Source organism: Mustela erminea, chromosome 17, assembly GCF_009829155.1.
Source record: "Mustela erminea isolate mMusErm1 chromosome 17, mMusErm1.Pri, whole genome shotgun sequence".
NCBI classification, from domain to species: Eukaryota; Metazoa; Chordata; class Mammalia; order Carnivora; family Mustelidae; genus Mustela; species Mustela erminea.
In genome coordinates, this window is record NC_045630.1 from 1,847,714 (window position 1) to 1,908,607 (window position 60,894).

Genomic DNA, 60,894 nt, shown 5'->3' on the forward strand with positions numbered 1-60,894 from the left:
CAACTCTAAAGGATGTATCTTAAGCTACATGAATGTAAATAATATAGCCTAGATTCATAGTGTAGAACACGGAGAATTTTTTGGCAACAGCTCATATTGTAAAGCAGGATCTGAGATGCATTTGAGAAAAGAAAATATAATCATTAACAAAAAATCATGACCATAACATGTATAATTTTGTATGAAATTATATATAATTATATATAATTTATTAATTATTAACTAATATTAATTATTAATTAATTATTAATTATATAATTTCATACAAATTATATATTTGTATGTTCATACAAATTATATATAATTATATATATATATATATATATATACCCAGTAACACCTGGCCATGGGGCAAGACGGGATTTCAACTGGCTTTTACCAGGTCCCTATCCTGTTGGAAGAAGTTAGCCACATTGGATGAGTGTCTGCTTGGGTCATCGCATGCATGGAGAGAGGTCCTGCGGCCACTCCTACCAGCCACACACTGTTTGCTCCTACACAATCTGTGCCTTTAAGGAAGGTAGCATGTCACTGGGAGAAAACATACACGTGATGACTTTTAGGTAGTGTTAGAAAAAAAACAACTAAGCACAAAACTGCATGTTGTAGACCAATCTTGCAGTAGGAGGCCACAGGTCTGGACCAGCTGTGAGAGGACTAGTTATGAAAGAAGTTGGGGGCAGGGGTGACTGAAATGGATCTTAAAGATCCAGAGAATCTCAGTAGATCACTAAGAAGGTTAGGGTGGGAGGAATCTCGCTCCGCTTGTTCAACCTGATATCAAAGATGTCAGCAGCTAGTAGTCTGCAGCCAGTAGTCTGGTGATTTTTTTAAATTAACAATAGAGTGGTCACTAAAAAAAAAAAAAAAAAAAAGCATCAAATACAAGATATCTTGGGGGGGGGGGGTCCAGTACAAAGAGCAACACTGAAAACCAAAGAATAAAAAATAAATTTAAAATATCAGTGCAGACTATCTCACTCTTCTCTCTTTTGATTTGGTCCTCATGAGATGCTCCATGCGGAAGCCAGCCAGCTGGGAACAAGAGACAGAATGGGGGGCCGAAGGTGGGGGGTGTGGAGGCAGTTAAATAGGACGACCTTCATTTCCAGAAGGTGAGAAGCAGGACGTTCTCTGTTTGGGGCTGAGCCCCCCCCGCCACTACTCTGTGGGAGTTGGAAAGCAAGAACAACAGCACTTTTATGAACTTATGTCTAAGAAAGCACCCCTAGAGGCACCGGAGGGCGAGGGACATAAAACTTGCAAGGAATCAGAGGCAGTAGGAACACATGGGTCAGGTTTCCACTGTATTTAAGGTCAGCAGGTACAGCGTGGAATTAGAACTGGAAATGGAGTCAGGATAGAGAGCAAAACCGGACATCTTTACATTCCCTAGCAATCCTCTCCCCCATGGTCCATGAAAAAGAGAATAAAACACTGAGCTATGTAAGGCACAGCCGGAGCGGGGGCTGCAGGGGTGGGTGAGGGGCACAGCGGGAGCAGAACGAGCTTGCCGGTCTTGCCGAAATCTTTCCAGATGCCGCGAAACAGACGCACTTCATCTTCAACACCACGTGATACGTTCTGGGGACGGATCCGAAGGGTCCAGTAACCCCTGAGCAGCTGAAGAATTTTCTTCCACGAAGGGTGCTTTAATATGGATCATTGGCACTGAAAGAAAAACAGGGGAACAGAAATTAAAATAAGGAGCTTAAAAACTGGAAAACTGAACGGTGGTCAAATGTCAGAAGAGGAGTGGAGGAAATGCGTTTCAGGTAGGTTTGGACAAGACATTCACTAAAGCAAAGGAATGAGAAGCAAACCGTAGAGCAACGCTTCTCACACTTGCGGGTGCTTCCACCCAGAGGCGGCGTGAAAATGCAGACTGATTAGGTGGGTCTGGGTGGGGCCCGAGATGCTGCCGAGCCCTGGTGATGTCCCCGCTGCTGGTCCATGCACCACACCTGGAGGCGTTTCTGGGGCACAGCCTTTGTTTTCAGATCGGATGAGTATGAGGGGCATTTTAGATGGATTCTGAGCAGCGGGCAGTCAAGGAAAAGCGGTAGAAGATGACAATGCTCAAATAAAAAGGGAAATTAGAGAAAAATCAAAACTCACGCAAGGTACGGTGGTGATTCTAAATGCCTGATTCTGGTGGGTCATGAGTTAAGGAAACGGAGACGAATCTAGTTTCATGAAATAAACCACACCTTTTTGTGTGTGTGACACCGTTGTCTCCTTGCAGGGGAGGGGGAAGGGGTGGGGGAAGAAAAGCCAAACTGAGCGGGTCTTATTAGCACCTTTCCAAGGGAGAACTGGATTCTGAGACTCTGCTCTCATGATGACCTTCCAGGGCAGACCACGGTTCAGCAGCTGCAAACGCGCTTGCCGACACAGAGATAAAAATGTTTCTGAAAACAAAATTTCACATAGGCCCTCCACTGACGTTGGCATTGTATCTCCCTGTGTGTCTTGGGTGTAACTTTTACCCCGGCAGAATTTAGACACTGGAAACCAAATGAGGTGGTAAACAGAACCAATTTGCAGAACAGTAAAAATAACCTGGCAAGAACTGAAACCACAGGTGCCCTAGGAGTCGGTCATTCACCGGTGAAGAGCTTTGAAGGAGAAGCACCCAGGGCTGTGTGGGTTGGCACCAGAGCTCTAGAAACAACGCTCCAGTGTTTAGCGTTATGGTTCTCATTTTATGTTTGGCTTGTTCTAGAAACACGCTCTGCTTCTTCCGTCCCACCCATCGTCGGTGCCATCACAAATGGTTTCGGGGAGAAAAACCATCACATCGCTGGGGGAGGAGGGTGTCTGGGATTCGGGACTCTTATCAGTGAGTCCAGAGTTCTAGAAGCATAAGGATGCAGAGTGTGACCTTCGGATCCAGGTGGGTACAAATCTCAGCTTTGTCATTCATTCACGACCTCAGACTAGACATTTTGTTTCTCTTTGCCTCTGTTCCTTTACCCGAAAAATGAGAGTATTAATAGTACTTCTCCCCCCCCCCAGGCTTGTAGGCAACATGGAAGGATTTCAGACACCTATAACACCCAGAGAAGTGTGCAGTGTGGAACTGATGCTTCATAAATGTTTACAATTATCTTAACCATGTCACTAGCTCAGGGCCAATGGGAACGTGACTTAACTAGCTCAGTTATAAAGAAAGTTGGATCATGATGTCCATCAAGATCACTTCAATACCTAAAATTTTATAATTCTATGAATTGAAGTCACCTTGGTCAATAAATGAGAGTTGTCTCGAGGCACCTGGGCAAATAATGCTCCTTGGCTAGATCCTTCTAGAACATCTGGCGATGCATTCAGGACCTACCTCGATGGGGCCAACCTTCCTTTCCAACTTCTATTCACAGCTCCTCTGCACCCTGAACGCCCCCTGAATACACTGTGCCAGCCCCATGCCGTAGCATGTTTGAATCATTTCCCTGTAGTCCTTCTGCCCTGCTTCTCATCATACACCTAAATGCCATCCATTCTTCAAAACCAACCCAGGATCCACCTTCTTGGTAAGATTTTCTGTATTGAAAAATACTTTAACACAGTACTTTAACACAAAGAAAAAGTACTTTAAGACAGAGTTCATTGTCCATCACCATCCTCTGCCTTATATTTTTCTGAAAATAATTTTTTAATTTATTTTTCTGTCTTCACTACTCAACTAGATAAAAATCTCCTTGAGGTCTGGGCCAAGGACTCACTCCTGCTGGTGTCTCGGTCAAGCTTAGCATTGTTCCAACACAAAAGTACACCATAAACAACTATTGACTGATTCATTGTCAGAATCAGTGAGCCATTACACTTTATACGGCAATTAGCTGAGTGTGGTAATTAACTTAATGCTAATACTCTTCCTGCCAGCCTCTCTTCCTGTCCCCCAAAATCTTCTAAAAAGTTGAACTGGTCTGCTTCCATCTAGTGACAATTAAAAAACAGGTGGTTCCTGTGATGAGAAAACAGCTCTGGGTGGATTGTGCCAGGAAAGACTTTCACTCAATGGGTGTGAGCATGAAAGAAATCTCTACATCTTGTGGATTTCCTGCCCACAGAGATAGGGAGCCCAACCCAGAGAAGGGCCTAGTTCCCCACTTACAGCACTGAACAGAAGATAGGACAATAAAATAAACTAGAACGTAAGAACCTCCACGAACCTGACGTCCTTATCCAGTCATCCACTTCCTGTCTCATCTAGCCAAGCCTTTATAAAGACATGGCCTACCTGCTCTGTCTCCACTTCCTCACCCCCACTGAACCCTCCAGCCTGGCTATCAGACTTCGGTCATGACCTCAAACACAGAACAGTCTCTGCACTGATACCCTTGTTACATCCAGTGGGAACTCACTGGTTCTCCCAGCAGCCCTGGAAACCATTTCTACTTCCTTCTTTCCTTGGCATTCGTGACCCAGACTCTCCTCATCTTCCTTCTGCCTCTCTGGCAACTTCTCCCCATCCCCTTTCCTTCATCAGTCCTTTCAATACAGATGCCCCCGGGTTCCCGCCCCTCCCCCAACCTCTTCTGCTCTCCCACTCCACGTGCTGCCCAGATGACTGTACCTGCTCCCAAAAAAGCAGTTAACCTCCTGGAATGTGAGAACCCCCAAATCCACTCTCCTGCCCCAAGGTGGCCGCTGTGCAACAAACTGAACCAATGAACTGTGGGTGAGCCCCAGATGCCTAAAGCTCAACACAGACAGAACCGAACCTGTCACCTTCACCTGCACCCTCACTCTCATTCTTCCGGGTTCCCTTCTCAGCAAATAGTACAGAGTAGACAGTGACCACCCACTTGTTCCTGACCAAACCCGTGATGACCTCTTTGATTCTTGTCCCTCTCACTTCGCCAATTAATTACCACATTCACTTGATTTTACCTCTTACCTCAGAACTCAGACTCACTGTTCTTTCTCTAGATGGGAACCATCAGCTTTAACCTAATAACTTCAAGTGCCTCCAGAACTGCTCTTCGCCTCCGGGCTCACCCAGCTCCCCTATTTGCAGAATGATCCTTGTAAGGTGAAAATTTCAGCATGGCATTCACCTGCTTTACCCCCAAAGACCTCCTTAATAGGACTTATAAGTTATGATCTGGCTTATGTTGCCTTATATCTCCCCCATTTCTCATTTTTTAATATTTTATTTAAATTCAATTTAGGGGCGCCTGGGTGGCTCAGTGGGTTAAAGCCTCTGCCTTTGGCTCAGGTCATGATCCCAGAATCCTAGGATCGAGCCCCGCATGGGGCTCTCTGCTCAGTGGAGAGCCTGCTTCTCCCTCTCTCTCTGCCTGCCTCTCTGCCTACTTGTGATCTCTGTATGTCAAATAAATTTAAAAAATTTTTTTAATTCAATTTAGTTGACATATAGAGTAGAATTTAGTGACGCGTCAGTTGCCTACAACATCCCGTGCTCATTATATCACATGTGCTTCCTTAATGCCTGTCACCCAGTTACCCCATCTCCTCCTACCCCCGTCCCCTCCAGCAACCCTCAGTTTGTTCCCTGTAGTTAAGAGTCTGAGGGCCAAGACCAGGCTAAAAGGAACGGCCTCACTGGGGAAGCCACAGGCAGAATTCATGTTCCCTACCTCTTCCACGTTTCTGAAGGTCAACGCTTAACAGAGAAGTAGTCATTGACTTTCCTGTAGCAGGCACGGAGGCCTGGGGTCCAGAATTATACCTTTTTAGGGCCTGGGATTTATTGGTTTCTCATTAAATGCTTGATGAATGTTTCACAAACACTGTATTTGGTATTGCCCTTATATTTCTCTAGGACAAGAAGAGACACATCGTCATGCTTCCAATCCTTACAGAAAATTCAGGGATCATCAGAAAGAGCTCCCTTCACGTAGCTGTCCTTTCTTAACAGGGCATCATTTGTTCATTCATTCATTCATTCATTCATTCTAATCCCTTGACCCTAAAGCAAAACCACTCACGCACATAGAAGCCAGAAGCACAGTTTTTAAAAGAGGCTAGTAGATTATCACTTTATACGGAAACTGCATTTGAGTGAGACCTCATGTAGCTACCAAGGAGTTGACATGTCTGACTGTAACAGGAAGTATCTCAAGGAAGGTGGAGAAAAGATCAACAGATGTAGAAACTTCTCGCTGATGAAACTTACCTTTCCCGGGACTCTTTACCTAAAAATAGAAGAAACAGAAAAATGGCATCAGCGAGAGCAGATAGTTCCTTTTTTTTTTTTTTTTTTTTTTTTTTTAAGTAAGAGCAAAAGCAGAGTCCCATTCCCAAAATTGGCTTTTGGGGTGTATTGCGTATTTGTTGGTGAACCCCATCTGTGTGTAAGGAGATTTGAGATGCCGGCTCTGTGCTAATTCAAACTGGTGTGTACTCGTGCGCAACAGACACATTGACACAGACGCTTCTGCATTCCATCCCATCCTCTCTGCTGGTCGTAAAGACAGAAGTCTAGCTCCAACTGCCGGACAGGCAGACCCGCTCCACCCAGGCACATGCTTACCCCCTCCCGCCTGCCATCTCAGCTTACCTTCAGATTCCCCCCTAAGAGACTTGGGGGCTGGAAGTATGTGTCATTACATCTCACACCACCTCGTCTGGGAGAATCCACAAAGAAATTTCACTCGGGTCCCAGTGGTAGGATTACTCACTCATCTGAGTAACTGATGTGTTTTTAACCTTACAAACACAGCGACATCATGACCAGTTGCGCTCCCTTCTTTGATTGGCTGCCGGGAACCAGACCCTGAGCTAAGACCCTTTCCTAGCAAGTGTACAGGATTTCATGACCTACCTTCTTGTGTCCCAACTCCACCTCTTGCTCGAACTTCTTTTCATGCCCTAAATTTTAGCCTTCCTTTTCTTACCTATTTTTAAACTGATTTTTAGCTTACTATGTGGAATGCATTTCATAAACCATCTTACATTGTTTCCAAAGACAAAAGAGTGTAACTAAGTAGATTAATGAACAAACTGCAGAGTTAGACTCCAGAGGAAATAAAAGCAAAAAAAGAAAAAAATATCTTTTTGAGAAACAAACAAATCACTGGGAAGCACTGTGCTTCTGTGGTGATTACGTGAAGCTCTGGAATCATCCAGTCTGGATGCGAACCTGCTTTATCAGCTGTGCTGTGTGTCCGGATAGCGGCTTAGTCTCTCCGGCCACAGTTCCTCCATCTGTGGAAGGAGCGTGATAACCACATCTTCCATACCGAGTTGGTAAAATAAAATGTATTCCAAGTATTTAGGCCAGGGCCTACCACACACACAGTGCTCAGATGTTGTTTTAAGCATTTAAAATGTTAGGCTTTACTCTTTTACACATTTCCTCCAAAATTCAGCCTTCTGATAACATGGGCTGAAGACATTTGACCAAGGAGAATGAAATCTGAGCTAACTTCAGGCTCTGTTTATCTTCGTATAAATACATTTTCCTTTTAGGACCAACGACACACATAACAAAATGCGAGCAAGAATCTGTTACTACTGAGAGAGGTCTGCTTGAAGAAAAAGGAACTAAGGGGCACGTGTTCAGTTTCATGTCCTATTCTAACCCTGTGGGTTGGTTTGGGTGGGGAATTCTTCCAACCAAGAGAAAACAGAGAGCCTCATTAATCTGAAGACTGTCACTGTTGAGGTCCTCTGAGGGTGCGGATCTGATCTCTGATTCTGGCCCCTGCCAACATGGGATGTGAGACATCTGGCCTTAAAATCCGTGCCTCAGTTTCCTTATTTACCAAAGGGGGCAATGATAATGACTTATGAGAGAATGATTATCTAGGGGACGAACGTGTTTCTAGGCAACCCATTCAGAGGGACATGCATTTCTGGAGCCTGGATTTATTTCTCTTCCAGAACAATGAAGCAAAACATGGATATCAAGGCAATTAGGGCAGGTGCCAAACTGTAGTTTTAGTAGATTTCTCTGAGGACAGGACAGGAGTCAAGAACATAGTCGTTTCACTGGGTAAGTAGGTTTTAAATATTCGCCTGTCTTCTTTTTCCAGCTTGCTGCACCCCAAACACCTGGGACATCCTTGGAGTTGATAACTACTATACACATGAGACTTACTGCATTTAACTTTTTTTCTTGTAAATGTGTCAGCTGCACTGTCAGAAAAGCTCTGGGAGGTTAGCCTGGGAACCTAACCATCACCCTAACACCGTTTCCATAGGAAAAACATTCTTCTTGTTGCAAAGAACTAAGTGACAATTGCAATCTTTGGAAGATGAAGTCACTTGAAAATTGGAGCTAGCAGAAGACGTTCCGCAGATGAAGTCTATTAAAATGCTACATTAAAGGCACCCGGCTCCCCTACAGAGTGAGTGATTTTTGGGGCTTCTGTTCTCTTTGCTGGCATACGTGTATCTAGCCTCACTGCCCGTTATCCGTTTCCTGTTTGCCCCACACTTAATCCCACAGCAGGGGCATGTAGTTTTCACGTTATCAGTTTGAGATCTTGTACAGAAATGATACCAACGTAAAAAAGTGTAAAAACAACCCCACTGCTGTTCTCACCCCTGCTGAGACAACCGCCTTTGCCAGCCAACCCCCGCCCTGCACCCCACACCCTGCTACTGAATGCAAGTAACTTCACTCTGGTCTTTTGATTCTACTAACAGTTATTAAAGGACTTTGGAATTTGGGACTATGCTCCTTAATAAGGTGACTCACAGCCCCCAAATCCTTAAAGGTTGTTTAGAGAACAGCCCCCGTCTCCCAGAGGGCTGTGTGTAATGGGCCACTGCATTCTCTACCCTTCAAGAGGACTACTGGGGTCAGGCTTTGGAGTCTCAGTGGAAAAGATCATCAGTGGTGGGAGAAAAAAAAAACCCTCTTTCTTCCCATGCCTTAGAGTAGTACTTGAGTGCGTCATATTGTACTGTACGATGATGGGATCCAGTCTTAGCAGAATTCCCAAGAGCAGGAGCAGAGATATTCGAACTGCTTGGTGCCCTCCCTTGGCCCTAAGGAAGTGCTTGCATGTCAACAGTGTCCCCTTCCATCATCTTTCTGGGTCGGTTATAAAACTAATCTAGTGTCATTCTTAAACTGGGGACGAAAGATCAGATCACAGGAGAAGACCATTAGGGTTGGGTAGTAAATATTCCTGCCACTGGTGGTGAGGATGGGTGAGGGGCAGCCCTTAGAGACCGCACTCACCGAGCAGAATACAGAGTAAATAATCAATGGAAGTAAAATTAAAATGGCGATGAACTGACTCCATAGAAAGGCAACACCAAACAGCTGGTTAGCAGTTATTTCGAGGTCACCGATGGCCTCTGAACTTAAAGCAGCGAGAGCTCAAAAGCTGGTCTTGTCCCTGAACTTCCTAGTCTTAAATGTTTCCGCCGGGTAAGTTTGGCCAGATGTGGCGGTGCACACTCCGGGCCTGCCGCAGACTGTGGGCCTGTAACCAGCAAGTCGGTCCCGGTTTAGGGTTTGGACACACTTGCGGGGAGGTGAGGGGAGTGGGGCTGTTGTTTTCCCCAGTGCTGTCCCCCGCACTGTTCCAAGCAGCAGCTTCTCAAACAGCCCTCCTCATTCGCTTTTCCTCCCCAGGCCAGAGTCGGGTGGGGGAGGGGGGGAGAATGCTGTGCATTGGGTTAAAGCTGTATCCTCCGTGAATAGACATTGGGGAGAAAACGTGAGGGTTTCTTTCCAGGGACAATGCAATTCCCACACGTCAGAAGACAGACAGGTGTGTGACTCAGGTTTTGGGGAACAGTGCCTTAAAAACCTTATTGGTCATTAGATTCCTTCTCTAGTGGAATTGTAGCACTGAGATCAAAGGCATTTAGGGTCTTAGAGGACAGAGATGATGCATCCTTTTTTCAGAATTTAAGAAGAGCAAAGAGCCATTAAAACATCTCATTTGTCTGTTATCACCCTGGCATGGTACCTTGAAGACAATAGGCATTTTTAAAAGGTTCGTCAGAGGATAAGCACAAATCAGCCAACTTGTATTCATGGAAGTGTGCATGGGCTGTTTCACACACCCCCAGGGATGCTGGTGACAGGACACAGAACTTGGTATCCCACTTCAGCTGAACTGATCATACTTAATTTCCTATGGGTTTCTGTATTTTTTTCCACTTTGAATTGTGTTACTTTCCTATGAAGGTGAACTCACATACCTTTCTTTAATCTTCTTGCCAGCCAAATGATAAATGCCAGCCCAGCAAAAGCAGTAACCATGACTGCCACCGGAATGAAGATAGGATTATAGTCGCCTTCCTTGATCATTGAGAAGCTTCTGTCCACTTCTGAAAGAGAGATACAGAGCATGAGACCCCGGCAGTACTCGCTCAGAGCACCTCATGACGTTAGGCTTTGTTCCTCCCTACATCTCCTAGTAAGAGCCCACGTGACGTCATTCGACAGGTGAGGACACTGGCATGGGAGGGACCAAGACGAGTCTCCGGCAGAGGGAGAGACAAGACAAGCTTTTCTACCCCAATGCCTATAAATTCTTAATCTCCAGATTTGCAGTTCACGGAACTCCCAGAAGAAGTACCTAAAAATCTTGGCAAAAAGTGGTCATCGTTGTATTTATTTCCATGACCTTGTTCAATAGTTGGGACTCAATGATGCTGAGAAGACCTAACATGTCTAATATGACTTCAAGAAAAATAAAAGCCAGTGATCTGAACCAGGTAACCTATCTGTCAATGGAAACTATTAATGCTTTTATTTTGAGACAGCTGTGGAAACAAATGTATTTGTTTGCATGGCAAGGACCTACACTAAACTGTCTTTCAAGTGATGTGGACTTACCATGTATTTCTAGTTTCTTTACACATAAGTAGATGGATACACCTCTATCCTCTTGAAAGAGTGAGCTGAGTTTATTTGGGAACTTTTATTGAAAAACTACCCATATGAAAAAACTATGTTCTGTTACCACCGATCTAATAAATGTACTTTTATCTATTAGTAGAATGTCTGTGTCCCTTATTCTTCGTGTTACTTTGATGAATCTTTCCAAGGTGCATCCACCTTCACACCCAAATGTATAATAGAAAATAGGCTCAAGTTCCCAGATGACCCAAACAGAGGACAACTTTTTAATTCACCTTATTTAGCATGGGCACTGTGTGGAGTGGGGGGGGGTGGTCCATGGAAACGAGGAAGACATGGTCCTTCTCATTCACAGATTAGGAAGGCATCAGCTTAGTGATAACAGAGAAATATCTGCTATTTTGGGAATTAGGGGGTCACTAGTGACCTTTGTAGAGACATTTAAATGGACTAATGCAAATGAGATAGTAGTGAAATGGAAGAATGAGTAAGAAATAAGTCAGAGACAGTGCCTAGCTGTTAAGATAGGAACATCTAACACTAAGCATCTAGTGCCTAGCTGTTAAGATAGGAGTTGAAAATTGGCTGAAGAGAGAAAAGGCTGTCATTGAAGGAAGACATAAGAACAGCCCAGGATTTTACAGTAAATTAATGTGTACAAATTTATCTTTAGGCCATACACACTTAACAATGAAATTTAAAGGTTTAATCTATCTTCCCCACTCTCTTCCCATTCACCAGTTCCATTTTTAAATATTCATTATAGCGCGACAAATTTATTCACTTTGACATTTTGGACTAGGGCTTGACCAGATTTCAGATGATCCACAAAGAGCTTTCCTCTCCCCAATTAACTCCGTTCCTTCTGAGCAGCTGAGGGTGCACGTGAAGGTAGAGCTGAAGTTCCCCAAGGGGTGACTACCATCGATAGCCCCCAAATCAGGGGCCTTCAAAGGCTCACACTGAATCACTTCGATGAAAAAGGAAAGTATTTCTGAGTATTTCTGAGCAGAGACCCTCCCTTGACCAAAAGTTTTTAACCAAAGTCTCTTGACTCAACTGTGGAACCACCTGGCTGAATCTAGACATTTATTATCTCTAAAAAGTTAGTTCTGATAATGCCGCTCCCAGACTTTATTTCCCTGATGGTGATGGAGAGTGGTGAGTCAGAGGGGAAGCCAGGGGCACTGACAGCCCTTGCTGGGGGGAAGGTGGCAGAGGGTAGAGTTGTTGCTGCCCCAGTCCTGGTAATTCTCCAGCACTGCTGGAAGGGTACCATGCTACATGGCCTTGGACATGACATGGAGATGGACAAGAGCAGTCAGGGAATGTGCTCAGTGAGGGCACAGCATTCCCACCCTGTCACTTGATCTAAAGCAAGCAGTGTTGACAAACACCCCAATTCTCTGAGGCGAGTCACTCAACTTTAATAAAATTCAGCAGGTCGCTCAACTTAGTTCTATGATTTCAATGTGATTTTGATAACTTTTTGAGAATTAAGCCAGTTAAAATTGTGAATCCACTGCATAAATGTAGAAAGTGTAACCAAAACTTCACAAGTTCAGATGCCACCAGTTTTCTCCCATATAGGGATAGTCTTCTTGAAGGTTAAAAAAGAAAAACCCACCATATTTCAAATGAAAAAAAAAAAAGAGAGAGAGAGAGAGATCAAGAGACTGTGTGTTTTTCACAGCAGCTGTTATTCCCCTGAGAGTTCACAGAGGAGGAAAGGTAAAAATGATTTTAAGAATAAACCAAATAAAACAATCAAAAACCCTACTGAGGCACCTGGGTGGCTTGGGTGGTTAAGTGTCTGACTCTTAGTCTCAGCTCAGGTCTTGATCTCAGTCAGGGTTGTGAGTTCAAGCCCTATGTTGAGTACACAGGGCGTGGAGCCCACTTTAAAACAAAAAAACAGCAAAACCCCCCAAAACCAGAACACCAAAACTGTCAACCCCCTGGGAAGGAATTTGGTTGGTGTTCAATAAGATGACACAAAAAAAGGGTTTACTGAGAGGACAGAACAACCAACATTTAACTGAGGTTCAACAAGACTGACAATTTATGCCATGACAATGAGAAAACTAAAATAAAACAGTATAATCACACCACGTATTATTATTTTTATTAATTATTTTTATCAACATATACTGTATTATTTGCCCCAGGGGTACAGGTCAGTGAATCATCAGGTCTACACACTTCACAGCCACACCATGTATTATTGAAAATTGTGTATATACTGTGAGATGCTTTCAGAGGTATTTGGTTGTTTTTTTGTTTGTGGTTTTTCTTTTCAATTTAAGCAACAATAATCCCTTTAAAAAACATCACAGTGTGATCTAAGTTAGATTAAACTGTGTTCCAAAGAGGACAGAGACTTCTTAGCAAATCTCTACTGCATTTTCTTAGTCCATAAACCCAAGGAGGCCATGACAAAACCTCTGGTTTGAAGAGTTACTCACCTTCACAGTTTGGTTCTTGAGATGACCAGTTTCCAGAAGGTCCACAAGTGGTTTCCTCAATCCCAATGAGCTCTGTTCCCTCAGAGCAGTTGAAGGTGCACCTGGAGGAATAGCTGAAGTTCCCCAGGGGGTGACGACAGTCCATGGTCCCCAAATCAGGGGCTTCCAAAGGCTCACACTGAATCACTGCAGTAAGAAAAGACACAGTACTGGCTGGTGTGAAGAGGACTTGATGTCTGGGTTTAACTCCTAGCTCTGCCTTGGCACACGGTGAATTAACCCTTCCAGGTTCGGTCTCTTCATCTGTGAAAGAGGAATCACGGGCGCCTGGATGGCTCAGTGGGTTAAGCCTCTGCCTTTGGCTCAGGTCGCGACCCCAGGGTCCTGGGATCAAGTCCACATCAGACTCCTTGCTCAGTGGGGAGCCGCCTTCTCCCTCTCCCTCTGCCTCTCCCCCGCCCCCTGCTCATGCTCTCTCACTCTCTCAAATAAACAAATAAAATCTTTAAAAAAAAAAAAAAAAAAGAAGGAAGAAAGAGTAGTCATAATGACTCTATTAACTTCCTAGAGCTGGGGTGGAAATTAAAAGATCTAATGTAAGTCAAGGCCTTAGAAGAGAACCTGGCTCATAGGAAGTCCTAATTAAACACTAAGCTAAGTCTTTTTATTATTGTTGGCATTATCTGAATGTTTAAAACTACATAGGTTTACATGGGAATGATTAGCTCAGTTTGGAAATAGCTGTCACATCAGAGTTCCTAGGTATATTAGAATGCTGGGAGCAGGAGATGTGGAAAAGAGTGGGGAGGCTTTAGGAAGCATCAGCCTTGAGTCTGTCTTCACCCTTTCTAGGTCCTACCTTCAGCCCCTTCAGAGACTATGTCCCTGACTTGTGGTTCACAGTAGATCAAACTGACTTGTGGTTCACGGTAGACCAAACTGAGCCTTAGAAATAGTGATTTCACATTTGTAGGGCCTGCCATGCCATTTGAGGAAGTACTTCAAGTCTTGTGTCCTATTGATGATCACATTTGAGCCATCATTGTGACTTAGTTTTGAGATTTCAATGAAGAATGGACTAGAAGCATTAGAAAATTTTTATATTTTCCATATACAGTACAAGTCCAAATTAACTTACTTTCTCCAATTTAACTCATACCTGTAAGCACATGCCTAATATACTCCAGGCCTAGTCTCATCTGCCATAGGAAGCAGTAAGTAGTACTTACTGATCTCAAGCGTCAGTCTCCCAGGGACTACAGACAAGCGCATGGATGACGCCAACGAATGTGGGGCAAACAAGAAAGAAACATGTGCGGCAATTGAAACAGGGAGCAGGGAGACTTAGTTTGCCTTAGGGTCCAAAGAAAGCGCTCTGGGGAAAAATGGTTCCTGAAGTATGTCTTAAAGATGAACAGGTGTGGGGCGCCTGGGTGGCTCAGTGGGTTAAGCCGCTGCCTTCGGCTCAGGTCATGATCTCAGGGTCCTGGGATCGAGTCCCGCATCGGGCTCTCTGCTCAGCGGGGAGCCTGCTTCCTTCTCTCTCTCTCTCTGCCTGCCTCTCAGTGTACTTGTGATTTCTCTCTGTCAAATAAATAAATAAATAAATCTTTAAAAAAAAAAAAAAAAAAAGATGAACAGGTGTGTTAGCCATGTCAAAATGAGAGAGAAAGCCATGAGCAAGTCAGTGGGATACGAAGCACACATGAGAAGTGTGGAGAACGACAAGCTTTGTGATGTTACTAGAAGGAAAGAGGATGCAGGGGATGATGTCAATGAGATTAGAAAGAAAGGTGGGAGGGGCGCCCGGGTGGCTCAGTGAGGCAAAGCCGCTGCCGTCAGCTCAGGTCATGATCCCAGGGTGCTGGGATCGAGCCCTGCATCGGGCTCTCTGCTCAGCGGGGAGCCTGCTTCCTCCTCTCTCTCTGCCTGCTTCTCTGCCTACTTGTGATCTCTGTCTGTCAAATAAATAAATAAATCATTTAAAAATAAAAAAAGAAAGAAAGGTAGGAGCTAAGGCAAAATGCTGTTATCTTTTTTCAGGCATTAAATGAGTACCTATTATGTATTAAGCATTTCTCTAAGCTGGAGAAGTTCAGGTTTCATCCTGTAGGACAAACAATAGTTAGAAATTAAAAGGTGGATATAAGCGTGATGTTCGTTTGATTGTTTTTGATTAATCAGCCTACCTATAGTATGAACAGTATTTTTAAGTGGAGCTAATTTAACCTGGTAAAACTCAACTAAGAAATTAAAGCAATAATCTAGGAGGAATGGGGGCACTAGTAGCAGCATTGGTAAATAGGAGGATATTAGGGAAACAGTAAGTTATAAAAATGAGCATTGTGTTACTTTGCATAAATGTAAAGGGAGGTGAACGAGCTTCATACCAGAGTACTCATGTAAATGGTGGTGCCCCGTAATGAGATAGAAACACAAAAAGGAAAGCTGGCCGGGACAACTGATTTTATAATCTTTGGGGCATCGCAAAAGATATGCTTAGCATATTTGGAATTCAGGGCTGGACAAAGATTTGTCAGTCCAAAGCTCACATGAATTTGTGAGTCCACAGAAGTTGGTAAGTTTAACCAAAGTGGGGTCATGTAGAATCCCTGGACGAAAAACAGAATGACATAAAATGAGAAATAATGGTAGTATAAGGGCTTGGGCAAGTAAGTGCCCATGAAGAAACCCAAGGAGAAATGCTTAGAGGTAGAAAGAAGGCCAGAAAAGAATAATAAAATGAAAGCTGAGACAAAAAAAAAAAAAGTAAAACGTTTGAAAGAGAGTGAAATGGACATGCCAATGATATAAGAATTTAAAAAATAAAATATAAAAATATTAAGGATAAATAAATAAATAAATAATAAAAATAAACTTCAGCAGTAGAGTGAAAGTACTGGGTAAGAATTGAGTGAAATGAGTAAGACCTATTCTGGTTGGTTGGCATTGAAATTTATTTTGGCTTTAATTCTTTACCCTTTACAGACATTGCTTTTCTCTTCTTATAATTTTCTATACTGTGCACCAGATGCTTCAACCATAGTTTTGAAACTCAATCAATATCAATCAAAGGATTTGATATTTCTTTCAGTAGTGAGTTGACTGGGTCAAAGACTCCTTGACTTTGAGTCTATGTACTCTTTGCTTTCTGTTTCTACCACCATGACTGTGAATGATTTCAGTAGACTCCTACTGATTCTGTCCATCTTCTCTTTCTGTTCTCCAGTCCATCTTACACATTGCTTCTAGGAATAGTGCCCAAATGCAGGTGTTAAGATACTAAGTGACCTCCTGCTGTCAAGGAAAGGCCAGATTCTTTCATTAGGTACTTAATTCCAACTTACCTTGCTTTCCATCAAATAAAATTATGAGCATATATAACTTCCACTAGCTAATTGCAAATCCTTTATGGGCAGAATCTGTAATAGATTTGCTTTTCTATCCCCCAAAATCATAGCCCAAATAAATGTGTTGGATTTATTACCATATTTCTCTCACCTATATTTTGTATCATTATGTGAACTTTTCTTTTCAGCCTCGCCCTGTCATAATTTTGAGGACTACATAGAAATTAAGAGTACCTAATAGGTAATTTAACCTCCTAACTATAAATGACAATGTTTCTTTCAAGGTTTCTACTTCTAATGAAACCGACAAGTTGGCAGGATTGAGTCCCCTAAGAACAGGAATCTACCAACTGCCTTCTTTGGGCGGTTTGCTAGAAGTGGACTGAAGTTTCATGCTGACTTATGAAACCATTCAGGAAACATAACCACATTGTGCAAGCATATTCTTCTGATCGAAAGTTCTCATTTCTCGGAATGGCTAGTATCATTTTGTCCCAGTCAACCTCCACAAGCTACAGGGACCCCTGTGACTATACACAGCAAGAATCAAGTCAGGAAGGGGCTTACCAAATTGACACTGAGACCCGTAGAAGCCTACATCACAGCTGCAGGTGGAATTATTGATGGTTTCCACGCACTCTCCATGGTTGCTGCACGACCAGGGCTGACAAGAAGCTTTAAGGGGGTGCGGGGGCCAGAAATAAATTATATTAACATGATTACTTCTTAGTCCTCATAGTCATTTCTTCAGGTATAGGTAAGTTTTTGGCTGCAACTATTTGGAAGGCAGCTATGCTAACCACTATACCACCAACGCAGCTGCAACTATTTGAATGAACAGGAAAGGTTTATTTGCACATTCATAGCTGTTTTGCAATAAAACCATATGCTAGAATCTTTTAATTTATGCGATATACTGGCCGTATAGCCACAGACATATGCATAGAATGAATTTGCCAACGTCAATACTCTATAGCATTTTGGGGAAACTTAGTTTGTACTCTGAAACCCTTAGAATCGCTTTGTTTTAAATGTTTTAAGTAGGTTAGTGATGACCTAGCCTCAACCATTTCTGCAGTATGCCTGGCAATCCCTTCTTTTATAGAAAGTACTAGAGAAAGAAAGAAGTCTGCACTTGCTAAATCAGTAGAGAGCCCAATATGCAAGAGAGCAAATGAACTGTGTTTTCACTGTTGACATATGACTTGGGAAAACACTGGCTGTTTTGGAGCTGAAAACAGAAATCTCCATCCTCCACAAATAACGAAACACAGCAGTATTTCGTGCTATGGAAGGATATAACATTAAGCCAAGAAGGAGGCATGAGCATAAAGCCCCGACCTTACAGCGAGGAAACGGAGGTCACGTGAGCCCGAACTCCCAGCCAGATCCATCTCTGCTTCCACTTCCCTGCCTTACTCCTTCACACACTTACATACTGACAGAAGTGGATTTCGAGGTGTCATTTCTGGGTGTTAGGAGCAGCCTCACACACCAAAAATGCACAAAGAGGACCTGATTTTTATTTTATTGTTCTTTTTCTAGAGCACTGGACTTATTTTTAGAATGTGCTGGAAGCTGCTCCCCTCCCTGCCATCCCTCTGGGATGAGTCCCATCGCTCTCCCCACTTTGGCCCCGCCTTACCTGTGTAACAGAGGGCTCTCTTTTGTTTGTAGCAGGAGTCATCATTCCACTTTCCTGCGTCTTTGACCCTCTTGATGTAGATCTCCACACAGTCCTCTTTGGACTTCCTGTTGTTGGGCTCTCCATTTCCCCAGTTCTCTGCTTCTTTGGTAAGAGACTTGTTGGTTCCCACCCAAGTCCATATCCCTTCTACCTTCCGGATTCCTATCCAGTAGTAAGTGTTGATGAAGGGAAGTGTCCTCTCCAGGTACTCAATTTCCCCCTTGTTTTGTATGGCAACTAAATCTGTGTAATTTTCTTGGCAGTACCTTCTAGCCTTTGCCCAGTTCATGGGTTTTTCAGAATAGTGGTAAGTCCAGCCATTGGTTCCATCACGTGCAAGGAAATCTGCAAGACATGAGTGTGAATTATACAGGCTCACGGTTACAGCCGAAAAGAAGCGAGAAGTAATCCAGACTGAGCTTGCCACTTAAAGATGACAACACCAAGACCACAGAATCAGTCATTTGCAGATTTGAGGTAGAACCTAGACCTTTGGTTCCTAATCACTTTTCACAGTAATATGTAATACTTTCTGCTCACTTCTCTATTTTAGACAAATTTGGTAGCTTCTAAGATTTTATTTCATAACCTCATTTTCCCCCAAAATTCTTCCAAGTGAAATTTAATCACCATATTTTAGAAATCCATATTTCTTTTTCTATTTCTGTATAATTATATATCCTTAAAATGTATTGCCCACTCCTTTTTATCACGGGATAATTTCCTAAAAGCTAACATTTATGTTTCTATGGGAGAAGTAATATAAGGACAGGAATAACAACATACTTTAAGTATTCTCTTTCATATCAAAAAGGTAATCTTTTACCACAGGAAGAGCTACTTCTGGGAAATCCTCCATACATAGCTCAAGCTATTAAAAAAAAAACTATTTTTTTTAAAAAAGAGTAATTTACAAAACTAAATGCTGCAGGATTATGAAATTTATTTAGATCATGTTCTGTACACAAGGATACTCAGCTGATGGCGTTTAATAATCATAGGGTGCTTCAAATATGAGGGCTTTGACAAGACTGAAACAAACACATAATTATGCAATGACCTCATGGTATTATATGCCATTCGAAGCATGGTATGATCTATGTGAAACACTGTGTTACCGTTAAGGTAAATGTTTTTGTGGCCATCAATATCTATTGAGTTTTCATTGTGTAGGGCAAAAGCCATGGAGAAATACGAAAGAAAACATAGATCCAATCTTCACAGTCTCCTAAAGATTCTGAACAAGGAATAACAGACGTAAAGAAAACATAATTAATCTTGATCCAATTAAACATACCAGAATTGAACAGCGAACTGAGAAACAGATATGATTAATGAGTAAAGAATGTAACAAAATACACATTTGGAACAGAGTTTTGAAGGAACATTCTACCAGGATATAAGTTCTAAGAGGGAAGAAACTGTTTGGTTCGGTGCTGTATCCCCAGGGCCTAGAACAGTGTCTGACACATCAGAGGGACTTGTAAAAACATTTGTTGAATGAAAAGAGCACTAGCTTTGCAGGTGACATGAGGTACACATGGCGTAAGGAATGTGTCAGGGCCAGAGGAAAGCACATTTGCTTGGCCAGAGCTCAAAATCTAAGCTGGGGGTAAGAAGCACTAGCTTACTTAGGAAGGGGAAAGAAGGTTCAAAACAAGTGCTGGAGAATCTTCAAGAATCAGACATAAAAACTCACCACACCAATGGGAGAAGAAATATATATATGCATATATATATATTTAAAATAAATATATATATTTAAAATTACATTTATATATAAATTTAATATATGTTAATATATTATATAATAAATATATTCTATATAATCAATATATTAATCAATATATTATTAATATATAATAAATACATTATACATTAATATGTGTAAATTTATAAATATATTCAAAATTAAATTTAAAGGTTAATTTAAGTTATATATATATATATATTCTGACCTTCAGGAGCTCACACTTTCATTGTAGAAATGATGCTGATGTGCACTAAACTACTGAAGGAAAACAAGAGCACCAAGCACCCAGCTGGCTGAGTTGGAAGACATGTGATACTCTTGACCTTGGGCTTTGAGTTCAAACCCCATGTTGGGTGTAGAGATTACTTGGAAATAAAAATCTTAAAAAAAAAAGAAAAAAGAAAGAAAGTTCCCTGCTAAATATTTGGTATGGACTGTAAGTGTCCCATCAGATATTTCTTAATTGACTTTATTTCTTCATAATTAAGACTTTTGTGGAATTATCAAGATCTAGACCATCCAACAAAGGTGTGTCAGGGTTAGGAGGTTTCTGGGGGAGGTACTAAAAGTAACAGGAAGAAAAAGATGTTTATGAAAAGGATAGAACTAACAACTATCTACCTCATAATCTTCCCTGCAATTGCATGCACTCGGGGGATATTTAAGGAGACTAAGCACAAGTTAAAGAAGGGCTTAGCAATAAACAAATACTGTCACATACCACAGCAGAGCATGGCCCAGACCCACACCTTGACGGAAGGCCGCGAACCCCTCTGAAAGCCGTGACATCTCCATGGAAATATCTGCAAAGAAAATACAGAATTATAGTTAGATTTATATTCTTAAATCGCAAGTTTACAGCACCTTAAGGACGGGGTTGCAACCTTCTTAGAATTCAAAATAAAATACCTCTGCTCATGAACCCTGTCTGAAGTGAGAGGTGTCTTAGATGTGCATGAAAAAAGTAGCATTAAATTTGCTTCAAAACTGTTACAGAGTTGTAGCTTTTCTTTTGTTGCTTTTTTTCCACCCTTACCTTTTAGCCTCACGTTGCTGATTATTACTACCCTGATTCTTTTCTACATTTCAATAATTTTTGTACTTTCCGCTGAGTTGTTAGATGAAACTATTTTATATTTAACATGTATATTTTTAAAGTGTTCTCTTTTTTTTTAAAGGTTTTATTTATTTATTTATCTGACAGACAGAGATCACAAGTAGGCAGAGAGGCAGGCAGAGAGAGAGGGGGAAGCAGGTTTGCTGCCAAGCAGAGAGCCTGATGCGGGGCTCCATCCCAGGACCCTGAGATCATGCTGCTAGCTGAAGGCAGAGGCTTTAACCCACTGAGCAACCCAGGCGCCCCTTAAAGTGTTCTTCATTGTTTAATGAACTATTGATGTCTGAGATTAAAATGCTAAAATCTTAAACTAGATTACAATGGTTCAATGCTTCAAATACTTAAAAAGTATTAGCTAGCCGGGCACCAGTAAGAAAAGCAGTTCATTTCTTTTTCACTTTAAAAAGAAATACATTTTGCAGAATCCAGACCACAAGTTCTCTGCCCACCTTAAAACCATATCTTCTGAATTTATTGCCTCTCAGGTAGCCCCAGTGTTTGGCTGCAAAACTGCCTATTTCAACAAGATAGAATTTCCTCAAGGATCTCACCAGAAACAAGTCAATGAGGAGAAATCAGCACATCTGAGATGAAGGATTCTAGAAACACCCTTTAGACTCAGCATTTTTAATTCTTGGCTTTGTTAAAACCAAAAATGAAGCATCTCGTTTCTTGTCCTTTGCCACCTGTCTCCGCAATCCCAAGGGGGTTCTATCTGAGCACCTGGAAATCTTTGAGGCTGAGAAGCTCACCATGGCTTTATTTGTCCTTCTTGAGTTCTTCTGGAACGCAGCCTCTCCACTCAGCACCAGGGTGTCTGGGTCCTCGCCCACAGCTAGGTGTGCTGCGTTTGGGGAGGCTGCGTGGAGGCCACCAGAAAGGGTTGCTTTTTTTTTTTTTTTCATTTCTCAGACTGAGTCTCACATCCTCCTTCCCTCCCCCTACCTCCCCCCCCTTCTTGCTCCCCTTTCTCCACCCCTTTCCTAACTGGCTTCTGTCATCACCCTGAGAGAGAAGGAGCTGCTGACCAGCGCCTGTTGTTAGATTCTCGCCTCCTTCCCTGTTTCCATCCTTCCTGCCTTCCTGCTTTCCTTCCCTCCTGCCTTCCTGCCTTTCTGTCTCCTCCTCCTCCTTCTCCCTCTCTCTTCCTCCCTTCCTCCACTCCACTCCGTTCTCTCTCTCTCTTTCCCTCCTTTCTTCTTGGATAAACCCTGCACTACCTCTTGGCTATCCATGGTAACAGGTCCCAGATAACTGCAAAAAACACACGATCAAAACAGCATTTGGCACCAATTCCCAGTGCCGGCCCAGCTTCAGTAGAGGATTCCTGCGCCCTCTTTCCTTGCGTGCCCCCTCCTGGAGGTCCCTGGCAATGGCACCTCCTAGAGCTCGGCCCTAAAGAAGGCAAAGCCCTGGGGAGATGTCTGCCCTGGGAAGTTTGGGGCCCTAGAGCTTTTTTTATTTCTGGAGTGTAAAATGTAAAGGAAATAGACTGCATATGAAATTAGGACCTATATGATGGAAAGGAAGAGCGATGACAAAATTAGATTTTTTATATATATATTTAACATATAATGTATTATTGGTTTCAGGGGTACAGGTCTGTGATTCATCAGTGTTACACAATTCACAGCACTCATCATAGCACATACCCTCCCCAATGTCCACGCAGCCACCCTGAGATTAAGAGTCTCTTATGGTTTGTCTCCCTCCCTGGTTTCATCTTGTTTCATTTTTCACTCCCTGCCCCTATGATCCTCTGTCTTGTTTGTCAAATTCCTCAAATCAGTGAGATCATATGATAATTTTACCTCTCTGACTTATTTTATCATAGTAACCTCTACTTCCATTCATGTCTTTGCAAATGGCAAGATTTTGTTTTTCAGATGGCTGCATAGTATTCCATTGTGTATATATGCCACATCTTCTTTATCCATTCATCTGTGGACGAACATTTAGTTCTTTCCATAGTTTGGCTATTGTAGACGTTGCTGTTATAAACATTTGGGTGCACGTGCCCCTTCGGATCACTACGTTTGTATCTTTAGGGTAAATAACCAGTAGTGCAATTGTTGGGTCATAGGGTAGCTCTATTTTCAACTTTTTGAGGAACCTCCATGCTGTTTTCCAGAGTGGCTGCACCAGCTTGCATTCCCACCGACAGTGTAGGAGGGTTCCCCTCTCTCCGCATCCTCGCCAGCATCTGTCATTTCCTGACTTGTTGATTTTAGCCATTCTGACTGGTGTGAGGTGATATCTCATTGTGGTTTTGATTTGTTTTTCCCTGATGCCGAGTGATGTGGAACACGTTTTCATGCGTCTGTTGGCCATCTGGATGTCTTCTTTGCAGAAATGTCTGTTCATGTCCTCTGCCCACTGGTCTTGGCTGGACGTTCTTGCTGATCTTCTGGGGGAGGGGCCGTGGCCGTGATTCTCAATTGTCTTTGCCGCAGGCGGAACCGCACCGCTCTCGCCCGGGGCCGGGCTAAGCGATCTGCTCGGGTTCGCGCTCGGAGCTTTTGTTCCCTGCGCGCTTTCCGTACCGCGGTGGACGACGGGAAAGAAGATGGCGACCGCCCAGTCTCCCCCGGAGGAGCCCAGAGCTCGGCAGCTCCTCAGCGTGACTTCGGACAAAGGCTGTCAGTCCCTCCCATCTCCCGGTCTGGTCTCGGGCCACGCTCCGAGCGCCCCGGCCGGTGACCGAGCGTTTCTGTCTCTGGCGCGGCCCGTGGGGAGCCTCCAGACCCCGCGGGTCCTGCCGCGCAGCCTCGCCGCTGCCCCTGGAAGAGGACGGAGGGTCTCCCCGGATCTGCCCCTTGTGGGGTCTCTGCTGAAGACCCGCGGCCCGACTGTGCCTCAGGCCATGGTTTACGGCAACCCCGCGCCGAGAGCCCCTCCTCGGCCTGTCTCCGCCCCGGCTGCCGGGAGCTCTGCCGCCCTCGGACATCCCGTCCTCCTGCGACCGCGAGGGACCCGAGACCACACGGTCCCCACGAGGCCTCCACCCCGCGGAGCCCCTGGAGCGACGCCCCCGCGCGCAGACCTCCAGCCGCTGGGATTTCGGCCGCGCTGCTCTCCCCTGCTGGTAAGTGGGCGACGGAGGCCCCTTCCCCGCGGTCTGTCCGCCCGGATATCACCTCGGGTCACGTCTCCGCGCGTCCGACCTTCCAGAAAGTGTCGCTTGTCCGTTCCGGGAGTCGCTGCTGTTCTTCTCGTCACTTCGCGTTGGGTCCGTAGGTGCTCAGGATGGTCCGTTGGGTCCGTAGGTGCTCAGGATGGTCCGGTGGGTCCGTAGGTGCTCAGGATGGTCCGGTGGGTCCGTAGGTGCTCAGGATGGTCCGTTGTGTCCGTAGGTGCTCAGGATGGTCCGGTGGGTCCGTAGGTGCTCAGGAAGGTCCGTTGGGTCCGTAGGTGCTCAGGATGGTCCGGTGGGTCCGTAGGAGCCCAGGATGGTCCGGTGGGTCCGTAGGAGCCCAGGATGGTCCGTTGTGTCCGTAGGTGCTCAGGATGGTCCGTTGTGTCCGTAGGTGCTCAGGATGGTCCGTTGGGTCCGTAGGTGCTCAGGATGGTCCGTTGGGTCCGTAGGTGCTCAGGATGGTCCGGTGACTGTCCCGCGGAGCTCCTGGGACCAGATAAAATTTAAGTCTCCCACTCCTCCGCCATCTTGCCGCTCCCCTCGCATATTTAAATTTTAAATCTTTTTTTTTTTTTTTTTAAGATTTTTATTTATTTATTTGACAGAGAGAAATCACAAGGAGGCAGAGAGGCAGGCAGAGAGGCAGGCAGAGAGAGAGAGAGAGAGGAGGAGGCAGGCTCCCTGCCGAGCAGAGAGCCCGATGCGGGACTCGATCCTAGGACCCCGAGATCATGACCTGAGCCGAAGGCAGCGGCTCAACCCACTGAGCCACCCAGGCGCCCAGCATATTTAAATTTTAGAAAAATCAGTAACAACAGCAGTAGCTGGGGAACTTGACCAACACAGTCCACGGGTCACCTTACCGAACATTCCCGAAGGCTAAGCACTGCTGCTCCCCAGCAGGCACTATCATCATCCCCATTTAAAGCAGTCTCATGGAGCTTCAGAAAGTTGTGCTTGGTCACAAAGCTAGAGAGACGCACAGCTGGGATTTTGAACCCAGGCCAGTCAGCTCTGAAGCCCATGATCCCGATGATTAGGAGGCACATCTTCTGCCAGGGCTCTGGAAGACAAGTTGAAGTGGGAACAAACCTGGAGCCAGGGAGCTCCATGAAGTGCCTGTTCCTACTATCATACCCTGGAGGAATGTCTACACTTGTATTTCTGAGTCTCCTCCTTCAAGTCTCTCTTGACCCTTATCCAATCAGGCTTTCAGTCACACTGATTTCCTGAGACTGTTCCCACCAAGGTCTTCCGCTTCAGAAAAGCCAGCAGCCAATTCTCTGTGCTCATGTTATTTGTCCGGTCAGCCCCTGGCTCTCGTCCTACTTCATGGACTGTTCCTTCTCTGTGTCATTTGTTGGGCTGCAGTTGTCTCTCCACTCTGTAAATCTGCAGGGTGTGCCAGGGCTCCCCACGGATTTCTTCTTTTCTGACTTGGTGATCCTAGCCATCACCCTGAAGAACATCTAAGTGTTTGATGACTGCCACGTTTCTATTTCCAGCAAGGACTTCCCAGCCACAAATGCCTACCTGATCATCTCCATTCAGTAGTTTAAAAAGCTTCTCAAATTTTACTAGAGGGACCAAAACCCAGCCACGGATTGGGCAAGGCTAAGAAAACAAATGAGAGGTCAAGGCAACCAGAGACTGAAAGTAACCGGAGGAAGTGGTATCCCCCGGACTGAAGATTCAAGGGAGGAGACGGTGTTATCAGGATCCAGTGAGAATTGCAACCCATTAAGAGCTGGAGCGGAGGAGATACCGCGGCTTCTGGAGAGAACAGCTGCACAGGGAGAGGGTGGGTGACTGCTCTCGCCTCTTGCTCTTTGATCTCCTTATAGGCCTCTTAATAGTCAAACCAATCAGACACCAGCCCCATGAGGCACTCTGCAGGGCTCAGCCTCTGGGGCACAGGGCAAGGAGGCCTGAGAATGGACGGGCAGTGAAGGAGGGTAGCAGAGGGGAAGAAAATAACCAGCATGAGAGAGCACAAGTGAGACCCTGCAGTGGCCTCTCATCCCACACAGAGTAAAATCTGTAGTCCTTACTCTGGCTCACAGAATCTTACATGGTCCAGCACCCGCTTCCTAATCATTTTTGTCCTCTGAGATTTCCATTTTTTTTTTGTAACCTCAGCCAGTCATTTAAATAGGGTATTAGAATCCACCTAGAAATTAAAAATATTACAACAGGTGCGTTTTCAGGATATTCATCTTCTGTATTTTCAGAAGCAGAAGGTCCAGCATTAATAAATGCCATTGAATAAATGGGTAAATAAACCCCTTTTGGGTCATAAACTGCAAATATCCTTTTCTTTCTTGAAGAAAGACTTAAACTTTTTTGGTCTCCTTATTTTGTTGGATATCTTTTTTTTTTTTTTTTTTTACCAAAACAAAACAAAACTTTATTTACAATTGAAAACTTAAACAGAAAATCTTGGATTTTGAATCTGTGACACTTCCAAGGTCTCTTGATCAAAAAGGGCCGCAGCAGGCAGGGAAGCAAACACAGGGGCCAATCCGGATTATCTTACTCAAGAGCATCACCCAGAGCAAGGAAGGCCCACAATGGCAGAGAGGTGAAGGTCTGATCAGTCTTGCTCTGGACTACATCTCCCCACACTGTGAGATCACCACAGGCAGCTTGGGCTTATTGTTGGGGCCTGTGGGAACATTCTCGATCTTTCGCATCACTAGAAGTCCATCAATGATTTTTCCAAACACTACGTGTTTCCCATCCAGCCAATCACATTTAGAGCAGGTGATGAAGAACTGACAGCCATTTGTACTGGGACCACTGTTTGCCATGGAAAGCAGGCCTGGAGCTGAGTGTCTAAGTTTAAAATTTTCATCTGCAAATGGCCCCCGGTAAATACTGGCAACTCCAGTACCATCTCCATTAACAAAATCCCCACCCTGAATCATGAAATCCTTTATGACCCTGTGGAAGGTGCTCCCTTTGTAGCCTATCGGAACCCCATCTTTTCTGAATTCTCCAGTGCAGAACTGCCTAAAATTCTCGGCCGTCTTAGGCACAACGTCCGCAAACAGCTCGATCTTCATGCGGCCAACTTCCTGGCCGCCAATGCTGACATCAAAGAACACCACGGGATTAACAGGGCTTGAATTTGCCACCGCCATGGCTGCGACCCGGAAGCAGAAGACCTGTTGGATATCTTTTTGTTCTACTTGTTTGTTGGACATTCTTATTCTTTGAAAACCAAGATCCAGGGCTTTCTTCAGAAAGCTGGTCTAGGTCATCTGACATTCAAGCTCCAGACTTGCTCCATGTTTATAGGATGCGCCAACAGGTCCTAAAAGGAGAGACCTTAGGTCCATCCAAAGTTGGGTTTTAGAGGGAGGAGTTATTTAGTGACATTGTCAGATAGACACTCCGTTTATTCACTTTTCTATACGTTTTTAAATTCTGGCCTTATATCAAGTTAGATTTCTAAAGGACTCAGGGGGTGCCTAGGTGGCTCAGTGGGTTAAGCTTCTGCCTTCGGCTCGGGTCATGATCCCAGGGTCCTGGGATCAAACCCCTAATCGAGCCCCACATCGGGCTCTCTGCTCAGCAGGGAACCTGCTTCCCCCTCTTTCTGTCTACCTCTCTGCCTACTTGTGATCTCTGTCAAATAAATAAATAATATCTTCAAAAACAAACAAACAAACAAATAATAAAGGACTCAGACCACAACTTCGCCCCTCTGAAGGTCCTCTCACCGAGTCCATCGGTGTTGTGGGTTTTGGCTTTTATCAAGGCATTTTTCATATGGATGCTTTTGAGTCATATGGCTGGATTTTTTATTGGTTAAAAACATTTTGAAGCTACAGTGAGAAATTTGGCTTAAATTTACTGAACACTCATCTATACCATGGAACATGATTCATCCATAAAAAGGAACAAAGTACTGATACACGCTATGGTGTGGTTGCATCTTGAATGCCTCACACTTAGGGAAAGATGCCAGACACAGAAGGCCAGATATTGTGCGATCTGTTCCTATGCAATACCTAGAATAGGCAAGTCCGTAGAGACGGGAAACAAACTGGTGGTGGCCAGGGGCTGAGGGGAGAGTTGAATGGAAACTGATTGTTACTGGGTTTAGGGTTTTCTTTTTCTTTTTCTTTTTTTAAGTGATTTTAAAAAAAAAGATTTATTTATTTGACAGACATAGATCACAGGCAGGCAGAGAGACAGGCAGAGAGAGAGGAAAGCAGCTCCTTGCTGAGCAGAGAACCCGATGCAGGGCTCGATCCCAGGACCCTGAGACCATGACCTGAGCCGACGGCAGATGCCCCTGATGAGAATATTTTTAACTAGATAGAGGTAGTGATTGTACAACACTATGAATGTACTAAATACCTCTCTGAATCATACACTTAAAATGGTTGCTTTCATGTTATATAAACTTCACCTCAATAATAAAATTTTGGGGCGCCTGGGTGGCTCAGTGGGTTAAAGCCTCAGCCTTCGGCTCGGGTCATGGTCCCAGGGTCCTGGGATCGAACCCCGCATCGGGCTCTCTGCTCAAGCAGGGAGCCTGCTTCCTCCTCTCTCTCTGCCTGCCTCTCTGCCTACTTGTGATCTCTGTCTGTCAAATAAATAAATAAAATCTTTAAAAAATAATAATAATAATAATAAAATTTAAAAAATAGTGCACATTCAGTCTAAAGAGAAGGTATGGGGTAGGCAAGGTCATGGGACGTGTTAGCAGCCACCTGAAGGGTGATCAGGAGAAGAGTGGTTATTTGGCTATTCTGTGGTCCCCAAAGGGCAGAACTAGAATGAGTAGGTGGACATTATAAACCATTGCAAAACCCCAGTGAGATTGAAACTAATGCTGGAGGGCTGTTTGCCCACCATGGGATGGCTGAAGCAAGGGTCAATGAATACCATCAACAGAAGAAGCCTTAGGTCCATAGGAAGGACCACTGTCCTTCCCTTGTGCCCATCCCCATCACACATGACTGCAAAGCTTGCTCACTGCTGCCAACCAAGGTTGTGTTCACTGCAGTTTCCAACACAAATTTATCATGGGTAGAAGGAATGCTCAGTCTCACACAACGACCAGGAACCCCACAGCCAAGGTGCCTGTTCTCCAATAGCATCCTCCTCCTCCCCTCCGCTTGAACTACCTTCTCCCCTGGACACAGCCTCAATCTTGACCTCACCCCAAACTGTATCAACTCTGAAATCGCATACTCCAGCACCCCACCCCCGTAGTTCGCCCCCTCTTGTAGACCTAGTGCTCGACTACCTCATTGCAGCACTAGTCGATTGTACCTCGTTGAACCTCCAGGCCATTAACTAGCTCCTTCATTTCTTCTTCATTTCCTTCTGTTCGGTACTGTTGTCAAACCTATCTTGTCTCCATGACAGGATTTTGAACCTTGCCTTCTGAGACAACTCATTCCTTTTAGAAAAGTGGTTCTGCTCCTTATCGTGAGTGTGTCTGCCTTCGGTTTGTCCACTTATCTATTCGTTCATTCAAAACATATTTGTGGAGTATCTGTGGCATATCAGGTATATGTTAAATCCCAGAAACACAGCAATGAACAAGATAATTTGCTCCTACCCTTAAGGAACTTAGAATCTAGCAGAAAAGACAGATATTAAGCAATTACTCAATAATTAGTTAATTAGAATTAAAGGAAGGAAGAAAAACATGGGCTGTAAGAAAAGAATTTTTTTTAAGATTTTATTTACTTATTTGACAGAGAGAGAGATCACAAGTAGGCAGAGAGAGGAAGGGAAGCAGGCTCCCTGCCTAGCAGAGAGCCCGATGTGGGGCTCGATCCCAGGACCCTGGGATCATGCCCTGAGCTGAAGGCAGAGGCTTTAACCCACTGAGCCACCCAGGTGCCCCTGAGAATAGAATTTTTAAGAAAGGACCTACACACAGAACTAAATATAAACATGTTTATTATCAAACTTTGTACTGCCATGCCAAACACAGAATAGGTATGGCATAAGCTTAAATAAATACATACTTTAAAAACTATAAAATATTTTAAATCATAATTTAAAATACTTTGTTAAACTCAAACACCATATTTACATTTCACACAGCTATTTCCATTGCAGTATATATAAATATTCATATGTACAACATTTGAGCAATTTCAGAGAAAGTAATAAGCTATTCCATAGGTAGCCTGCTTGCAGAGTTGTTTATTTTTCTCTCCCTTACTCCCCAGAGTTCTTTTGCCCTGTCAGAATCTCTGACCTTCTGACCCTTAGCATGCCTCCCTGTTGACTTTCGGCTTTGCGTTGGCCAACATGCAGCCAGCACTTCTCCGAAACTGGTTTTTCAGCACATGCCAGGTGAGTGAATCTAGCTAGATTAGAGAGTTTTGATTTTCACATCATTGGCAAGATGGAGTGAGAAGCTCTGGTGATGGACAGGCCAAGAATTTCTCACGGCCGATGATCAACTGATAACTGAAGATTCCATAGGGATTTTAACTTCCCTCATAAACAAACACAAGTATTCATTCATACAGACTGTCCTTTCTTCATGAACACCCTAACAAACAGAATAACACAGTTAAGGAATTAATATTAAAAATCTTCACTTTAAAAAAAATCCATTGGATAAATCCTTTTCACGGAGAGTTCCCATCATGAATTTAAAATCTTATGTCATATGTAAGAATGATATGTTGATGCATCACATCTGATAAAACATCTTTGTAGGAATGGAAAGCACATCCATTTTCTACCTGGTTTTTTTAGAACAAAGATATTCATGAAAGTGTACTTTTATTTGTTTGCATTTATGCTTTTTTCAAATCAGAACACTTGGCCTAATGGAAAGCCACATCCTTCTGAAAACAAAGCTGACACTGTACAAGTGTATGCCATTGGGATTCTACTTTCCTGATACTACTTGTGTTTTTACTTATTTTTTTTTTAAATAGGCTCCACACCCAGCATGGAGCCCATTGCAGAGCTTAAACTCGTGACTCTGAGACCAAGACCTGAGCTGAGATCAAAGTCAGACACCTAATGGACTGAGCCACCCAGGTGCCCAGCTACTTATGTTTTTAAAAGTAACTATAGTAAGAATCTCAACTTTACACTGGTTAACAATATACATTGCTGGGGGACAGCATTTCCCCTTTTTTGAAATAAATTTACTACAGAACCTGTTAATTAATAAACAAAGATCTAGGCTAAGTAACATTTACCCTAGCCATAGTCTTAACCTGCACATATTTTAAAGTCCCTACAATACTTACACTGAATTAAGAATTAGGGAAGGTTGTTCTTTAGCCAATGCAAATAAAAGAACATAATCTCTAAGAACACTTTATAAAGCACTGAATCCCACAGGGATAAAAGTGATTAAGACTGCTTAGTAATCTTCGCACAGAGTATTAAGTAGGATTTCCCCATGCACTCGCCTGTGGGCTTTAAAAAATGGTCATTTTTTTGCACATTGGTAATAGAGTATCTTTGGCCGAGTTGTTTTCCCTAAACTCCTGTCATTCCGACGACAGGAGCCATGTAATCAATCAGTAGTTGAGACACAGAAAGAAACAATACCACAAAATACCATATTTCTCCACTGAGATCGCACAGTGAGCAGGGAGACAGTTAGAACAGGAATCCTGAGACCCCAGAGCCGAAGTCTCTTCACTTTTGTCAAGAAGAGAATATGCTTTTCCTCCATCAGCACTTTCCAGATGCTGAGAACAAGATAGAGAAAGCCGAGTCCTGCTGGTGACAGGCTGGCCTCGCCCACTAGAGCCTGGGCCATTGAAGTCCTCATGGGGTCCATGCTCTCAGCTGTCAAGGTGGCGGATGTGGGAGCTGAGAAGCACCAGAGACCAGAGGATCCCCTTCTGTCGCTGCCCTCATCAGACTATTGGTCTAGTCCCCTGGAGGTACCGGTGCTCCTGCAAACGAAGAATGCATACTGTCAAGGACCCTTAATATTCTGCATTAATAGCAACAACAAAATTCACCTTCTAGCCCAGACCACTGTGTTCTCTCTCACTAGAGAGTCCAAGCATGAACAACAAAATTATATTTAGTTAGGGCAGCAAAACTATTCTGGATGATACTGGAATGGTGGATACACATCATTATACACATGTCAAAACCCATAGAATATACAAAACCAAGAGGAAACCCTAATGTAAATAATGGACTTTAGTTAATAATAATGTATCTATATTGACCCATCAATTGTAACAAAATGCCCCACTAACACAAGTTGTTACTAAAAGAGGACATAGAAGGGTCAAGGAGTATGTTGGAATTCTAATTTCTGCTCACTTTTTCTGTAAACCTACGACTGATACTACTTGTGTTTTTACTACTTTACACTGGTTAACAATATACATTGCTGGGGGATAGCATTTCCCCTAAAAAAAATAAAGTCTATTAACTTACAAAATATATTCAGGGGAGAGCTGACCCTTCCAAATTCTCAGAAAGCACAGCAGAGTGGCTAAGAACACGGATTCTGCCTCGGTTTGAATTCTGGCTACGCCATTCACTGGATTTAAGATTTTAAACAAGTTTATGTAACTTGTCTGTTCCTCATATTCTTACCCTTACGATAAGAAATTGGCAACAGTCCCTATCTCATACAATTCCTAGTTTATGACAGTTCTAGAAGATAGTAAGTGCCACATAAGGGTTAACGATCATCATCATTATTATTAACGTTCACAAGTGAAATGACTCTATTAGGCCAAGTCTTGTTTATTTTTTCTTTTCCTTCTGCAAAGAAATGAAATAACTTTTCATAAAACACCACAAAGGTGGTGATTCTCCCCCAAAGAACTAGCAGGTTTGGCGGGCTCAAGGAGCAACAGAACATGAAGAAAGGTTATGTTCTTTCAAAATCATATGGGATTTTAAGTCTCACCTGATTCCTTTGGACTAAAAATGACTACAAAGCCATGTGGAAGGATCCGTCGGATTCAAGGCTTTGGCAGCTGCTGTGGAATACACAAGAACACTAAATTAAGCTGTGTTTCCCAACAGGAACAGAGAAAAATGTGTAGAATATTCGGTGGCATGCTTTGGACAAGAATGCAACTTACCTGGCAGGAACAAATTTCTTTGCTGCAAGAAAAAGAAGACCATTAATTTGGACTAAAGGACTTTGAAGGACATATCACATTCAGAAAAAATATGGCTCTATTCACCAGGGACTACAAGCTCCATGCCTTCAGGGCCCCTGTGATAATCAGAGCACAAACACAGCTTGGGGCAAGGCCGGGATGTGCAAAGTACACACTCATCCTAAGGGCCCAGCAGCTTCCTAATGCTAGCGACAGCCACAGGCTCAGCTTGCCGAGTTCATCTGCCAGTTTTTCAAGAGAAGTCCCATACCTAAATTTTATGAGAGAGTTCTCATTTTATAAATGTCAGAACTTGATTTTAAAAAGTGTTAAATATTTCATAAGCCAAACAAGCTGTGAGTGTGGCTATACGTGTTTGTAGGGGACAGTCCCCAGGAGATACTCCATATTTAAGCCTATATTCCAAGTGAATGTTTTGGAAATGTTTTAACCATTTCCTGGGAGCACAAACCCAAAGCCTCACTGCACAACAACCATGGGAGATGCAGAATTGCCCGTGAATGGTATCTCTCGGAGCTGTCTGCCGTTCGATAACGTGTATTTCCTAAAACTCTTCTTCTAAGACCACAGCTCAATTATACTGTTTATTACTGTTTATCTGGTAACTCGAGTCTAATTACTGTTTAAATGTGCAAGAGAGAACATGACTCATCAAGGAGAAAAAAAATACATTTTTCAAAACCATTTTTTGGAGTATGCTCCCAAACTCCCTTACCCTTCTTCCTCAGGCGTTTCAGGAGCCAGAGGAGAAACGAGGCTAACGTCAAGACGGAGGTCCCAGCAGCAGCAAGGCCGACTGCCAGGGGAGCGTGGGACTCAGCGGGAGCTAGGGAAACCGAGAGGGAGGAACGGTCACGAGAACGAACTGAATTTCAAGTCTTTCTGTTCTGTCCATTTGCCCTTTCCTTTGCACACTGATGAGCCCTACTTCAGTACACACAGAGGCACTGAAGTCCTCTGAGACGGACCCAAACCACCTGCGGCAGCTTGTCTCCCACCGCTGCCGGGAGCTCTCTAACCCTCCAAGCCCTTCCCAGAACCCACCGCACCTTGCTCAAGACTGGCTGCTTGCTCTTTCCCTCGCCTGTCTTCTGCTTCCCGACTTTGACCTCGAGCTCCCCTTTTTCCACTTGTCACAATTCTACCCATTCCATCCACATCCACGCTCTTCTGTTTTCTGTCACCATAAAACTAAGTATTCACCAGCTTCTCAACCTTAGGAACCTTTCTTGTTTGAATGTAATGAATGGTTCGTTACTTTCCCCCTCTTCTGTCTAGCCTCCCAGACAGCCAGCACCAGTCAGGGCTTCACCTTCACAGGTCGGCGGCATCCCAGACCAGTGTCCTGTGGCATCACAGGTCAGAGCTGCAGACCCATTGAGTGTCCATCCTTCGGGACATGCAAACGCACACACAGCTCCAAACACGGGCTCCCCGCTGCAGCTCATGTTCGTCTTTCCGGAAACTGCCAGGCTTGAACATTGTACCACTGCAAATGGTGGACACATGGGGAGAGGTTAACAAAGGTCTCCTGGAAAAGGTCTAAAACGGACTGAAAACTCTTCAACAGATGTAACGTATAAGCATTACCTAGTTTTCAGCGTGTAGGAAATTAGGGTCAAGCCCCATGTGGCAATCTAGCTTCAGACACACATGAAGTATTTGACCTAACTCCTTAAAGTCTAAATTCAGCCCTACCTTGGCAGGAGGGGACCTTCTGCGTCCACTGTCCCTGAGAGGTGCACTCGAGCTGAGCTGACCCATGTAACTCAAAGCCATCCTCACAGCTGAAGGCACAGGAGGACTTGTAGGTGAACTCTCCAGCAGAGGAGTGGGCACACCTCACTGAGCCACGCTGGAGATGCCGGACAGCATCGCATTTCACAGCTGGAAGACACAAGTGAGCACATTAGAAGTCTGTATCAGGAAGTAACAGTTTTCTCAAGTAATCAAGTCCCTAGGTCTTCAATAGTTTTTATCTTGAAGTAAAAACAAAAACTGTACCTTCACATGTGGGCTCCTCACTGTCCCATTTGCCTGTGGGGCCACACTGGAGTTTTTTGGATCCCTTCAACACAAATCCCTTTTCACAAAAGAACTCACAGTTGGACCCACTTTGGAAACTTCCAGAAGCACTTGGAAGACAATTCATGTAGCCTTTCTCTGGGATGGTCAAGGCTTTGCACTGAAAAGCTGAAACACCAAAATGATGGTCAGAAAATACTGCAGTGGAATTGGAGAGTTCATTCATTTGATGAATGAACCCCTTTGTTTTGGGCAAAACAATGTTTACAGATCTAAAGGCTCTTCATTCCTCCCTGGACAGTTGGGAAGATGACTGTCTTTGAATGCCAGTCCCTTCGTTGATAATGGCCCTCAGTAAAGGACAGCCTGTAATAGAACCAGTGTTTCCTGAGCACTGTCCTCACATTTGAAAGAAGTTACAGTCAGGAGAAAGATTTTATGTAGTCAGAGAGCAAATTTTGTGTCCCGGATGCTAACAGATGAGGCCAAAATACAGAAGGAAGGTAAGAAGGCAGCCCGTGAAATGTGTCTGCTTTGCAGTTTGGTTTTGGTCTTGTGGCTTCTTAACACTGGAAATCATTCTGTGCTATATTTGGTGACAAAAGTACCAGTATGTGATAATGAAAACTGCTTGTTTTCGACATCATTACTCTTGCTTTAAAGTGGATTAAATTTTAGTGTGTTTATATATGATACCACACTTCGTACATTCTCTTCACTGCTAGTTATGAGCAGTTTCAGAAGAAAAGTGATTATAAGAGTTTTAAAATCAGGTCATGTTCTCATAATGCTACTTTTAAGTGTTCTCATGTGATTTCCTCTTAGATTAGGGTTTCTGCCTACTCCATGCCAATGCCAAAGAAGCCATATTAGCCCAGCACAGTGAAGAAACCAGCAAAACATCCCCTCTTAGTACATATAATCCTTTCCCTGGATAAGCATTGGTTCTTTTATATGAAACTCAAAAACATAAGAAGAATGCTGCCCATCAAATCTGATTACTCTAGTTAAAGTAGGCATCTAGTTTCATTTTAACTGCCCTAGTTTGAAGACTGCTGCCCTTTAAGGAAGAGGTGTAGAAAGGAGATGCTCTTGAGCTTACCTTCACAAACTGGGACCTGCTGACTCCATTTCCCTTGCGCGGTGCATTGAAGTTGGGCTGCTCCCTGCACCTGGAAGCCTTCCTCGCAGGTGAAACTGCAGAAGGACCCAAAGGTGAACTCGCCCTCAGGGGTGTGGCTACAGCTCACAGACCCGTTCTGAGGATGGCTGATGGCCTCACATGTCACAGCTGTAACATAGACACCCATGAACATTAGCAGGTCTGGCCTGACCACCTCAGGTACAGATTGAGAAGAAGAATGTTTACAGTGAATCTTGACATGGAGCAACTGTACCTTTACATGTTGGCTTCTTGTTGTCCCAATTCCCAGATGAGGTACAGTGGAGGCGCTTGGAGCCTATTAGTTCAAATCCTTCTTCACAAGCAAAGGCACAAGTTGTGTTCCATGGGAAGTTTCCAGAGCTTTCGAGACAGTCCACAGTGCCATTGGCGGGCTTTGTCAGCGCACTGCACTCAACCACTGGGGATTTGAATGAGTACCGTGAATATGTTTACTTTCTACTGAGCTGGAACTTATAACAGGCAAAGGAAGCAGCTTTCAAACCATAGATCCCAAAGTCCTAAATTAATTATTGGGGATATGCATGCACATGATAAAGCTTTTATGCCTTTTTAATACTTCCATCCTCTCTGACTGATTTATACTTTGACTATGCTAAGTGGTCTCTGATCTATGTTCTCACATCTCTCATCCTGTCTCTGATCTATTTTATGGAAGGCAAAAACAGAAAAAAAACCAGATTCTCGATCAGGATTTATGATCATTGTAATAACAGAAATACTGACATACACGGGACATTCATTGATGTCCACCCAGCAGGACCCGGAGGCACAAAGTTTTCACCTCCAGCCTAGAAAGATAAGCCTGAGAGAGAAAAAGAGCTGTCGGGACTGCTTGACTACCATGGTCTTATTCTTCTGCTGCATGGAGAGAGGCCAAGTGGGAGAAGTCATGAAGGTTTCTCGAGTGTGGTCCCAGAGCCACGGGCACTCTCTTACAAATCACCAGAGTCTCAGAAGAGCCCATCTCAAACCCAGTGGTTTTTCCAAAAACCTCTTTGAAACTGAGCAGGCACCCTACTGATCATACCTGTTGGCGAGGAGAATCTTACTAAAAACAACAACAAAAAGAACTTTCCCTGGAGTTTTGAAAGTGCTGTTAGTTGCATTAAAAAAAAAAAAAAAAAAAAAAACGAGGCCGTGAGGGACAAGTCAGAGGGTGGTGTGCGTTCAGAGGCATTTACCGTTGCAGGCTGGAAGAGGGGCGCTCCAGTCCCCCGCAGAAGTGCACCGCGCGGCCTCCGTGCTGCTTGGGATGAAACCCTTTTCACAGCGGACGGAGCACGAGGAATTGTAGCTGAAGAGTCCCAGAGGGTGGGCACAGACCAGGCTTCCGTGCTCAGGGTCTTCCTGCGCTCGACAGGTCACAGCTGAAAGGAGAGACCACATCAGATCTGCTCTCTGTGGCCCAGCATGAAGGGAGGAAGCCCAGGAAACTGTCACTATTGTTTACCAAATGCCTCCTCTCTCCGGGCGCTATGCTGTCACTCACATAGACCTAACCATTGGTGTTGACACCATTATCACCCTCATTTTGTGGCGAGAAAACTGGTACTCGAGAGTTTAACCACCTGATCCGGGTGTCTGAAGTCACAGTGGTCAATCTGGGATTTGAAACCAGGGCCCTTAACCACCACGTGAGACTACACGCCCCAGGGAAGGGAGGACGGGCAGAGTCGACACCCAAGCCAGCTGGGACAGCGACCGCGCTACCAACAGGAGTGCAGGAACGGGTGAGGCGGGGACTCACCTTGCTCACACCTGAGTCCACTGAAGCCGGGGTGGCACTCGCAGGTGTAGTTGTTGACAGTCTCCACACACTCACCGTGGCCACTGCAGGATGTAGGGGTGCAGGCAGCTGCAGAAAACAATGAGGAAGAGGATCGTCATTGGGCTTACAATGCCGTCCTTGGGGTTCAGGAGCAACAGTGTATGACAGAGAAGTCACCAGTTACAGGGACTGCCAAAGATTTTAACTAAAGAAAGGGCTTCACCCAAAGACAAAGCTGGGTTTGAAGCTCAGCTATTTTAAACCTTGATGTTCATGTGAAAGTGTCAGGGGGTAGAGCTATTATTGGCATCGAGAACAGAAAATGCCCTTTCTCACAGACGTTCAAGACAGCTCTTCTACAAATAAATGAGTAACTCAATTATGCGTTGTATGAGCACACACTACATACGTGTCGACCTACCTCGGTACATACATTCTTGCCTACACTCACACAAAGAAGCAAAAAGATATAATTTACCAAGCAGAAGGTTTTAAAATGGTATTTTTTTTAGAGCATAACGTTGCCATGGTAGAGACCAGGTTTTGCAGACTGTCAATAATTTGGCAAGAGGCCCACAGCTCGACACGCCCTCGCACCTGTGTAACACAAGGCGAGCTTCTTTTTGTCACATCTCTCGTCATTCCACATGCCCGTGTCCTTGTCTCTCTTGATGTAGATCTCCACACAGTCTTCATTGTTTTGCTTGTTGTTTGGTTCGCCGGGAGCCCAGTTCTTGGCTTCTTCGGTCAGAAGCTTCTGGGTCCCTATCCAGGTCCACTGCTGATGGACCTTTCTGATTCCGATCCAGTAGTAAGTAGGTGAATGGCTGAACACAGAGTTCAGGTATTTAATCTCTTCTTGGTTTTGAATCGCGACCAGATGCGTGTACCTTTGCTGACAGTAAGCGCTGGCTTCGTCGAAAGTCATGGTTTCTGTGGATGCGTTGTACGACCAGGCTCTGCTCTCTTCAAACAGGACAAGTGCTAAAGGGGAACACGGGGAAGGCATGGAGAGGTTAGTCCTGCTGTAGTTCGACTTTATCCACTGGGCTTTTTATAGTCTTATTTTCATCTACCAGGGGCCTTTGGAATGATTTGAAATTTTTTTACCTTTTCCAAAGTAAGAAGGGTTCTGGAGGGAGAAACTGCTGCTGTTGTGCATACCTTTGGGGGTTGGGCCTCCCTGCACTCACCCACCCACAATCTGCCAGGATATCCCTACAGTAGTGTAATCATCAGAATAAGTAAGGTTACCGAGCACTTGATATGCACTTCCAAGCCCTGTGCGAGGCCCTTTCCATGACACTGGACCCTCGCGACCTCTGGGAATAGGCCACTTAACCATCAACACTTAACACATCAGGAAGCAGAGGCACACGGAGGTAAACTGCCCCTAACCCACAGTGGATTGCACTGCGCAGAGAGGTCAGAGATGCTGCTAAACACCCTAAAACACATGCCCCTCCCCACCCCACCCACGAGGAGGAATTATCCTGCCTGAAATGCCAGTGGTCTAATGAATGACATTGACTTACCAAGAGTGAGAGCAGAGAGAAGCTGTGAGGCGATCATGACTTCTAGGGCTCTTTTTATCAGAAGTTCAGTCTTGAAATGCCTTTCTGGGGGGGGAAAAGCACAAAATTAATTACAGAAAGAAATCTTAGGCAGCCAGTTACTGAGATCATTCTACATGATGTTTTCGGCAGCATCCTAAGATTTTAGGTAAAGAGTAACAGTGCCACCGTCTTTGCTTGTTTCAAGGAAGTTGGCTGGAATGAATACATATAAAATTAAAGATTTTCGTAATGGAGGTGAAAGAGAAAAACCAGAGTTTAGCTTGTTCGGATACAACAAGGAGCTGCACAGGTGTTTTATCAAAGGTTTTCTGCATCTCTATTCGTACTGACAGCCCTGGTTCAAGGTCAGCCTTGCAAAGGCTCTTTGCACTTACTGTTCTGTGATGTCGTGGCTTCGGTGCCCGTGTTCGAAATCCTGCTTTTGTTCCTGCTACTTCTGTCTCCTGTGGCCAGCGGTTCTGGTGTGAAGTCAGCCGAGAGCCGCAGAGCACCGCTCCTACCGGAGCGCCTTTATAGAGAGGCTGGTTTCCTGTGAGTAATAATACAAGGATGTGTCCAAACCCAGTAAAGAGGAATTCCCCGGCAGCATCCAAAAAGTTTCCCGGGAATATCCACGACTCCAAAAAATTACAGTGATGTCAGACTCTAGTCCTCCAAGCTAATTCTCCTTTGTTCGTGTCTTTTAATTTTACCTCAGTGCTACTAATAAGGCACAAATGTGGGGTTTTAAATTCTAATAACACCAAATCGATGTCTTGAAAAAGTCTGAAAACTTTGCTTATTAGTAGCATCTCTCTTGTAATTGCAATAACCAGAATTTCATGAACATAAGCAAACTCTGCGCTGGTGTTAGTAACTGTGGACTGTCATTCTTCATTTCTCATCTGCGCTGTCAGCAGTGCGCTGCCGACAGTCTTCTGGTTTTTTCTCTCTCTCTTACCAGTGCAACCCATTTTAAGGTACGCTGTCTCACAGGAACGGGTCAGGAGGTGTAAGCTAATCTTCAGATTCTGTGCATGGCTATAGCTAAATTACTAGAAATAACATCTCCCAGATAAATGTTTGAAATAATGCCTCCTTTCTTTAAAATAACAAAAATGGGAAACAGACTTAGTTGTCCACGTCTGGATAATGTTTATTCATGATTTGTTCAGTGAAAAAAAAAAGGATGAAAACTCTATGTACTAATATTTACTTGACTCCAATTTTACTTAACAGTTGTAAAATATGAATGCGCGAAGAATAACCACACTGAACCAGGATGTGAACCGTGGCTGTCTCTGGACGGCAAGACTTGAGGCAAGTTTTCTATTTTTCCTGGTTATTTTCAGCATTTTCCAACTTTGACAATGGCCCTCTATTACTTTTAAGAGTAAAAATTACACAGTTTGAAGAATCCTGAGTCGAAATGCAAGCGAAGGAGATATATATAATGTCACTTCTTCTGTTCTTCATAGTGACATTTCCTTGGGGTGATAGCCCCAGCCGTGCCTCTTGTCATTCTCTCTGTGGCTACATTTACACGGAGAGAACCGTGGGGAGAGAACCCAACACCGGAAGGAGGGTAAGAGAAATAAGACGTGGGAGGAATTTTAGGCGTGACGCTCCACACCCCCTTGCATTCTCCCCGAATACGCCCCTGAGGTGCGGCCGCGAATCGGACCCGTGGGGACGGGGAGCTGCGCGGCTTTTTTCGGGCTGCAGGCCGGCGGCAGCGGCTGTGAACAGACCCGTCGGCCTCTCGTGGAGGGGCTCAGCACAGTGAGGGGAGGAGGGACGACCGTGAGGGGAGGACCTGGTGAGGCCCCCACTTGCTGGAGGTGCAGGATGAGTTGAAGACACGGAGTGAGAGCTATTTGGGGGTGTTGAGTGACTTTCATCTCCCCCTCCCCAAATAAACCTGTTTCCTGAGGAACAGGCTGACGAGAAGTGCCTCAAGACCTGTAGAATCTTCCAGGCTCTGAAGATGCAGCCTGCTGTCCCCAGAGTGCTGGGTTTCAGCTCTGGCTTCATATTTGCAGTTTCCGCTTGGGCAGGGGGTGCTGAGGGAAGAGGAAAGACGGTGCAAACATGGGTTCACCCCAGGTGCCACCACCAGAGCTCTTTCGTCTGGGCGCGCCACACTTCTGGCTTCTTCATCCCTTTTCCTGGAGGTCGTTTGTGCTCCCCTCTCCAGCCTTTATTGGGTTAAGGACTTGACCCACCTTCCCTTCTGTCCCAGGTCCCCTCGGCATCCCCAAGGGAGTGAGAGATGGCCAGGAAGAGGATTTGGGGGTTGCCGAGGCAAATGTCCCATTTTTATCCAAAGCCATCCTGTATACTACCAATAGCTAGGGACAAATGAAAGCTACAGACAGGAGACTATGGGTTTAACGGGAGGTAGCGCCAGCCATAACCACAGGGGCAAGACCAACCGTCAAGGTGTGAATCTGGCTTTGGTTCCTCACTGCTGAAGGGCACTGCGAGCCGGGGCACTGGCCTTCCCGAGGCTCTCGGTTTGGTTCCTTTACATCTGAGCAGTTTGGCGGGGTGTTTTGTTTTTGTTTGTTTGTTTGTTTTTTAAAGCCTTGATAGCTTCTGCCAAAGTTCTACTCTGCCAACAGCTACTGTACTTCTGCAGAGTCTAATGTAGGGAGAAGAAATCTCAATATGGATATAATTCTAACCACAGAGTAAAAATGTGATATGTCTCGTACACCCAAAATTATGAAATGAAATGAACAGTATCATGGTATAAAATGGCATTTCTTGTTGGTCGGAGCACAAGACCATTTGATGGAAAACCAGTCTGGTCCCCTCTGAACTGACTCTGCGGGAAGGCATGTTCACTCATTTCGCATTTGTAGCTGTCTCAGAACACCTGGGTCAGGCAGGAGCCCCCACCCCACGTGCAGGGAGCTTGTTTCAATGAAAAACCTTCAGGTCCAGCACTCAGAGACTCTGACGCAGGGGGTCTGGGTGGGCCCAGGAATCATCAGTATCATCGGACATCTCAGGTCATTCTGAGCCATAAAGGTGAGCCCAGGCCCACCGCATGTAAGAGGATATCAAGAAGGCCCTATGGTTGTGCTCAGTTACAGGGACCTTATTTTGACCAAAATGTCACTGTAGGTAATCCTGAGAGCCTCTCTGCTGGAAGGCTCGAGGCCCCACTGGTAGCAGTGCTGGGCCCAAACAAGGAATATTTGGGATGAGTGGAAGCTCTGGGTTCTTAGACATGAGAATTAGGTGGGTTTTATCCAAAACTGCTGAAGAAGTGATATAAGTATGGAGACATTCAGTGAATCTCTTATCTCCCTTCAAAAGGAGCCTGCAATTCCTCTGATTCCCCATTATGGACTTCCTAAATGATTCTGAGACTTAGACATTTGATGTGTTTCCTCGCTTCCTCTCTGGCAGCACCTTATCTTGAAGTTTCCGTTTTCTGTTTGGGGATCTAAGAACGAACTAATGGGAATATCTCCAAAATGAGCCAACTGCGGTGAATTCCCAAAGCGGAAGAAACAAGTGTGGGCAGCCCGGTGGACTGACAGAGCTTTTCCTGAGTGTAGCCAGACTGTTTGCCGACACTGGGCAACTGACTGCAGAAAATGTCCCTGGGTTTTCAGAAAAGTCCCCTTGCTTGTTTTCCTTGGACCCGGCACTGCTTATTCCGTAACACAGAGGTTTCCTAACGGGCTATTCTTAGCTTTGCTCTCCTGGCTTCATGTCAGAAAAGTTGGGGTCTGGTCACTATTTGCGTACCAAGGATTGCTCTCTCACTCCAGGTAGCCCTCTGGCCTGGAGCACGATGTCTGTGTCTCTTAAAGCCCCAGATTTCCCATCTGAGAATCAAAGGTGCTTCACTAAAGTCCTTGCTGCTATAATATATTACAATATTCTGCGTAAATCTAGGAAAAGGCACCAGTTTAAACCCAACCGTTCATTATTTTTCCTAGCTGTGACGCTGTTAGGTACTAATCAATATTGACACCGTATATAAAGCACCTATTGGATACCAAGTGCTTCACATGCATCACTTCATACAAACTTCACGAAGTAAAAGGAGACATTATTAATTTCATTTTAGAGGACAAAACACAGACCCGGAGAAGTTAAACAATGTGTCTGTGGTGTTTTTGAGTTCCTAAATGGTCAGCAGGGACTCAGATACACGTTTGTGCTCTTCTAAGGACCAGATCCTTGGTGTTCATTCCCTGCCTGCTCAGACAGAAAGCCCAGCAGGAAATACACCTTAGTTTTTGCAGGGGGAAAAAAAGAATGTTAAAGCAACCTCTTTCACTTCCCATACCCCAGCTGGCCCTGTAAGTTCAGTGTCTGGTTGGGATCCTTTCAAAGTAGATCCTAAGACGAGGATGTGGGTGAAAGTCCTTCATTTGGGAGATGATCCCAGGAAGCACAGCAGGAGAGTGAGGAAGTTAGACACGGAGAGGAAGGAACCTGGTAAAGGTGTGCTGATAAGCAGGTCACCACTGCGGGATCACAGCCTCAGCCCTACCAAGGAGCTCCGGAGATAGCTAATAGCTCCAAGGCGGGTTCAGGAGCTGGGATGGGCCCACCCATTCCAGTCTGTCAGGGGCTAAGGGCTGACCCTGGGAGGATGTGGTTAATTCCCCTGCCCCTGCACTTCTGGGTGGATCTCTGAGGCCGGACAAAACCCGCCACAAAGAGTGTCAGGTGCGTGCAGGTGGAAATGACATGATCTGAACTCTGTCTGTCGTGTTGGGACAAGATGGCTGTGTTCGTTTCCTATTGCTGCTGCAATTAATTACCATAAATTTGATGGCCAAAACAACCCAAGTTTATTAGTTCATAGTTTCTGCAGGTCAGGAGTATGGTGGTGGTTTCTATGCTCTGGGTTTCACATTGTCAAAATCAAAGTGTGAGCTAGCTGGGCTCTTCTTGGGAGACTCTGGGAAGAATCTAGCTCCGAGGTCATTCAGATGGTCGACAGAATCCAGTCTTTTGTGGAGGTAGGACTAAGATCCCTGTTTCCTTGCTGGCTGTCAGCCAGGAGTTCACTCTCAGTCTCTAGGGGCCACCTGCATGCCCTGGCTTATGACCTCTTCACCTTCCAAACTCAGTGGTGGCTTGAATCCCTCTCGCAAATCTCTCCAACGTCTTCTGCCTTGTTGCTCTTCTGTCTACCACTTCTGCATAGGGTTGAAATAGGGGAAGACAGAAGAACCAAGATCCCAAGGCCATGTTTTGTTGTTGTTGTTCTTGAAAGTACTTTAAAAGGGGTGCGTGTCTCAGATGGTTAAGCATCTACCTTCAGCTCAGATCCCAAGGTCCCAGGATTGAGCCCCATGTCGGGATCCCTGTTGGAGCTGGGAGCCTGCTTCTCCCTCTCCCTCTGCTGCTCCCCCTGCTTGTGCTCTCTTGCTCTCTCTGTCAAATAAATAAATAAAATCTTAGGAAAAAAAAGAAAGTACTTTAAAAAAGGAAAATTATAATTTTTATTTATATTATACATATACATATATACATATATAAATATATGTGTGTGTTTTTTTTTTTTAACATGTTGTTAGAGTTCAGCTATTTTTAAGGATCTCAGATGACCTAACCAAACTTGGCTTGTTTTTTTGTCCTACTTCTGACTCTACTTATGGTGTGACCATATTTGCGGAAATCTCAAAGGAGAAAAATAAAACATATTAAAAAAAGCAAACACAACAACAACAACAACAAAATATTATTCTGAGAATTCCATAACTTTTTTGTGTGTTATACTTATCTGTCCTATCAGTAGTGGTTTTTATAAATGCTTAGCAAGGCCGAAGATACAAGTTTCTTTTTCTCCCTTTTTTGATCTATGAACTTGCTGCTTATTTTTTGGCCTGTGTGATGTTGTTGTCCAGAATAAACTGGAATTTTATTTTTGCTGAGTTCTAAATAAGAGAGATGTGGAAGGACTGACTGACTATAAATAGAGTCATTTTCTAACACACAATGTTTGCTGTAACACAGTTTTATTTATTGCCCATTAGTGCTGGTGTTCAAATTTTTACTGAAATAAGGGGGTAATTCTGGACTTCATAACGATGCCTTCTCATAGAGTATTTTATTTGTTGCTGCATTCCCCAGCTCCCAGCTCGGCTGGCTTTTACTAAATGATCATAGATATTTGTAGGATTAAGAAATGAATGAAGTCACTTGAAATGTAAAACACTTGCTTTTGTGTCCTAATCATGGATTTCAGAATAGCTCACGTCCTAAAAAGGACGTGTTCTTATTTATTAATTTATTTATTTATGACATAAAATGTATTATTTGCTTCAGGGGTACGGGTCTGTGAATCATCAGTCTTACACAATTCGCAGCACTCACCATAGCACATACTCCCCCCAATGTCCATCACCCAGCCACCCCATCTTTCTCACCATCCTTCCCTCTAGCAACCCTCAGTTTGTTTCCTGAGATTAGAGTCTCTCATGGTTTGTTTCCCTCCCTGGTTCCATCTTGTTTCATTTTTTCCGTCCCTATCCCCCACAATCCCCCGTCCTGCCTCTCAAATTCCTCATATCAGTGATATCATATGATGATTGTCTTTCTCTGACTGACTTATTTCACTCAGCATAATACCCTCTAGTTCCATCCATATCATTGCAAATGGCAAGATTTCATTTTTGATGGCTGCATAGTATTCCATTGTGTATATACAACACATCTTCTTTATCCATTCATCTGTTGATGGATGTCTAGGTTCTTAAGGACAGTGTTGGGTTAGAAAATCATATGGGAAAAACTGCCAGCCTCAGTATCTCCTAGTATCAAACTGAATGCCAACTTTGAGAAGCTCAATGAGAGGTTTGATGACACTTATGTACGTCCCTCTTCATGCTGAGTGCTTACCTGTAGTCAGATCATAGGAAAGCAAGAACTCCTTTAGGGGAACATGTCCATACTGAAAATAATAAGGCTCAATTATTAGACATGCTTTTATTTCTAAAAAGCAGTAGGAGATTTTTCTCAATAAGGAATCATTCTGAACTATAGCATTTACAAACCTTCTTTAAAATATCCTAAAATTCTGGGGTGCCTGGGTTAAGCATCCAACCCTTGATCTCAGCTCAGGTCTTGATCTCGGGGTCATGAGTTCAAACCCTGTGTTGGGCTCCATGCTGGGCATGAAGCCTACTTACCAAAAAAAAAAAAAACAAACAAAAAAAACTTAGAATTTAACTAGAATATGTGGAGCCTTCCCCAACTAATTCTGGGAAGTTGTACGGTTCATGTCAAAATGGGACAATGTTAGAACAAAAGTAGGAAACCAATCTCTTTTATGATAAGGATGTCTAGAAAGAAGGATCCTGGTCTGGACCCCTCCCACACCAAGGCAGCCATCCTGGCCCTGCCTCTGTGTGTGCACCACTGTGCCTTTTCCACAGACAAGAGCCATCTGTGTATGACCCAGGAGTCAGGCGGTCAGCCTTACCCCTTCACCTTGTTTGCCAGTGGTGCAGGGGCTAAGTTAATGTTTGTGTGGAGCAGAGCATGCAGAGGGAAGAAATAATAAATCTGACAATGAGAGCACGCAGGCATTGTCCAGAAGGAGGACTGCGGAAGAAGATTTGGGCTAACTTTCCAAACAGAATTTCCTTGCTCTCTGGATGTTGGCTCCCTTGACCTTGGATGGTTAGAGGTTCCTTTCCTTGTTCAACAATGTTGATTTTGGAGAGAAAACAGAGCTCAAAAACCCACAGGTCATCCCCTGGGGAATGTTCCAGGAATAGAGAGGGCAGTTTCATAAACCAGCAAGGCCTCATCTCTGCCTCTAGTAGATAGGAAGAGAGGAAGAGATGAACAATACCTTTTTAAGAAGCTCAGTTTTATCGCTTTATCTTACAGAAAGATGCCTCCAGTCAGTCTGGCTAAAGGTAATTAGCATGGGAGCGTCTTTATGATTCTAACAAGTGGAATGTTTCCCTTAATTAAGAGATCCTCCTCTGACTTGGGGAAATGAAACACTTTCTCCAATGGGAGTGTGAGTGGGCCATAATTCCCACCAACAAAAAACTCAGAGAAATAAGGCGATTATCTGGAGGATCAGAAATGAGTCACTTTCCTCCCTTGAAATATTCAGAAAAGTGAAGCAAAAATACATTCTTTTGGGTTTTCTGTATCTAATAGATAATTGACTAATGTCTTGGCTTTGCTCAATTACTGGGAAGCAGAGAGAAGCAGAAGAAAAATCTGGTCATTGTAGTTATGCAAATCAACAAAACAAACATTTTAGATGATGCCATAAACGGACTGATTTTCAGTGAGATATTAAATCTCTCTGAAGTTCAGGTTCATCATCTGTAAAATAATGTGGTATCTGTAAAATGGAAATTCTTTCTACATTGTAATGCTGTGGGGTTTTTTTTAGAGTAAAAATACATGAAGTAATATAAATAAAGCACTTAGCATATATATAGTCACTCAATAAATAGTACCAGGTAAAATACTGCTAGAAATGTTAATTTTATTTTATTTGGGGGGGGGAAGGGGCAAAGGGAAAGAGAGAGAGAGAAAATCTCATGACCCTGAGATCATGACCTGAGCTGCAATCAAGAATCTGATGCTTAACCAACTGAGCCACCCAGTTGCCCCTAGAAATGCTAATTTTCAGGAGTGGCTGACCTGGCTTTGCCAGATGGCAATTGAAGATTTGCCTGGCCTTTATACCAGGACTAAATAATTGTTCGCAAATGCCAGAATCCTAAAATAGACTCTGTCCGCCTGGGCAGGTGAGAAATTTCCCTGCTAGCGTTGTGAAGCCCTTTCCTTGGGAAGCAGATCCCAGATCAAATGAAGGAAAAGATATAGGAAAGATTGCCGGTGGTAGAGCAGTACAGCAGTCTGGAAGGTCTGGAGAGGACAGATTGAACTCGGGAGGGAGACACTGACCTTCCTGTGAAGTGGGTATCAAGGCCTGCCAGAGTTCCCAGCTGTATACTTGCACCACAGCAAAATATGTTTTCCACAGATGTGGAAAAAAATATCACAGGCAAATAAGTTTGGAAACACTGCGTAACGTGGCTCTCTTCTTGAAGAGTCTTGAAGAGCATGTTAAAGGCTCTGAGAAGTCCTTCAGAAGAGTGGATGTGTGTTCCCAGTCCACTTGATTATAGATAATTTCCCTCTACAACCCCATTCTCTGATGCACCTCTAACAGTATGAGAAAAGTATGCATGTGGTTATTCACTATAGCCATAATTTTTAATAGAATATTGGGAACAATCTAAATTAAAATGCACAGCATTTACCCTCTCTCCTTAATCTATGTATATATAATTAAAACTCACTGAGCCCTAGAGAGAATGACTCAGCCACTAGCGAGGGGACATTCTACCAATGTGTACTTGCCTTTCTTGTGTGCCGTTAAACCATTCCAGTTCCAGTCTTAGCAAAATTGTAAATTACCAAATGGCATGTTCATTCACTCAAATCTGCAAATAAATTGCTTTTGTAAGCTAAGGGCCCACTGTATAGACAAGCATTTCTGTAAACTTTGGTTCTCTTCTAATGAAAATAATCCTGTTGATAAAAATAAGGAAAACATTTTGTTCAAGAATAACATTCTCCAACCTCCTACCTACATAAGCAGAAATATAAAATGTTTTCCTATCATTTTTTCTTTGGCGTTGGCTTGGACACTCATTGTCCCTTTTGTACATAGTCATGTAAAAGTTCAAGGCAGGAGAAACTTATTTTGAGATTTGTTTTGCTGAGTGATTGATCCCAGAAGAAATTTGGCTTTGCTTTTGCAAAGTTCAGCATAATAGCGTGTAAATTTTTCAGAACTAGTCATTTTTAGAACTGTTTTTATTTGGTTGGATGTTCTAAGACTATGCAGCAGAGTCTTCCTGCCTTAGACCAAGCCAGGTACAAATAAGTAGACTCTCACAAAATGTTGCAGATGTAAAAATTGCAAGGCAAATGTGATAGACATCTCAGGTTGTGCTATTTCTGAAGAGTTAACAGAACCAAACAAAGTCCTAACAAAGCAAAAAAAGATAAAGGTGGGAGGAAGAAGCAGAATTGGGACGATATGAGATCAAACTATTTGAAGAGATGGGGGGCGGTCTCTCAAAAGCTTGGCAACACACTGTTTTGGTGAGGCTGAGGGAAAACATCATTTTCCTATGTTGCTGGTGCAGATGGGACCACCCTTAGAGAGGGGAATTTGACAATATGCAGCAAAACTATACAATGCATTTATTCTTAAATTAAGCAATCTCACTTCTAGGAATTTGGGGTAAAGACACACTTCAACAGTATAAAAGTATATATGCACAAGTTTGCATGTTAGGGTATAATTTTAATGGCAAAATATTGGGAATATTCTAAATGGACAAAAGAGGAAACATAATGAATATACAATAATACATCTTTACAATGGAGTATTTTTCAATTATGTTGCTAATTTTACAAACTCAAGGTGCCAAGGGGTGTATAGTCTGCCACCTTTAGTGTAGAAGAAGGGAAATAAGATAAATATGTGTGCATCTGCTTTTTTTGCAATAGTAGTCCAAGAAATTAAATCAGAAACTAATGAGATTGGTCATCTCCTTGTTGTTAGTGGTGACAGAGTGGAAGAGCATGAGGCTTCTTTGAATATGTGTCTACAGGGACGCCTGGGTGGCTCAGTTGGTTGAATATGTGTCTACATATGGTTTTGAATGGGAGACCATATTTACATTTGCATATTCAAAAATAAAAATAAACTAACATAAACTCAGAAAAGAAGAAAAAGGAGCCAATCCAAATACCAGTGGAACATAGTACCCTGACTGTCCATGCTCAGTGGATATACTCTAAGGACAAAAAGAATTACAAAAGTATCTTGGACTTTAGCTTGTAGGATTTTATTGGTAATAACAGTGATGCACTAATCCAGAAAGTACTTTTTGTGTAGTACAGGATTGAGTAAATGAATAAATGCATTGATGTTATCAGGAATTAATATTATCACTGTGGGAGAAGAGAAATATAAATGTGGATTTGACAAATGAGAGAAAGACACTGTGGTGAGATATCCATACAGAGTCATTGTTTAAAAAAATACATCTCTTAGTTCTATTCACTGATGGGACCTAGACTCAGTGATATCCAACTGGAAATAACTGCATCTGTTACACGGAACTTGATTTCTAAGTACATTTCTCTAAACGGAACAAGGTTTCCTTGGGGAAATGACTGACTTCAGTTCTGGGACAAGTAATGTACAAGGTGAGCCTGGAATTTCTTGCTGTGCCAGAAATAAGCAAGTACACAAAAACTTAGGGAAACATGTCAAAAGGACACATGAGACAGCTTGAAGTAATCCTCACTGGTGAAATTTGGGACAATTTGAGCATTAAAAAGAATATTGAGATTAATAGATTGTAACACACTGAATAAAAAAGAATCCAAGGCCCATAGAGAAAAAAGGAAGGGGAAGTTCTCACTTATAGAAGAATATTAAATAATAAATAAAGAAGAAATGACAGAGCTGGAGGAATAATTGTTTTGCAAAAGACAATTATATTAATCAATACAGGCATTTTCTTTTATTTTTAATTACTTATTTTTATTAACATATAATGTATTATTTGCCCCAGGGGTACAGGTCTGTGAATTTTCAGGTTTACACACTTCACAGCACTCACCATAGCACTCACCGTCCCCAGTGTCCATCACCCAGCCACCCTCTCCCTACCCTCCTCTCCCCAGCAATCCTCAGTTTGTTTGTGAGATTAAGAGTCTCTTGTGGTTTTTCTCCCTCCTGATCGCATCTTGTTTCATTTTTTCCCTCCCTAACCCCCAGAAACCCCCCATCCTGCCTCTCAGTTCCTCATATCAGAGAGATCATATGATAATTGTCTTTCTCTGATTGACTTATTTCGCTCAGCATAATCCCCTCTAGTTCCATCCAGGTCGTTGCAAATGGCAAGATTTCATTTCTTTTGATGGCTGCATTGTATTCCATTGCAATACAGGCATTTTAAAGATTTTATTTATTTATTTGTCAAAGAGAGAGCGAGAGGGAGCACAAGCAGACAGAGTGGAAGGCAGAGTCAGAGGGAGAAGCAGGCTCCCTGCTGAGCAAGGAGCCCGATGTGGGACTCGATCCCAGGATGCTGGGATCATGACCTGAGCCGAAGGCAGCTGCTTAACCAACTGAGCCACCCAGGCATCCCAGCAATACAGACATTTTAAAGACATATGGATACACATATAAAACCTTTTGTTTTGTAAAAAGAATAGATAATACCATATGCCAAGTGGTTTTTGTTTGTTTTTGGTTTTTTATGAGAAACCTTATTTGTCTGTCGGTAGATCAGGTCGACCACATTTGAACCCATTGATTGACTGCTAAACATTCACGCACCTCTTGATGTGACAGAATAGGAAGTATGCGCCACCATGTATGAAGTATTCTTGACTAAATAAGTGAACCGGAACCTAGAACAAGCCTCCAAATCTAACCATCAGCTTGCATAATATATGATCCCATCTCCACTGAGATGACAGAACTTGGTCAGTCTGACCGTAGCGAGCTTGGTGAAGATATGGAATGTTGGAAAGTCTCACATCCTCCTGGTAGAAGTGCAAATTGGTTGAAACAGAATCACCTTCTTTCAGGCAAGAATACTACTAATGGCTGTATTATCATTGAGTAAAGATAGTTGGGGATAAGGTATTCATGCAGTCTCAAGATACACCCTACAGATAACTTATTAATTATCAACAAGAAAGGTGCCTTTTCAATGAAGAAATCTGATGGATACTGCCTTATTCTAATGATCAAATTCAACATAACCAAATAGATCAAATTCAATCATGTGTCTCCTAAAATGATACATTGGGAAGAATACAGCCCCATCAATGTAGTTTTCTTTCATGTTGAACAAGCCACCTAAGGCGAAGACCAGCTTTGTTACTTACTTTTGGGGGTTGTTGATTTTAATTTGAGGATGTTAGATTCCTTATTTTCTTGTCAGGTCAGTAATTTTTTAAATATTTTATTTATTTATTTGACAGACAGAGATCACAAGTAGGCAGAGAGGCAGGCAGAGAGCAGAGAGCCCGATATGGGGCTCGATCCCAGGAGCCTGGGATCATGACCAGAGCTGAAGGCAAAGGCTCAACCCACTGAGCCACCCAGGTGCCCCTGGGTCAGTAATTTTTAAGAAGATAGTTCTCATATTTTATTCAGTCTGTTAGTTACTTTAATGGGATGTTCATCATATTGCCAGAAATTGAAAACAGCAGGGTTTCTTTTGAAAATGTCTAACTCTACACTTACTTGCGTGCGTCACTTAGATTCATAAAGGTCTTTTGCCTAGTAATGTGGAAAGGGCTATAAAAAATGTTTATACCCTTTTATTCAATCATAAGACTCTTGAGAATTTATTCTAAGGAAATAATAAAATAGTAACAAAATGCTATTAGCACAAAACATAACAATTTGATTTGGGCAACCAAATACTGGAAAGAACCTAAATGTCCATTAGGGAAATAATTTACTATGCAACCACTAAAATGTCTACTATGAAGATTGTGGCAATGTGGAAGGTAATTCTGATGCTAAATTTTAAAAGCAGAACGTAAAATTTGTATGCATCCAATTACAACTTCTAGCAAAATATATATACCTAAGGATACACAAAAAGTAGTTGTTAGAATAAGGAATTATGGTTGATTTTGCTGTCCTAATTTTTCTTTAATACTTGTTGCACCATTTTAATTTTAAAATGCAAAAGAATTTATCACTGCAAGGGACAAAGAGACAGGTTTGATTATTCAATTCTTCCTGAATTCTGGCAGTTTCCTCGTGTGTAAAATGAGGACATTAATTCCAGTTTTGATGAGATGATATTAAAGAATCTACCTTAGTCACTATACATGGAAGATAGTAAATGGTCATCAGCTTGTTTTCTCATACCCAAGCACGGTAAGGCAAGGGGTGGGGAGGGACCGGTGCCCCCTGGGAGGTCCAGCGTGGAGGTGGCAGCGCCAGGCACCGGGAGAAAGGATCTTCGGGAAGAGCAGACAGCCGCGTGAGAATTCAGAAGCAGATGCCTCCATCGGGAAGCGCCATTTGCTAATCCCACCCACCCGAGTTCTCCCTTTTCACTGCACTTTGCTCACCCTTCCATGAGTGGAGAAAGAGGAGGGGCAGCCAGCTTGCTCCTAGCTGTTTACTGCGCTGTTTAATCGGCCGTCCGTCTTCCTCGCGCAGTCAGCCGAACGTAGATCTGCATTAAGTTCCTGTTCTGCCATTTACAGTGTGACTCTGGGCACATTGTGTTCTCTGAACCTGTTTCTTTGTCTGTAAAATGGGAATATTAATCCATACCCCACTGCCTCTCAAGGGTTCATAAGGTCTATAGGGCAAACGCAGGAAAATTGTTATCATTATGTTGGTAAAGTTATTCGGAGACACCACCGGAGAACTGTTGGTTTAACTCCACTGGCACATTCCAGGTTCAGAGAGTATGGACTTAAAAAGGTCTGTCCTGAAATATGACTTCCAGCCTATTTTTTCATCTCCATCGTGGACCACTGAGCCCTCAGGAAATGCTTAACTTTACACGGTTAAAAAGGAATCTTGCTTAGTGTCTGCCATGCACGTGTTCACACCATCTCCTGGAAAACCGGTTCTGTTGGTAGGTCACCGGTAAGCTAGAGATTTGGACTTATGATATGCAGAACTGGGGGCTCCCGCTCCCTAGCTGTCTCATTTTCTGGATTTCACCCTTCCAGCTCCTAGGACGGCCCTGCATTCTGCCCTCTGATTCTTTAGGCTGATAAGATTTTGGATTTTTCTATCAAAATTTTAACTTGCTCTGAGGTAAAAAAAAATCTGGAAAAAAAAGAAAAAGGAAATGTTTTTCATCTTTGTGTCCTTCCTCCCTCCCACTGCAGACTCCGCTGCGATGCCCGCCGGTGCAGGCTGCTCCGGAGTCCGGAGCTATGGTGGTTTTCTGGGGGAGAGTTACTCTGCTAGACCTCAGCTCTGTGGCTGGAAGCTGGAAACCTCTAAATATAACTGGTTTCTTTTTTTTTTTTTTTTTTTTTTTTTTTTTATGGATATAAATATTTAATAAACATCTGATTTTAGGCTTCTACCAGTCTATCAATAGTATTAGTATATTTTAACAGTGAATGCTCAGCATTCATGAATTTACCTAATAAAATATTTTGGGTTCAATATTTTAAATACTTCAACCTCTATGATTATATTCCTAATAATTTTGAATTGGGGTAAATAAACCTTAATTTTTTTTTTTTTTTTAAAGAATTTTTTTTTTTTCCAGCATAACAGTATTCATTATTTTTGCACCACACCCCGTGCTCCATGCAATCCGTGCCCTCTATAATACCCACCACCTGGTACCCCAACCTCCCACCCCCCGTCCCTTCAAAACCCTCAGATTGTTTTTCAGAGTCCATAGTCTCTCATGGTTCAACTCCCCTTCCAATTTCCCCCAACTCCCTTCTCCACTCTAAGTCCCCATGTCCTCCATGCTATTTGTTATGCTCCACAAATAAGTGAAACCATATGATAATTGACTCTCTCTGCTTGACTTATTTCACTCAGCATAATCTCTTCCAGTCCCGTCCATGTTGCTACAAAAGTTGGGTATTCATCCTTTCTGATGGAGGCATAATACTCTATCCCCAGGGGTACAGGTCTGTGAATCACCAGGTTTACACACTTCACAGCACTCACCAAAGCACATACCCTCCCCAATGTCCATAATCCCACCCCCTTCTCCCAAACCCCCTCCCCCCAGCAACCCTCAGTTTGTTTTGTGAGATTAAAAGTCACTTATGGTTTGTCTCCCTCCCAATCCCATCTTGTTTCATTTATTCTTCTCCTACCCACTTAAGCCCCCATGTTGCATCACCACTTCCTCATATCAGGGAGATCATATGATAGTTGTCTTTCTCTGCTTGACTTATTTCGCTAAGCATGATACGCTCTAGTTCCATCCATGTTGTCGCAAATGGCAAGATTTCATTTCTTTTGATGGCTGCATAGTATTCCATTGTGTATATATACCACATCTTCTTGATCCATTCATCTGTTGATGGACATCTAGGTTCTTTCCATAGTTTGGCTATTGTGGACATTGCTGCTATAAACATTCGGGTGCATGTGCCCCTTTGGATCACTACGTTTGTATCCTTAGGGTAAATACCCAATAGTGCAATTGCTGGGTCATAGGGCAGTTCTATTTTCAACATTTTGAGGAACCTCCATGCTGTTTTCCAGAGTGGCTGCACCAGCTTGCATTCCCACCAACAGTGTAGGAGGGTTCCCCTTTCTCCGCATCCTCGCCAGCATCTGTCATTTCCTGACTTGTTGATTTTAGCCATTCTGACTGGTGTGAGGTGATATCTCATTGTGGTTTTGATTTGTATTTCCCTGATGCCGAGTGATATGGAGCACTTTTTCATGTGTCTGTTGGCCATCTGGATGTCTTCTTTGCAGAAATGTCTGTTCATGTCCTCTGCCCATTTCTTGATTGGATTATTTGTTCTTTGGGTGTTGAGTTTGCTAAGTTCTTTATAGATTCTGGACACTAGTCCTTTATCTGATATGTCATTTGCAAATATCTTCTCCCATTCTGTCAGTTGTCTTTTGATTTTGTTAACTGTTTCCTTTGCTGTGCAAAAGCTTTTGATCTTGATGAAATCCCAATAATTCATTTTTGCCCTTGCTTCCCTTGCCTTTTGCGTTGTTCCTAGGAAGATGTTGCTGATGTTGAGGTCAAAGAGGTTGCTGCCTGTGTTCTCCTCAAGGATTTTGATGGATTCCTTTCGCACATTGAGGTCCTTCATCCATTTTGAGTCTATTTTTGTGTGTGGTGTAAGGAAATGGTCCAATTTCATTTTTCTGCATGTGTCTGTCCAATTTTCCCAGCACCATTTATTGAAGAGGCTGTCTTTTTGCCATTGGACATTCTTTCCTGCTTTGTCGAAGATTAGTTGACCATAGAGTTGAGGGTCTATTTCTGGGCTCTCTATTCTGTTCCATTGATCTATGTGTCTGTTTTTGTGCCAGTACCATGCTGTCTTGATGACGACAGCTTTGTAATAGAGCTTGAAGTCCGGAATTGTGATGCCACCAACGTTGGCTTTCTTTTTCAATATCCCTTTGGCTATTCGAGGTCTTTTCTGGTTCCATATAAATTTTAGCATTATTTGTTCCATTTCTTTGAAAAAGATGGATGGTACTTTGATAGGAATCGCATTAAATGTGTAGATTGCTTTAGGTAGCATAGACATTTTCACAATATTTATTCTTCCAATCCAGGAGCATGGAACATTTTTCCATTTCTTTGTGTCTTCCTCAATTTCTTTCATGAGTACTTTATAGTTTTCTGAGTATAGATTCTGTGTCTCTTTGGTTAGGTTTATTCCTAGGTATCTTATGGTTTGGGGTGCAATTGTAAATGGGATTGACTCCTTAATTTCTCTTTCTTCTGTCTTGCTGTTGGTGTAGAGAAATGCAACTGATTTCTGTGCATTGATTTTATATCCTGACACTTTACTGAATTCCTGTATAAGTTCTAGCAGTTTTGGAGTGGAGTCTTTTGGGTTTTCCACATATAGTATCATATCATCTGCGAAGAGTGATAATTTGACTTCTTCTTTGCCGATTTGGATGCCTTTAATTTCCTTTTGTTGTCTGATTGCTGAGGCTAGGACCTCTAGTACTATGTTGAATAGCAGTGGTGATAATGGACATCCCTGCCGTGTTCCTGACCTTAGCGGAAAAGCTTTCAGTTTTTCTCCATTGAGAATGATATTTGCGGTGGGTTTTTCATAGATGGCTTTGATGATATTGAGGTATGTGCCCTCTATCCCTACACTTTGAAGAGTTTTGATCAGGAAGGGATGCTGTACTTTGTCAAATGCTTTTTCAGCATCTATTGAGAGTATCATATGGTTCTTGTTCTTTCTTTTATTGATGTGTTGTATCACATTGACTGATTTGCGGATGTTGAACCAACCTTGCAGCCCTGGAATAAATCCCACTTGGTCGTGGTTGGTCTGTGGCTGGAAGCTGGAAACCTCTAAATATAACTGGTTTCTGAACAGCATTTTTCTTTGGAAAGGACTTCCAGCCACTTCCTGCGTACTTCCTTATTTCCTGTTTTCCTCGGCCATGTTCTTCTCATTTCCTTATTTCCTACGTCAGATTCTTCTCTGCTTGTAGACTCACTGACTATGATCAGGTGTCCCCCATGTTGTTAAGTACAATGTCCCCTTGTGGTATTTCTAAGAGGGAAAATACTGCTGTTTATTAGTAAACAGTGGCATATAGTATAAAATAAAAAGTACTGGTCTTGTAGGCAGGTAGTTCAGGCTCGAACCTTTGATTCTCACTTATTAGCTGAATGGCCTTAAGAAATTGATTTAATCTCTACCCATAACAAGTTTCTCGTCCACGGAATGAAAATAACAATGCCTGTTTTATCGGATGGCGGGGAAGACCAGAGACAATTAACGTAGCCCAGCCCGGCGTCTGGCACGGAGCAGGTGCTCCAGAAACAGCAGCAATGGCGTTTTTAAAAAAAAGATTTTATATTTATTTTGTATTTTTTAAAAATATGTTTTGTAAGATTTTATTTCTTTCTTTGTTTGCCAGAGCGAGAGAAAAAGCACAAGCAGCGGTGAGCAGCCAGAGGAGGGAGAAGCAGGTGCCCGCGGGACACTAGCCCACTTGGGTTGTGCCCTCTTCAATCTGCAGGTGATCTGACGCACGACTTCCACTTCAATTAAATGGACTAGAGCTTTGCCCTGACATCAAACCACCTTAGTGCCACCTCTTCTGACCTGCACTGTAAGGTCTCAAAGAGCAAAGCCTATGGACACGTGCGAGCCTGACCTTGTGCCACACATGGAAGCTTTTACGTCTTATTCTGTGAGTTCTTTCTGAATTAAGGATCACTCCCTCGGCAGCACTCCCACATTACCAACTCACGTCACATCCAGGCTCTCATCCGTGAAAAGTGAGTCGGATCAGCGTGGGGGTCAGAGAAAGATAATCACGCACCACTACTGTGGTTGTCTACGGGTCTCCCACCTCATCAGCTCCTTCCTGGTCCTCCTCTTGTAGGCGGCATGAGTGCGGCTCAAGAGGACATTCAGTGGGTAGATTTTCTCAGTGCACAACCTCTCCATCGCCTCTCACAGTTCACAAGTTAAATAGGACAGAACATCCAGTGCCTTGCAAACTGTCTTGCATATAACAAGCGCTAAATAAATATATGTTGAATAAATCAATGACGAATACTTTCTTTTAGATAACGTAGAGGCAGAGTAACAGACTCCCTCCTTTCAAAACACCCAGACTCGAATCCCCGAATCTTACATGTTGCTCTGCATGACGAGAGGGACTTTGCTGGTATGATTAAGGGTACAGACCCTGACATTGTGAGGGTGTCCCAGAATGCCCACATGAGCCCAGCTAATCACACGAGACCTTAAAAGCAGGACACCTTTCCTACCTAGGTTGTAAAGAGATGAAACAGAAGACAAAGGAAGACATTCAAAGTGACAGAATGAGGACGCCCACCACTACCGGCCTTGAAGATGGAGGAAGGGAATCCCAAGCCACGGAATGTAGATTTGAGGAACTGGGAACAGTGCTCAGCTGACAACCAGCAAGAAAGCAGGGACTTCAAAAAACCGGATTCTTCCAACAACTCCAATAAGCAAGGATATGGAACTCTCTCTAGAGCCTTCAGGGAGAAATGCAGCCCCCTGACACCTTGATTCTAGCCTGGTGAGACCCTGGCAGGCTTTTGACCTGCAGAACTGTAAGATAATAAATTTGTGTTATAAGCTGCTAAATTTGTGGTGACTTATTACTGCAGCAATGGAAAGCTAGTATAGAAAGAATTCGAATAGTGAGTTCTTCGCTGAAAATTGTGCAGATCTCTGGGCCTAGGGCAGGGCAACCTTCTCAGAGGATTAGCTGCCTCTGTGGCAAATATTCCGTCTAAACCTGTAGCCTCGCTTTCTTCGGCTCACTCTGTGTGCAGTCTATCCACAGGAAACTCAGAGCTGGACTCTGAGTGGCTAGGAAGAAAAATGGGCCTGAAAATGAGTTATGCTCAAGCAGGAGGACAAGAGATAGGAAACTGGCTTCATTTCCCACATGTCTTGGACCGCGGTCACAGCAGCTTGGTGGAACCTGTTCCTAAGGAAGGACATAACAGTAATAATGGCTGCAACTTCCAAGGACTTCAGTGTCCCTTAGCTCTAGTTGAGCAAAACCGGTTGGAAATGAGCTTAAATGGGGGATTTCCTGAGCATATTCCCTATTGTTACGAAGCTGAGTTGGCTTCCTCCTCTGTAATTCTGCCAAGCAGTCACACTACACAGTCTCTAGGGACATTGGATTAGTGATTTCTCTCAACATAAGCAACTTCTTTTTTATTTTTTTAAAGATTTTGTTTATTTATTTGTCAAAGTGAGCACAGGCAGACAGAGTGGCAGCAGAGGCAGATGGAGAAGCAGGCTCCAGCTGAGCAAGGAGCCCAATGTGGGACTCGATCGCAGGACACCAGATCATGACCTGAGCCGAAGGCAGCGGCTCAACCAGCTGAGCCACCCAAGCATCCCCATAAGCAACTTCTTAATAGACATACTAAGAGCAGAAGAGTCAATGGTTTTTCCACTAGGAGTGAAAACGGTCATGCAACTAGGAGGGAGGCCTGGAAGGGAGGGATCTCTAGGAAGCCACTACGTGGATTGCCACCTGACTCCGCGTTGGGTGTTTCCTTATTTTACATCTCAGCAGGACTTTATTTCAGATTATCAATTTGATTAATATTAAGTCATGCCACTGAGGCTTGGCCCAAGGACAGTTTGTTCCCTGGACAAGGAAGATCTAGTTTGGGGTCTGGAGTCATGCGGTCGACT

The 60,894-nt window shown here is 43.5% G+C and overlaps 3 protein-coding genes across 7 annotated transcripts; all 3 read right to left on the reverse strand.

Annotated features, from left to right (window-relative positions):
• Positions 1–833: 833 nt before the first annotated feature.
• Positions 834–22,184, reverse strand: SELL (selectin L). Of its 5 annotated transcripts, none has more exons than XM_032317824.1 (9): positions 22,161–22,184; positions 20,778–20,859; positions 18,262–18,648; positions 17,184–17,291; positions 13,267–13,452; positions 10,138–10,266; positions 6,146–6,164; positions 2,301–2,411; positions 834–1,671 (listed from the first exon to the last, which is right to left on the reverse strand). In XM_032317824.1, the coding sequence occupies exons 2-9, from the start codon at positions 20,788–20,790 to the stop codon at positions 1,653–1,655; spliced, it is 972 nt and encodes a 323-aa protein (XP_032173715.1). In that variant the 5' UTR covers positions 20,791–20,859; positions 22,161–22,184; the 3' UTR covers positions 834–1,652. The 5 variants fall into 5 exon arrangements, with proteins under 5 accessions (XP_032173715.1, XP_032173711.1, XP_032173710.1 ...); XM_032317820.1 differs by lacking the exon at positions 22,161–22,184 and adding an exon at positions 21,926–22,093 and having other exon boundaries at positions 2,301–2,384; XM_032317819.1 differs by lacking the exon at positions 22,161–22,184 and adding an exon at positions 21,926–22,093.
• A 4,494-nt stretch (positions 22,185–26,678) lies between these two features.
• On the reverse strand, positions 26,679–27,471 carry LOC116576059 (peptidyl-prolyl cis-trans isomerase H). The gene has a single exon (XM_032317825.1). It carries the CDS (start codon positions 27,450–27,452, stop codon positions 26,919–26,921), a length of 534 nt encoding a protein of 177 aa, XP_032173716.1. The 5' UTR covers positions 27,453–27,471; the 3' UTR covers positions 26,679–26,918.
• Positions 27,472–30,186: 2,715 nt separating this feature from the next.
• Positions 30,187–40,460, reverse strand: SELE (selectin E). Its single transcript, XM_032317818.1, has 14 exons — positions 40,347–40,460; positions 39,931–40,014; positions 38,993–39,379; positions 38,375–38,482; positions 37,809–37,994; positions 36,839–37,024; positions 36,544–36,732; positions 35,421–35,609; positions 35,115–35,303; positions 34,729–34,905; positions 34,132–34,242; positions 33,375–33,396; positions 33,197–33,269; positions 30,187–32,216 (listed from the first exon to the last, which is right to left on the reverse strand). The coding sequence occupies exons 2-13, from the start codon at positions 39,965–39,967 to the stop codon at positions 33,221–33,223; spliced, it is 1,830 nt and encodes a 609-aa protein (XP_032173709.1). The 5' UTR covers positions 39,968–40,014; positions 40,347–40,460; the 3' UTR covers positions 30,187–32,216; positions 33,197–33,220.
• Positions 40,461–60,894: the final 20,434 nt, after the last annotated feature.

Excerpts from the sequence above, each read along its gene's own strand:
- SELL (XM_032317819.1), bottom strand. The coding sequence starts at position 22,078 with ATGAAAAAAAAAAAAAAAGCAACCCTTTCTGGTGGCCTCCACGCAGCC. Across the intron at positions 20,860-21,925 it reads GAAGGACAAATAAAGCCATG|ATATTTCCATGGAGATGTCA; the intron begins GTGAGCTTCTCA and ends TTTTCTTTGCAG. Across the intron at positions 18,649-20,777 it reads CTGGGCCATGCTCTGCTGTG|ATTTCCTTGCACGTGATGGA; the intron begins GTATGTGACAGT and ends CATGTCTTGCAG.
- LOC116576059 (XM_032317825.1), bottom strand. The coding sequence starts at position 27,452 with ATGGCGGTGGCAAATTCAAGCCCTGTTAATCCCGTGGTGTTCTTTGAT.
- SELE (XM_032317818.1), bottom strand. The coding sequence starts at position 39,967 with ATGATCGCCTCACAGCTTCTCTCTGCTCTCACTCTTG. Across the intron at positions 34,243-34,728 it reads GATGCCGCCGACCTGTGAAG|CTCCCGCTGAGTCCCACGCT; the intron begins GTGAAGCCCTGA and ends CGGTTTCCCTAG. Across the intron at positions 33,270-33,374 it reads AAGAAATTTGTTCCTGCCAG|CAGCTGCCAAAGCCTTGAAT; the intron begins GTAAGTTGCATT and ends TGTATTCCACAG.